Genomic DNA, 72,089 nt, shown 5'->3' with positions numbered 1-72,089 from the left:
CTACTCACCAAGTTGTTGATTGGAGACCCAACACTGATCCGTGCTCGTCGTCTGCCACCATCAAAAAGTACACCATTCACCGTTGAAATGCTGAAACTAATAATAACTAAACTGGCTTTGTCTCTGCTTTTAAAGCCGGTGCGTGGAATGTTGTGACCTCACAACATTCCGAGTACCACATCTTCAAAGAGATCAAAGCCAAAGCAGCAGATTAAAGGAAAAAAAAAAAAAAGATTTCATGGTACCTGAAAGCATAGACATATACACGTAGGGGGGTGGGGGATTTCCGTGATCGCGGAGCCGAGAGTCATCATCTTATCTTATCAACATTATCTGTAACTGTAAAATGATGTTCTCTGTACGCCTTATGTGTTACATCAAAATGAGTTGGAAGGAGCAGCAGTCAGTTCCTAGGGATGGGCCTGCTTAATTGATTATCGATCTTTTATAGATTTAGGCTTATTTTATTTAGGATATTTATTGTTGTTTTATGGTCAAATTGTTATGGAGAAATAAACCCCGGTTTTATTTCTCCATGTCAACCAACTAACTCCATATTATCTCGCTTAATATGCCAATTGCATAATTTAGCGAATTTGCAAGTCCAGTCACTTGTCTGCTACAACCCTCCTCTTGTTCATTTGTTTTCAACTTTTCAATCAGTGGATTGGTGGATTATTATATTACATCTTACGATGTGTGTATTTGTGTATAGTCATATCTGTCGGGGCGCGGTGCCACCGACACGAGAGGAGAGACGCCGGGTCCGAGCCTCTGTTCAGCAGGTTTGCTTTTTAGCCCGGAGCCTCCACTCTTCATGGAACAACTTACAAGTCAATTGTCATTACAATTAGTCCCAAGCAGTTTAATGATGGTAAAAATGAAACATAGGCTGAGGTAAATAATCTGCATTTCCTCTTTTCTGCGCTCCTCTGACCAGATGGCGTCCATAGCGGTGTCTTGGCAACGGTCTGTTCCCATACAAAATAAAACAAATATAGAACAGAAATATGTCAGCTAAGACGCGACATTAATGATCCGTTAATGTCAGGAAGCACCCAACAAGCCATAGCTTCGATGAGCCATAGACGAACGGAGTTCGATTCACCTGATCTAATAAGCAATTGATGAAGCACTGAAAAAACACTTTAAAAACCTTCTCATGGTCAATTCGAATTACTCAACAGAGCCTACTCCGCAGATTTTGGAGAAAAAGCGAGATGACTTTAAATTTGTGGATTTTTGACTGGGGTTCGGCGAGCCCCGCAGCGTCCCGTCGGAGTCCTCACTTCGGGACGAAAGCGACTGCCACACTGTCAAAAACAGTTATATTTCTCCGTAGATTTTACAAATAGATCATAAACTATCACTGAGTTTTAGGCGTGTTATTCAAATGTGTACTTTTTCCATAATTAGTCTTACCTGGACACAGTTTCATGCAAACGATGTCCTCGTGCGCCTGAGGTGAACGGCAGAGTCCCGTGATCTTGCTGGGCAGGTGGAGGTCTGCTATCCTGCACGTTCACATACAACCAGCTTGACTGTCTGTGTACATGTATGAAAGAAGATTCACCGACCGGTATCGAGGAACACTTTGAAGTCAAATTTCAGGTTTCTGCGTGAGCTCAGAGCTCTATGTCCAGCCTGACCCGGTTCTGGACGTCTACAGACAGCCAGAATGAGTCGCACAAAGACGTTTTAGTTGGACATGATCTGGACGTCTATATGACAACCAGAATTAGTTGATAAATGACATTGCAATTATAAATTTAGCCTGACTCGGTTCTGGACGTCTACAGACAGCCAGAATGAGTCGCAAAAAGACGTTCTGCTTGGCCATGATCTGGACGTATATGACGTCAAGAATAAGTTGATAAATGATATTGCAATTATAAATCCAGCCTGAGCCGGTTCTGGATGTCTACAGACAACCAGAATGAGTTGCAAAAAGACATACTGCTTGTCCATGATTTGGACGTGTATTGGACATCCAGAATTCGTTGATAAATGACATTGGGATTATACTTCCAGCCTGACCTGGTCTGGACGTCTGCCAAAATAAGTTGCAAATAGACGCTCTGCCTTGGACATCCAGGGTTAGGCCTATTTGATGAAATTGTCCTGTCAGCTGTTGCATCAGCATCTGACGATGATGATGATGATGATGATGATGATGATGATCATGATGATGATCATGATGATGATCAGGGGCGGCTGGCCCTCTGTCTCAAATCATGTAGAATCACACAGCCCTTCCTTTAATAAAACGTTTTTTAAAATGACTTCTACAAGTATATTCTGTTTTAAAAAGGCAAAATGAATAACATAGTCTGAAGTGAGTTACTAAAATGTAAAATCTGCACTAAATAGTCAGATTAGAAATGTCCTACGTTGTCTACAGTTACTAATAGCTGACATATATTGGCTCCTCAGACCACCTCTCTGTCATGCTAATTCCTGCATACCAGCCCTTGCTCACCAGAGAAAAGCCTGCTGTGAAGAAGGTGAGAGTGTGGCCTGAGGGAGCCATGTCTGCACTGCAAGACTGTTTTGAGCGCAGGGAATGGAGCATGTTCAGAGAGGCTGCAACAGACAATCAACACACCAATGTGGGAGAGTACGCTGCATCTGTGTCAGGCTACATACAGTGGTGCATGGAGGGGGTTACCGTCACCAAGACCATCATCACACGGGCCAACCAGAAACCTTGGATGACTAAGGAGGTGCGAACACGCACTCAGGCTCAAAACTACTGCAGTGCGGAGAGCCCTGAGGAAGGTCAACGCACGGAAAGCTGCAGGCCCTGAAAACATTCCAGGACGGCATCTTCAACACCTCACTGAACCAGGCTGTTGTCCCCCCGTGTTTCAAGTCAGCCACAATAATTCCAGTGCCCAAGAAACCAGCCATCACATGCCGAAACGACTTTCGCCCCGTTGCACTCATATCCACCATCATGAAGTGCTTCGAGAGGGCGGTTAAGGACCACATCATCTCCATACTCCCCCCATCATTCGACCTGTTCCAGTTCACATACCAGCCAAACCGCTCCACTGAGGATGCCATCTCCACTGCTCTCCACCTGAGCCTGGAGCACCTGGAGGAGAAGAACACCCACGTACGGATGCTGTTCCTGGTGTAGCAGAACCGGCCTTTAACTGACCCCTTCTTTCCCTCCTTTTCTGGTGATACTCAAGGGAAATGGAGGTGTAAACCCGCCAACTGATTGAATTGTAGACCATCTGGTTTACCTATAATGCAATCTGATTTCGAAGAGAGAAAAGATGTCTGGACAAGAGACATCTCCTCCATGTTTTCTTTTCAGGGAAGCCAGGGACACAGACACCTCAACATCAAAGGTGGCCTTCTCCTCACCTTCTCCTCACTATGTTTCTCACGGCAATGCTAATTCTCTCCTGATAGCCCCAAGAGTGATCAAGACAATAAAACCGTCTGGAGAGACAAACGCCAGGCTCCAGAGGAACATCCACAAACATCAGCAAATGCTGATGGGTCGTAAACTGGACATCCATTGAGGCAACTTGTGTATGCTTGTGTGATTTTCCTCAACACTCCAAGATAACCAGACTTTTATGTTAAACTTCACTTTTCATGTTTTCAACTTGCAGGACTCGGGGTACGCATAATATTGATGTTTTTCCCGTATCTCTGACCTGAAGTATGACCAAGTTTTGATTTTAAAGGTTCTATAAAAGTTTGTATGAATTGTCACCACAAAAAATCTTTATTCCTACCTTTATTTTTGTATTAGTTATTCATTGAGTTATTATACCTGTTGGGATAAAACTGTACCATGATTATCATTTAATGTTTTCACCCAACCATAGAAAGTGTCTAATGCATGCTGTGAACAATGTTGAAATGCCATTGAAAATTGGTCATTGAAATTATATGTGATTGACCATAGTGAGAAGCAGATGAGCCCCTTTGATTAGTTCAGCTCCATGAGGCGAGATTACACTGCGCGTCACAAAGAGTCTCACGTGATTCGATGGCCTGCCTGTCGACACGCCCCGGAGCGACCTTTAAAAACTGCGTGTAGTGCGCGATACAGTCAGTAGATTTTTAGTTTTCTTAGTAGATTTTTGTTTTTTGTTTTTTTTGTTTTGTTCCATCTAAGTAGATTTTCAGTAGATTTTTGTTTTTGTTAGTTGGTTTTAGTCCTGTTCCTTTGTTTTCTTTTCGCGTCTAGTTACTCTCAGCTGAGTTCTTTTCTTTGCTTTTGTCTTAAGTTTTGCACAGTCGTTTTGCTCCTTAAGTTTTCGTCTTCGAGCTACTCCAAGCCATTCCGGGTAGCGTAAATAATCTTCAGAAGACGTATTCTTATAATTTGCCGTAAGCCTCAAAGTTAACTTCCTCTTTAGCCCAACGTTTTGTTTTGTTTCCATTAGTAAATTTAGGCAAGTAATACTAATTTCGTAGCCTTCTTCGACCGGCCATCGAAGAGACTCTTAATTTGTACTATCAGTCTAAAATAATCCGTCACGGACTCAACCGAACCAAACCCTGCGGCCAGCTGTTGATCCTTGGTCCGGTTCACAACCATCCGGAGCAGTCCATCATCTGTAACCGACCGCCGAGCCAGTTCCAGAGACGCCCCGTTCCGCACCAGTTTGTCATCTTGGAGGCCTGGGCCTTCCACTAGACCACCAAGCAGATCGAGCCGCGGACGAACATCTGGAACGTCTTCGAGCCAGTTCGGAGCAGAGCACAACGGGACGCCAGCACCCAAGTAGGCACGCTAAGCGGGTTTGAATAAGAGTTGGTCCGTGAGGTTAAGATTAGGTCAATTCGTCCAAATTCTCTCCATTAATCGTCTTTCCCTTAACTCTGCGTTCGCGTCCCCATTATTCCTTTTAGACTGCCTCTCACTATCGCCAATTTATTTACCCTTGTGTTGCCATAAGTGTGTTCTGTCATATCACCTCCCATCTTCTGTCTTATTGTTCATGGTACATTACCCATTATCCACAATTCTGCTTAATAAATGATATTTTGATTTAAGTCCTGGTTAGACGGTGTCCTTTTGAACTGAATATTTACGATCCCTGCATCCAGAATTTACACTTCAGGTTATCAGACTGGTTTACTATTAGTTCATTCCTTAGTATTTATCAGCGTTATAGCAGTTAATCTCTGCAGTCCTTCTTAGCTGAGGAAGGTGGTGCCCCGACATTTTATCAACGAATGCAACATCGAATTAAGGTAGTACACACTACACTGGACTTCAGCTCAGCATTCAATACGATCATCCCCCAGGACCTGGTATGCAAATTGGAGCCCCTGGGTCTCAAAACCTCCCTGTGCAACTGGCTGCTGGACTTCCTCACCGACAGAACCCAGTCTGTCCGAGTGGGTAACAACACATCCAGTGTCATCTCCCTGAACACATACTCCCCCCAGGGATGTGTTCTGAGCCCCCTGCTGTTTACCCTGACGACCCACGACTGTCGCCCCAGGTACAGCAGCAACCACATCGTACGCAGACGACACAACAGTTGTGGGCCTCATTCAGGACAACAACGAACTGGCTTACAGGGAGGAAGTGCAACATCTTGTGGACTGGTGTAAGGTGAACAACCTGGACCTGCACGTCGACAAAACTAAGGAGCTCATTGTGGACTTCAGGAGATCCAGACCCAGCCATACACCCCTCCGCATCAACGACACAGCCGTGGAAGTCGTGAGCACAACCAAGTACCTGGGTTGCATATCACCGACAACCTCGGCTGGTCACTCCACACCTCCTCCCTGGTGAAGAAGGCACAGTAGCGCCTGCACTTCCTGCGGCGGATGAGAAGAGCCTCCCTCCCCCCTCCCATCCTAACCACCTTCTACAGAGGGACCATCGAGAGCCTGGTGACCAGCTGCATCTCCGTCTGGTCTGGGAGTTGCAGGGCCTCAGACTCAGCGGAGAAGATCATCGGGACCCCGCTCCCCACCATCCAGGACATAGCAGATAGCCGCTGCCTATCCAGATCTCTGACCCCACCCACCCCCAGCATGAACTGTTCTCCCGCCTGGCATCTGGCAGAAGGTTCCGCAGCATCCGCTTCAGAACAGCCAGACTCAGAAACAACATCCACCCACCCCACGGACAATATCGGAATATCTTTCTGATGGACGACTATTTCTCAGTGCACTTTTTCATATGGACAATATTTCTGTGCAATATAATTATGGAGGTGTAACCTGGTTAGAAAATTATCGTACATTGTGTTTAAGTTTATATTAAGATAAAATATGTGACTTGTTTAAAAAGACATCTGGAAGGATGGAAGGTGGCATTGTAACAGTGCATTAAGTTAAAAGGTTAAAAATAGTGCAAAGATCCTTTTAAATATGGTTAATAAAGCTATTTCATGTTTGGGTTAAAAAGATAAAATCTGATAAGTAAGTTTAAAAAATGCAGAGGCATTGGTATAAATATTGAGTTTATTTTGAAGAGTTCATGGTTGTAAAAGGAAGTGGTAATTGTGAATAAGAGCAATGCTAATCATTCATGGGTTGAGGTGGGTGACTGACAAGTGTGCAGACACAGGAAGTGAGAACCTGAGCTAAGTTTCTACCGCTTGACTGACGAAGTCGCGACGGAGGAAAAAGTCCATGTGGAGTGTGCAGACAAATGTGTAGCTGATGTCTTAGACTTACAACTCGTTAGTCTGTGTAGCTAGCTAACCCAGCTAACGCCGGAGGCTTTTGGTTAATCGTTTCTGACGTGGAAACCCTGAAGATTCATCAGAGACTTCTGTGAGTTAATCTTATTGTAATAGTTCATAGCTCAGAGAGCACTAGACCTCGCTGGAGAGACGACGCTGTCGTCTGATATCCTGCTAATTGTCTTGTTCTTCGCCAAAACTCAGACTGGTTAAAGCGCAGAGACTGTGACTGCTTGGACCCCTGCCTGCCGTCCTGTCCCGCTCCAGAGGGCTGGAGACTGGTAACCCTGCAGACTGGACTCTAACTCTTGAGGTACCACTGTTTATTTTCTGCTCATTTGAGTGAACCGGCCATAAGTTTTGGGCCACACCGCTCCCCAGCCTCGCATCAGGCCTGCAACGAGGACTTTTCTGCAGTTTATGCCATTTATGCTGGCTCAGGTGTGTGTGTGTGTGTGTGTGTGTGTGTGTGTGTGTGTGTGTGTGTGTGTGTGTGTGTGTGTGTGTGTGTGTGTGTGTGTGTGTGTTGAGCGTGGGCCAACTGAGTTAAAACTTGGGTTTGGTTTTAAAAATCAATTGAATATTGGTTATTGTGTGTTTTGATTTAGAGGTAACTGTGACTTCCGAATATTTAAGAGAGAACCATATTATTTCAATTTGAAGTAAACAATACGTTTTCTTACATTTAAAATGAGTTTCAGCCTGGTGTTTATTATCATTTGTTAAAGGAGACCCATGACATTAAAGGGGTGTATTAGCACAGGATAAAAACAATTAACACTACCTTATAATTTGCTATAACTACCCTTAAGTTCAGTCATATAAAGAACTCAGGGCCCTTCCCTGAATAAAATAGGGTTAACTGGGCTACAGAGGTATGGTTTGTAATTAATTCTCCTCATCCCAGGGGAGTCCCCCCGGTACTGGGCCACACACCCTGGGCCTGAGGAGAATTAATTAATTAATGAATTACCTCTTATTTGTGCAATAACCCCCCCAGCTGCTACAACGTTTCTGTTTGCACAGTTTATACACACCACCGGCCATGGGGTGGCAGCAGAGAGCGGATTGTTCACCCGCCAAGCTAGTGACGTTGAACGCAGAGTGTCGGAGTAATTAGCAAACAAGATCATTAGTTAGTCATGAGAGAGCCGAAAAAAGGAGAAAAAGAAGAGAGAAAATTCAGTGAAGTCGCTGAAAACAACGCCGTTCAAGAGGAGATACTGAGAGTGAATGAGCTTGGACCTGACTGGCAGGACGTCTTAATTAGACAGCAGTCTGAAGACAGAGGGAGGAGATATACTCGCTCTTTTTCACGGAGCTGGTTTGAGAAGACGTCTTGGCTAACGTGATGCAGTGAGGCAGCTGCTTTATTTTGCTTCCCTTGCCTGCTTTTCCGAACTGATCAAGCGTGATCAAGCACTTTTGGCTTAAAGCCGAATGGTTTCAGTTATTTTCTTTATACAAAGTGAAATTTTTTTGTGGCTTTGATAGTCTTAAATATGAGGATTTGCTGTGTTTTCATTGTCATTTAAGGTTGTTAATATAAATGTTAGCTAACAGAAGCACTTTGGGCTTTAAGCCTGATGGTTTGATTGTTTTTTTAAACAAAATGTCCAGTGTTTGTTGGTTTCTTATGTATGTATTTGCTGTTTTGTGTGTGTGTGTGTGTGTGTGTGTGTGTGTGTGTGTGTGTGTGTGTGTGTGTGTGTGTGTGTGTGTGTTTTTGTTTGTTTTTTTTGTGTTAGTGTGAGTTCAGTGTTTTATATTTTCATATACATTCATGTCGTTACAAAAGTTTTGCTTGTTTGTTGTGAGAGTGAGCTTGTGAGTGGGAAAGAGTGTTACTGTGCGTGTGTGAGTGAGTTTCTGTTCAGAAAGTTCAGTGTTTTTCTAGTTTTCTTCGTATAAAACTGTTTTTTTTGTATTACTGGTTTGTTACAGGTCATATTAAAAACAGTTATGTCAGAAATCATGTGTGCTGTGGAAAATCCATGTAGAATGTTGCATCAGATACGGTCTACCATGAAATGCAATGACCAGAGTGTAAAGAAGCTGTTATACAATGTAGAAAGCTTGAACAGGTGAAGTATACAACTTTGATAAGATGTTCTTACTAGTAAACCCTGCAAAAAAAAAAAAAAAAAAAAAAAAGAATTGAAGAGCCAGAGAAAATGTGGGCTATGTTGACATACATTCAGGATTTCTGGATGTCCAATAATTGTCTAAAACGTGTTGCAATGAGTAAATAACAATGTCCAAGACGCAATAATGTTCATTCTGACGCCTTCAATGAGGTCGTCATGATATTAAACAATTTTGTTTGAAAACTTAGTTTAGTGACGCCTGTAACCTTTATGACGTCCTGAAAACGTATTTTAATGATGTCTATATAACACTGAAAGTAAAACGTCTTTTCAACGTCTAGCTCACACAGAGAGCAGAGATAGGAGAGCATGATTCAGTCAATACGTAAACTACTTAAGCCTGTCTACGTCACAGTCGATTATTTGCGCACGAGGAGCTCTGAGCTCACGCAGAAACCTGAAATTTGACTTCAAAGTGTTCCTCGATACCGGTCGGTGAATCTTCTTTCATACATGTACACAGACAGTCAATCTGCTTGTATGTGAACGTGCAGGATAGCAGACCTCCACCTGCCCAGCAAGATCACGGGACTCTGCCGTTCACCTCAGGCGCACGAGGACATCGTTTGCATGAAACTGTGTCCAGGTAAGACTCATTATGGAAAAAGTACACATTTGAATAACACGCCTAAAACTCAGTGATAGTTTATGATCTATTTGTAAAATCTACGGAGAAATATAATCGGCCACTTTTTATTTATTTTAAATATTGGTCTGACCAGCCCATAATACCAGACAGTCGATCAGCGGCCCGATTGACATTGGGCGTGTGTGTGTGTGCGTGTGTGTGTGCGTGTGTGTGTGTGTGTGTGTGTGTGTGTGTGTGTGTGTGTGTGTGTGCGTGTGCGTGCGTGTGCGTGTGCGTGTGTGTGTGTGTGTGTGTGTGTGTGTGTGTGTCGGGACGGATCCCGGCCCGGATTGTTGTTATTATTATTATTAATATTATTATTAGTGTGTGCTTGTCCGGGTCGGACTGACCCGGAAATTTCCCGGGACATTGCCGGGACAGACCCGGGTAAGTTCTAGACCGATCTGGGAAAGTTCCGGGTCGGACCCGGTCGGACCCGGGTCAGATGCTAAAAAACTGACTCATACTGATTCAAGCTGACTCGACCAAGCTGTTATCATCATTATTATTATCATCAGTGTGTGTCCCGGGTCGGATCCCGGCCCGGGTTGTTGTTGTTAACATTAATACTATTATCATCATTAGTGTGTGTCTCTCTGTGCGGCCCGGTACCAAATGGCCCACGGACCGGTACCAGTGCTGTACAGCATGTTCTGTGTAGAATTTAAATAACTTTAGTTTTAAAAACATTTGTCAGGGGTGATAATGAAGATACGGGTATGATGTATTGATATAAGGTGTCCTTAAACAGAGTTGAAACGATTACGTCCACCTCTCTGCTGCGTAATAGTCCAAAGCCAGTCCATACGCAGCCGTGAGGGGCATGAGCTCCTCCTTGGGGAAATTTCTAACATAAAACAAAGGTCAAACAAAGTAACAGCCTCGTGCGCGAAATTCAACCATGATACGATAATATCCGACATATTAGTCTGCTTCCTCTGTCGTCTTCTCCTGCTGGTAACTTTACCGTGTCTGTGTGGTGGTCTGCTGAAGCGCTTAGGGGGCTGTGGGAGTTCCGGGATTGGGCCTTTCAGATGTTACCGGCTCGGGTTTCTCAGTGGAGGCCAGGGACGGACTGACCATCTGGCATAGCGGGCATTTTCCCGGTGGGCCGACGTGCTATTTGGGCCGATAGTCGGCCACTTTTTATTTATTTTTAATATTGGTCTGACCAGCCCATAATACCAGACAGTCGATCAGCGGCCCCATCACATCGTTAAACACCAACCCCTTTCGCTTTGGTCCAGCCGGCATAAAAAAAAAAAAGTCTTGGATGATGTCTTTTTTTTTCAAGTTCACAGGCCTTCTTTATTCAGCACTGTCTGGAAAACAGTGATAATCAGATCAATCAACCATGTCTATTATTTCTCTTTCCCTCTCCCTCATTCATGAGTCATCATCCCTGTAACACCCGCCAATGTAATAATGCCCACAAACGTAATAAACCACCAACGTTATAAAAATATGCAGCTTTTAATGTAATAATCCTGCAAACGTAAAACATTTTCCACAAACGTAACAGCCGCTGCCTGCTACAAACGTAACACGCGATTTCCCACAAATGTAATAACTGTTACGTTTGTAGAGATTTATTACGTTTGTGGGGAAGTGAAAATCTTCAACTTTCAATGTTGTAATAACTTCCCACAAATGTAATAATGCAATGAATAATGGTTGTTGCTGCTGTTTGATTGTTGTTGTTCTTACCTACTAATAGCCTACTGACCGTGGGTACGGAGTCCAGATGATGACTCTCGGCTCCGCGATCACGGAGTTTATAGTTTGTAGTTTATTGAATGTAGACCAGGCTGTATAGCCTACATATCATTAAAGATGGGATTGTATTCATTCTGAATCCAATAAGAACCCAGAAAAGCGGAACGTCTGTGTGCTTCGGCTTCACCTGTAAGGATGGTGCCCTTTATAAAAAATAAAAGAAGAAAATAAAGGACGCCTCCGCTCTCCACCTGGCTCACCTGAGCTGCCAGAGTAGCTCTGCTGTCCCCCTCTCTTTAACCAAAAACAATCACAAGCACTTTCATAATGTGATGCGTTTGTGTTTTATTGTTATTTCTGGAACAGACCGTTGCCAAGACACCGCTATGGACGCCATCTGGTCAGAGGAGCACAGAAAAGAGGAAATGCAGATTATTTACCTCAGCCTATGTTTCATTTTTACCATCATTAAACTGCTTGGGATTAATTGTAATGATTATTGACTTGTAAGTTGTTCCATGAAGAGTGGAGGCTCCGGGCTAAAAAGCAAACCTGCTGAACAGAGGCTCGGACCCGGCGTCTCTCCTCTCGTGTCGGTGGCACCGCGCCCTGACAGATATGACTATACACAAATACACACATCGTAAGATCCGCGATCACGGAAATCCCCCACCCCCCTACGTGTATATGTCTATGCTTTCAGGTACCATGAAATCTCTTTTTTTTTTTTTTTTCTTTAATCTGCTGCTTTGGCTTTGATCTCTTTGAAGATGTGGTACTTGGAATGTTGTGAGGTCACAACATTCCATGCACCGGCTTTAAAAGCAGAGACAAAGCCAGTTTAGTTATTATTAGTTTCAGCATTTCAACGGTGAATGGTGTACTTTTTGATGGTGGCAGACGACGAGCACGGATCAGTGTTGGGTCTCCAATCAACAACTTGGTGAGTAGTGAGGAGAAGTTTGGAAAGATTCAGGCTGGCTGTTTACCCATCTCCAGTTTTTATTCTAAGCTAAGCTAATCAGCTGCATACCCAAATGCCACATATGTCAAACTATTGTACTTGAGTTTCAGTCGTGGGTTTTGATTCATATTGGAAATTAGATTTTTTTTTTGTATATATACAAATTATTACAAGGGGTTTGATTTGGAAGCGTAAGTTCCCCCAACTCTCCATCTGTACCCACTCGTTTCCTGTCAATGCATGTTAGTACCTCTGAATGAGTGCATGTTCGTGCCTTAGCATCATAGGTTCCCGAGGATCATGGCTGTGACTGTAATGTGGATCGTGGACATGGTCCTCTCATGTTTATGTCCCAGTTTTACAGCAGGCTGACAGTAAGTTGTTTTAGTGATCTGTTAAGATTTAATGCTTCATACGTGTGTCACTGCTTAGAGTTGACAGGTCTATCAGAGTTTTCACAGGTTCACCATCAGTTAGCCTGCAGTGGTGTTCACTGGTTCATGACAGGTGTCAAAGCCATTTTGTGACCTATCAAAGGACTGGACCAGGGCTTTAAAGTACAGGTCTTAGTCTGTATGAGGTTTCACTCCAAGGTGTTGCTGGATTGACTTGAGAGGCAATACGGGATGTGCCTGCCGTCACACAAATCATCACTGAGATCACTCTTACTGAGTTATTATGTGGACTGATTTGTAAGAGAGCACTAAAACAACACACAGTGGGGTCCCCTACCTCTCCGTCTGTACCCACTCGTTTCCTGTCAATGTCCCAGTTTTACAGTAGGCTGATAGTAAGTTGTTTTAGTGATCTGTTTTTTAGCCTGGAGTAGTGTTTACTGGTTCATGACAGGTGTCAATTGGTTCTGAAGGGATTTCTCTGGAATAATTTGATTGTTGCTACGGAAACGAATGATCTCAACGGAATGGTGATGTCATCTCTGATGGATCAAAGCCATTTTGAGACCTATCAAAGGACTGGAGCAGGGCTTTGAAGCACAGGTCCTAGTTTATATGAGGTTTCACTCCAAGATGTTGCTGGATTGACTTGCGAGTCTTTTGGGAGGTGCCTGCCGTCCCCCCTTTGTAATTGTGTGTGTATTGTTGGAACCTATCACTATACCACTATACCTGTACCAGCGTTGCTGGGCTGAACCCATGACATGGTGGCAGCTCAGCGTCGTTGCTGTTTAGGATACTTGTAATATATATTGTGGACGACGCCATGTCTGGTGGTCAACTTAGTTTTTGTTTTATTCTCCGGTCTCCACAACAACACAGTAACAACACCACAAAGCTACAGAGCCACCTAGGGAACATACCGAGTATTGCAGCTCTTATATTGAATACACTACAATAGTGCATGGATATCTGCCCTTCAACCACAGCAGTGATATTTGAGATGAAAATCCTGAAGTCAGAAAGGAGCTTTCTTCAAGTAAGTCATAAACACACACCTACAGTAGAATCACACACACAGAGCAGCGTCCCTGTAGGGGAGCAGGGCCTCGCACTTCGAGGTTCGCACAGGGCCTCGCACCCCCCTGCGACGGCGCTGCATATATTGATTGTAGACAGATCATGAGACTTGTCCTCCAACCATGTTTTGATATGACTGAATCCAGTTACTGTTGTTTGTCTTCCAGGTACCCTGAAATCTTTTTTTTTTTCCTTTAATCTGCTGCTTTGGCTTTGATCTCTTTGAAGATGTGGTACTCGGAATGTTGGGAGGTCACAACATTCCACACACCGGCTTTAAAAGCAGAGACAAACCCAGTTCAGTTATTATTAGTTTCAGCATTTCAGCGGTGAATGGCGTACTTTTTGATGGTGGCAGACGACGAGCACGGATCAGTGTTGGGTCTCCAATCAACAACTTGGTGAGTAGTGAGGAGAAGTTTGGAAAGATTCAGGCTGGCTGTTTACCCATCTCCAGTTTTTATGCTAAGCTAAGCTAACGATTAGTCGATTAGTCACGACTACTTCGACTATCAAAATCGTTGACGGCTAATTTAGTAGTCGACACGTCGTTTATTTTTTGAAGCTTTGTTTTTCACGCAAAACTTCCGCTGTACCCTCCGCTGCCTTGTCTGCCTGTCTGTCCTTGATGCACATGCGCAGTAATGGTAATTGGCGTCAGCCTTCATGTTACCGGAAGTTATGCCAGACCAGTATCATGTCTACCCGGCAACGAAGCTCTAAAGTTTGGGAGCATTCACAAAACAAAAGACAAGCATGTGCAATGCAAAATCTGCAAGGCAAGAGGGACAGTCGTCTCGTTAAGCTAACTGGCTAGTTAGCCACTAACATTAACGTAAACACTGAGCTACTTACTTATACTGACAGATGTAAACGTTAACACTAACGACGACGATTTAATTAGCCTTACCACACATGTGTTTGCTATAACGGTGATGTCGTGCTTGAATAGGAAATGTGGTAACGCTAATTTTCTATCGCTACGTTACAGTGCTGAAAAAGTCGTCAATGGATGACTTTATTACCAAGCCAGTAACATGCGCACCTCGGCAAGCACATGTCCTGACTAGTGGACCGCTAGTAATGCATTACCTGGATTATTACCTGGATTATTCTACATCTGCTTGCCTTTTTTTATGTTGAGCAAATCTTAGATGTGGAATTTAAACGGAAAACAAAAAGCTGGAGTACGTACACAGAGTAAGAGTCAGGTGGATCTGTTTGGTCAGCTGACAGTGAATTTCATGGTTATAACTGTTATCCTGGAGATATCAGGTAAGAAAACATTTCCCTGTTATTTTCTGGAAATTAATAACCTAACGCAATGTTTGTGTTCATTCTCTAACTCAGAATGATGATGTTTTCAAACTGTTAGGCTAGCTAACTGTTAAGTAAATTAGCTAATGTTACAGGTAACAACGTTAACTAGCTTGTTGTCATGAATCATGGCGTTAATATCTTGAATGTGGTTTAGACGGAGGTAAAACTGCGGTCAAGCCAGCTGCCTCTCGCGTATCCGTGGTCAAACCAGCCGCCGCTGTATTTCAAGTGCGCATTTACTCTCAAGTTTACAGTGAAAGCAACCGCCACCAAATCTTTACTTCCGGATTTCAAAATAAAGCATCTGTCTTTCTCTTTGTGTGTTTGTGTTGTGCAGGCTTCAATGTGTTGAATGTCATCCATCCATCCATTATCTATACCGCCTATCCCTTTCGGGGTTGCGGGGGGCTGGAGCCTATCCCAGCTACAATGGGCGAGAGGCGGGGTACACCCTGAGCCGGTCGCCAGCCGATTGCAGGGCCACATGTAATGACAAACAAACATTCACACTCACACTCACACCTACGGACAATTTAGAGTCATCAATTAACCTAATGAGCATGTTTTTGGTCTGTGGGAGGAAGCCGGAGTACCCGGAGAGAACCCACGCATGCACGGGAAGAACATGCAAACTTCACACAGAAAGGCCCCGCCTGACCCGGGGATCGAACCGGCAACCTTCTTGCTGTGAGGCACGCGCACTACCTGCTGCGCCACCGTGCAGCCCTGTTGAATGTCATATTGAAATGATTTTTTAAAAGTTAAAAAAAACAAAAAACAAATTATACCATAAGTAGCTAAAGAAGTGTTACTGGATAATTCACTCTCAAAGTCACTTATGGATCGCAATAATTCGCATTTTCGTCTAATTTTGAAGTGGAATGAAATCACTTTCTTCCATAAGTAGTTCATCAAACCGGTACTGCTGCACTTACTGCTTCCTATACTACTTGCACAAATACTATCAACTACTTTTACTGTGTACTTTTTCCTGTAATTCACTCTCAAAATCCCTTACCGATCGCAATAAAAGCCTTTTTTGTCTAATTTTGACATGGGATAAAATCAGTTTCTTAAATAAGAAGTTTATCAAACTTCTCCTCCTGGACTTAGTACTTCAGTTCAGTTCAGTTCAGTTCAATTCAATTCAATTCAATTCAATTCAATTCAATTCAATTCAATTCAATTCAATTCAATTCAATATTCCTTTATTAGTCCCACGAGGGGAAATTCCAATATACACCAGCATCAATAAAGTGTAAAAAGTATGAGAACAAGTCCAATGCAAATTCAAAACAAGTATATACTTACTTGGAGCAGTTTCTGTTGTACAGCCTGACGGCTGCAGGAAGGAATGACCTGCGATACCGCTCCTTCACACACTTTGGATGTAGCATCCTGTCACTGATGGAGCTCCTCAGTGCAGTGAGTGTGTGTTGGAGGGGGTGGGAGTCATTATCTGTCATGGAGGACAGCTTGGCTGTCATCCTCCTCTCCCTAACCGTAACCCTTCCCTTACTACTTGTATAAGTACTATGAAGTACTTCTACTGTGTACTTTTCCAGTAATTCACTCTCAAATTCCTTTAAAGATAGCAGTAAGAGCCATTTTCATCCAACTTGTAAGTGAAATAAAATTAATTTATTCTATAAGTAGTCCACCAAGCCTGTAGTGTTGGACTTATTACTTCATCACCTACTTGCGCTAATAATATGTGTATTACTACTACTTACTACTATACTACTGTGTAGTTTTTCAGTAATTCACCATCAAAGTGCCTTACAGATAGCAATAAGAGCCCTTTTCCTCTACATTTAACAGGTAATAATGAAATGCTCGTCAATTTATTACCATGTCTTATTTATTCTTCCAGTTTGACTGTACTCCTTTTGTTTATTTTAGTGTGGCTGGCTTATTTTTTTGTATTTCATGCACCAAGGTTTGAGAGAAACGCAATTGCAATTCTCTGTTTGTCCAGTACATGTTGCAGAATTGATAATAAAGCAGACTTTAACTTTGATATTAACACAGGGTGCAGTAGACTCACCTTCCACATCAGTTGCAGTGGGTCCTCCAGAGCAGGTAGGGTAATTTCCGATCTTCCCATTGCAATAATGAACTGTGATTGCCACATACTGTAATCTTCTGCTCCTTTGTCAAGAAGTACTAAATCCAGCAGTACATATTTGGTGAACTACTTATGGGAGAAAGTGATTTTATTCCATTGTAAAGTTATACGAAAAGGCTTTTATTGCTATCTGTTAGGCACTTTGATGGTGAATTACTGGAAAACTATACAGTAAAAGTACTTGATAGTATTTGAGGAAGTAGTATAGGACGTAGCAAGTTGAGTAGTACTGGTTTGGTGAACTACTTATGGAAGAAAGTGATTTCATCCCACTTCAAAATTAGACGAAAATGGCTTTTATTGCTGTCTGTAATGGACTTTGAGAGTGAATTACTGGAAAAGTACACAGTAGAAGTACATGATAGTATTTGATGAAGTAGTATCGGAGGTACTAAGTAGAGCAGTCCAGGTTAGATGAACTGCTTATGGAAGAAACTGATTTTATCCCAGTTCAAAAGTAGACAAAAATGCAAATTATTGCGATGCCTTATGGGATTTTGTGAGTAAATTATTAGAAAAGTACAATGTAACAGTAGCTGATAATATTTGTGCAAGTAACATATGAAGTACATTGTTCAGTAACACTTCTTTAGCTACCTATGGTTTAATTTTTTTTTTTTTTTAACTTTTAAAAAATCATTTCAATATGACATTCAACACATTGAAGCCTGCACAAAATAGACACACAAAGAGAAAGACAGATGCTTTATTTTGAAATCCGGAAGTAAAGATTGGTGGTGGTTGCTTTCACCGTAAACTTGAGAGTAAATGCGCACTTGAAATGAAGCGGTGGCTGGTTTGACCACGGATACGCGAGAGGCTGCTGGCTTGACCGCCGTGGAGGAAAACGTGTTTACAGGCAGCCAGTCTTTGTTATATCATTAACGTTATGTTACTGACATTGGTTGTTGCTGAGTTAACCTCATTTACTGCACACGTATAATGTAACGTTGCTATTGATATTTATGCATTATTGATATGAGCAGCAAAGCACACGTAACATAATTTAGCATTACAGTTGACGTAACGTTACTTTGCAGTGCTGTAAACCGTTAGCTTGTGTCCACACCTAAGGGCAATCCAAGAGTAACCAGTTAACCTTATGAGCATGTTTTTGGCCTGTGGGAGGAAGCCAAAGTGCCCGGAGATCGATTAGTGGGAATGATTATTTTTACATCATAATGATATGACATTTGTTGGAAAGTTAGATCTCTACACGTTTTAGCATCCATGTCAAAGAGCAGGGCCTCGCATTTGGAGTTCGCACAGGGCCTCGCACCCCCCCTGCGACGGCGCTGCACATATTGATTGTAGACAAATCATAAGACTTGGCCTCCAACCATGTTTTGATATGACTGAATCCAGTTACTGTTGTTTGTCTTTCAGGTACCATGAAATCTTTTTTTTTTTTTTTTTTTCTTTAATCTGCTGCTTTGGCTTTGATCTCTTTGAAGATGTGGTACTCGGAATGTTGTGAGGTCACAACATTCCATGCACCGGCTTTAAAAGCAGAGACAAACCCAGTTTAGTTGTTATTGGTTTCAGCATTTCAACGGTGAATGGCGTACTTTTTGATGGTGGCAGACGACGAGCACGGATCAGTGTTGGGTCTCCAATCAACAACTTGGTGAGTAGTGAGGAGAAGTTTGGAAAGATTCAGGCTGGCTGTTTACCCATCTCTAGTTTTTATGCTAAGCTAAGCTAATCGGCTGCATACCCAAATGCCACATAGGTCAAACTATTGTAATTGCGTTTCAGTCGTGGGTTTTGATTCATATTGGAAATGAGATGCTATTTTGTATAGATACAAATTATTGCAAGGGGTTTAATTTGTCAGTGTAAACAATGAATGGGCCTCAAAGGACTACAGACCTGTGGCACTGACCTCCCATGTTATGAAGACTCTGGAGAGACTTGTCATGGGAAGAGCAGGTCCAGAGTTAATCACCTGCAGGCCATGCTGACGGCTGACGTGCTGAGGTAAGCGTATCGTCTCACTTCCTGTTTCTGGTTGCTGCCTTAGGAGTAGCGTGCATTCGTCGCTCTTGTTCCTCTGAGTGCAATTTGCTCTGTGTTTTGTTACAGCGGCCTTTTATCCGCGCTCTAAAGTAACATCAGTTCTGCTCAAGCACCCATAAGTCTGTTTATTTAGCGACCGTCAATTTTATTTGTCTACGCGCTTGTCTGCTCTGCTAGCTACACCAGCTTAGCCTAGCAACTAGCGATGGCTTCCCTCTGTCCCTCTCCAGCTCTCTCCTGCTTGGTGTGTCACATGTATAGCTACTCGTCTGCCTCCTTTAGTGATACTGGTACGTGTAATAAATGTAGTTTATTTGGTGAGTTGGAGGCGAGTCTTAGTGAATTGGAAGCTCGGCCCCACACCATGGAAACCAAACCATTAGCTGTAGTTAGCCAGGCCCCCGTAGCCGGTGTGGACCGACCAAGTGCAGCTCCGGCTAGCCGTCCCTTGACTGCTCCCGAGCAGCCGGGAAACCAGGGAGGCTGGGTGACTGTTCGAAGGAAGCATAGTCCCAAGCTGAAGCCCACGGGTCACCACCAACCGCTTCATGTTTCTAACAGGTTCTCCCCACTCTGCGACACACCCGCTGAGAAACCAACTCTGATTATTGGCAGCTCCATTTTGAGAAATGTGAAGTTAGCGACACCAGCGACCATAGTTAAATGCCTGCCGGGGGCCAGAGCGGGCGACTTCGAATCAAATTTAAAACTGCTGGCTAAGGATAAGCGTAAATGCAGTAAGATTGTTATTCCCGTCGGCGGTAATGACACCCGGTTTGTCAATCGGAGGTCACTAAAATTAATGTGGAATCGATGTGTACATATGCAAAAACGATGTCGGACTCCGTAGTTTTCTCTGGACCCCTGCCAAATCTGACCAGTCATGATATGTTTAGCCGCATGTCATCATTCAATCGCTGGCTGTCGAGGTGTTGTCCAGCAAACGGTGTTGGCTTCATTGATAATTGGCAGACTTTCTGGGGAAGACCTGGTCAGATTAGGAGAGACGGCATCCATCCCACTTTGGAGGGAGCAGCTCTCATCTCTAGAAATCTGACCGATTTTATTTATGAACCTAACCCCTGACAACTCAGAGTTGAGACCAGGAGGCCGAGCTGCAGTCCTACATGCTTCTCTGCGCCTCCATTAGAGCAGTTACCCACCCAACACTCCATAGAGACTGTGTCTGCCCCCCGACCACATAAACTAAGTAAACCAAAAATACAGAGAAGAGGAGTTAAACATAAGAATCTAATTAAAATTAAAACAACCACTGCAATAGTACAACAAGATAGGAGAATAAAATGTGGACTCCTTAACATCAGATCTCTGTCTTCTAAAGCTGATTTAGTATGAGTTAATATCAGACCATAATATTGATTTATTTTGTCTGACTGAAACCTGGCTGTGTCCTGAAGAGTATGTGAGCCTAAATGAAGCTACTCCTCCGAGCCATATTAATACTCACATTCCTCGAGGCAGCGGCAGAGGAGGTGGAGTTGCAGCCATTTCTGACTCAAGCCTTTTGATCAACCCTAAACCTAAACTCGACTATAATTCATTTGAAAGCCTTGTTCTCACTCTTTCTCATGAAAAATGGAAAACAGTGCAGCCAGTTTTATTTGTTATAGTATACCGCTCTCCTGGTCCTTACTCCGAATTTATAGCTGAGTTCTCTGAGTTTCTATCAGGCTTAGTCCTTAAAGCAGATAAAGTAATTATTGTAGGTGACTTTAATGTACGTGTTGACGTTGATAATGACAGCCTTAGCACTGCGCTTATCTCAGTATTAGACTCAGTTGGCTTCCATCAGAATGTACATGAACCGACTCACTGTTTTAACCACACCCTCGACCTTGTTCTGACATATGGCATTGAAATCGAAGACTTAATAGTCTCCTCACAGAATCCTCTTTTATCGGACCATCATTTAATAACTTTTGAATTCATATTACCAGACTACCAGCCAGTAGGCAAAAATTCTTATACCAGACTCCTGTCTGATAGTACTGTAGCTAAATTTAAGGATATGATCCCATCAGTATTTAATTCAATGCGTTGTAGCACCTGTAGCACTATCAACCAGGTTGACTACCTGGTTGATAGTGCTACAGGTTCATTGCATATGACACTTGACTCTGTTGCTCCCCTAAAAAAGAAGAAAATTAAACAGAGGAGGTTAGCTCCATGGTATACTCCTCAAACCCGCAAATTAAAGCAAACTTCACAGAAAATAGAAAGGAAATGGCGTTCTACAAATTTGGAAGAATTTCGGTTCGCCTGGCTAGACAGTCTTAAAATATACAGGAAAGCCCTCCGCAGTGCCAGGGCAGCCTATTACTCTGCACTAATAGAGGAAAATAAGAACAATCCCAGGTTTCTCTTCAGCACTGTAGCCAGGCTGACAGAGAGCCATAATTCTGTTGAACCATGTATTCCTTTAGCTCTGAACAGTAGTGACTTCATGAGCTTCTTTAATGATAAAATTCTAACTATTAGAGACAGAATTCATCGCCTCCTGCCGTCAACAGGTACTGTTTTGTCTTCAAACACAAAAACCGTAGAAACTGTTACTCAGTCTGTCGTAGTTTTAGACTGTTTTAGTCCTGTCGACCTTCACCAACTAATTTCAATAATTTCATCATCAAAATCATCAACCTGTATTTTAGATCCTATCCCGACTAAGCTGTTTAAAGAAGTATTACCTCTAATTGACTCTTCAGTATTAGACATGATCAATCTGTCTTTATCAACAGGCTATATACCACAGTCCTTTAAAGTAGCTGTGATAAAACCGCTCCTTAAAAAGCCTACTCTTGATCCAGGGGTTTTAGCCAACTATAGAGCGATATCCAACCTTCCCTTTCTCTCAAAAACTCTTGAGAAAGCAGTTGCCAATCAGCTGTGCGACTTTCTAAACAACAATAGTTTATTTGAGGATTTCCAGTCAGGATTTAGAGTACATCATAGCACAGAGACAGCACTGGTTAAAGTTACAAATGACCTAATTGCATCTGATAAGGGATTTGTCTCTGTACTAGTCTTATTGGATCTTAGTGCTGCATTTGACACCATTGACCATGGCATCCTATTGCAGACACTGGAACACTTCATTGGCATTAAGGGAACTGCGCTAATCTGGTTTAAATCCTACTTGTCAGATCGCTCTCAGTTTGTACGCGTTAATGACGACTCCTCTGTGCTCACTAAAGTCAGCTATGGAGTTCCGCAGGGTTCTGTGCTTGGACCAATTCTATTCACCTTATATATGCTTCCTTTAGGTAAGATTATCAGGAAGCACACAATTTTTTGATGCTAAACTCAGACAAGACTGAAGTTATAGTAGTAGGCCCTAAACATCTTAGAAAGTCACTTTCTGATGACATAGCAGCTATGGATGGCATCGCGCTGGCCTCCAGCACCACTGTAAAGAATCTGGGAGTTATCTTTGACCAAGACATGTGCTTTCACTCCCATGTAAAACAAATTTCAAGGACTGCCTTTTTTCACCTACGTAATATCGCAAAAATCAGCCATATTTTGTCTCAAAATGATGCAGAAAAACTAGTCCATGCATTCATAACTTCCAGGCTGGATTATTGCAATTCTTTACTATCAGGCTGCCCAAATTCGTTGCTGAATATTCTCCAGTTGCTCCAGAACGCTGCAGCACGTGTTCTGACAAAAACCAGGAAGAGAGATCATATTTCTCCAATACTAGCCACTTTGCACTGGCTCCCTGTAAAGTTTAGAATAGAGTTTAAAATTCTCCTCCTTACTTACAAAGCCATAAATGGCCAGGCACCTTCTTATCTTAAAGAGCTCATAGTACCTTATTGCCCCACTCGAACACTGCGTTCCCAGAATGCAGGTCTACTTATGGCTCCTAAAGTCTCAAAAAGCAGAACAGGAGTCAGAGCATTTAGCTATCAAGCTCCTCTCCTGTGGAACCATCTTCCAGTCTTTGTCCGGGAGGCAGACACTGTCTCTACATTTAAGAGTAGGCTTAAAACTTTCCTTTTTGATAAAGTTTATAGTTAGGGCTGGCTCAGGCTTGTCCTGGACCAGCCCCTAGTTATGCTGCTATAGGATTAGACTGCTGGGGGACCTCCAAAGACACACCGAGCTCCTCTGTCCTTCTGTCCCTCTCCATCTGCACGCTTTCATGTCCTACCACGGCGTGTTACTAACTTAGCTCCTTCCCCGGAGTCTCTGTGCTTTGTCGTCTTGCAGGTTCCACAGTGGCTGAATCTGGATTGTGGATTGCAGCTGCGTCTCCTGCCTTGGCCCTGCCTGACATCCACTGCAACTGCTACTGCTATTATTACATCCACTGTCACTGTTACTGTGATTGCATGTCTGTCTCTCTGTCTCTCTCTCTCTCTCTCTGACTGCATTTCTGTCTGTCTGTCTGTCTGTCTGTCTGTCTGTCTGTCTGTCTGTCTGTCTGTCTGTCTCTGTCTGTCTGTCTGTCTGTCTGTCTGTCTGTCTGTCTGTCTGTCTGTGTCTGTCTCACTCTCCCTCTCTTGCTCTCCCTCTGTCACCCAACCGGTCGAGGTAGATGGCCGCCCACCCAGAGTCTGGTTCTGCCCGAGGTTTCTGCCTGTTAAAAGGAAGTTTTTCCTCGCCACTGTCGCCAAGTGCTTGCTCATGGGGGAATTGTTGGTTTTCTGTAGATAAAAGAGCTCGGCCTGTACCAGCTCTGTATGGAAAGTGTCCTGAGACAACTTCTGTTGTGATTTGGCGCTATACAAATAAAATTGAATTGAATGAATAAAACAAAAAACATTTATTTTATCTAGTGCTGTTAAAAATATTGCATTATTACCACGTTAACGCAAGTCAATTTTAACTGCGTCATTTTTTTAAATTGCGAGATTAACGTTCTTTGTGACCCAGTGAACTTGTAGTTTTTTTATAAGCTGTGGCCACTGCTAGTAATGCTAGGAAAACTACAGGTTCCATTTGTAAACTGGAAACAAAACAATAGACACGCCCCACGCACGTATTTGGTCTCGCCTACTCGCTAGTTTAAAAAAAAAAAAAAAGCTACCGGTTTGTGTGGATGTTATCTTTGTGTATTGTTGGTGTGAACTGAATTATCACTGCAGCACATCCAGTCTGAAACACCACTTGATGGCCAAACACACAGCGAATGCGAATTCTCCGCCGCCTCCTTGTCTAAACCAGGCGACAATGGAAGGCTTTCAACAGAGGCGTATGGATACCGCAAGTAAGAACAAACTTGCTGCAGCCATAGACAAGTGATGTTCATTCTTTCTGGAGAGAAATAAGAGGCTGGGTTGATCAGCCTCTGGTGAATAAACAGAAGAGCAGTATAGTCTGACTGCTTGTATGTTCAAAGGAAACTTAAGAAAGGAAAGTTTCAGCCATGGTTTCACTGCACTATAGCCTGAGTCCCAGTTTACAATGATGAGCACTTTGTAACTTTATCTTGTATCACCCTGTTTTCATCCCTTAGAAAGGGTTGTTGAAGGGGCTTTTTATAACGAGGTATGTATTTTTTTGTCATCTGTTTATTGACAGTGTTAAATTGTGTGAGATTTTGCTTCAAATCAGAATGTTAGTGTGAAATAAATCACTACACGTTGTTGTTTTCAATAAAAAACATTTGCACAAAGCAAGCTGATCCACTTTGCGATTAATCGTGAGTTAACTATGACATTCATGAGATTAATCGCTATTAAATATTTTAACTGATTGACAGCATTAATTTTATCCATCCATCCATCCATCATCTATACCGCCTATCCCTTTCGGGGTTGCGGGGGGCTGGAGCCTATCCCAGCTACAATGGGCGAGAGGCGGGGTACACCCTGAACCAGTTGCCAGCCGATTGCAGGGCCACTAATTTTATCTCTTGCAGTAATTCTGTATTTACATCTATATACATGACGGCCATTTTGCATTAGCTGAGAGCCCTGCCTGAGATTAACAGCTAATTTACTCAATCTGAGAGGTGCACCACCGGTGCTGGTGAGTGAGGTTGTGACGGTGTGTAACCACTTGCAGAAAAGTCATTTCTAATGTAGTATCAATGAATTAAACACATTCCTGGACATGCTTTGAACTTTGAATTTGAACTTACAAACTCCTCTTCCTGTGACAGGGCAAACGTGGCCACTTGCTGTGCTGCAGTCTTGTGCTCCTTCACTCCAATAACTGTGTTGCCCAGTGTGTCTCTCTGTCTCACAACCCACTCCTGGACCTGCACAAAACAAGGATATCTTATCGATTAGTAAGGGTAACGGCAAAAATCCAGGCAAGACAAAAAGGGCACAATAATACTCACAGTCATGCGCTACACCACGCCTGGTCGCTGGAGGTGTCTCAAAATCACCACTGCCTGCAGATAGTACACCACAAATCTGCACTCAGTCAACTCCAGGGCCGCGTCCTTGTCCTCAAAGACCTTCCCCATAACTGCCCAGAAGTCCTTCTTGGCAGCCCTCAGCACAGCCAAGCAGTCATTCGGTGTCAGCTGCTGTTTCTCAGTCAACAGGCCGAGTCTGTGAGGAAAAAAGATAAAATGTATGAACAAATCATGACATTACTTGCCACATTGCTCACTTATCTGTACTGTAATCCAGTTAACTGCGTGCAAACAACTAAACTTACCTCTTTTGGGTGATCTCTTTGCTCACTTGCTTGGAGCAGGACTTCTGCAGTGAGCCAATGTAGTCGATGAAGTCCTTGCAGTCCACATGAAGTGTCTCATCCTCTCGCCTCAGGCTGGTGTTGACAGTGTGGTACACCAGGAATCTGTCAGAGGAAGTGCAAGTATTTTAAGTATTTACACAAATTTAAGCCCAATTACATTTATTGTCTACACAAGTGTTGATATTATGTGGAGAAAAAAAACCACAAGAAATGCTACCAACCTCTTCAAGCTCTTCAGGTAATTCATCTGTGTCTGTTTTGTGAGTTTTGCCTCAGAGAGCTCACAGAGGTACTGCTGGATCTTCTCCCTGTTCCTGACAAACTGCAGGGATGGCTTCTGTGGGTCCATAGACAGATACTTTATTCACTCCAGCATATTCCACAAATTTAAATTCTCCAAAAGAATAAGAAAACACGTTACAACATGTGAAATTGTCTTCTGATCCTGACTGTTTTTCAAAATCATCTTTTTCTTGCACAGCTTTTTTTTTTTTTTTTTTTTTTTTTTTTTAAATAAAACAGAATGTTTCATGGTAGCACTCACCTCCTGTTTAAAGTTTTCATTGCAAAGCTCCCTCTCCAGGTATACGCCACAGTCCTTCAGCGAGGCATGGTCCACAGAGTGCTTCTGATAAAGTCCCTCTGTGCCATGAGCTTCCTGTTTGGGATCGTCCACTGCACACCCTGGACACTGCAATGTGGGAAAAGTGTTTTGTTTTAAAAGTGTGTGCTAGGATGGAAAGCTAAGCTTTAAAAAGGGGAATTACTCCAGTTAATCAGATCTTGCAAGCCTGAAACACTGAAGGCTGGAAGGCTGAGAGCCCTGCCTGAGACTAACAGCTGATTTACTCAAGCTGAGAAGTGCATCACCGGTGCTGATGATTCCCAGACTGAGTGAGGTTGTGAATGTTTGTCATTTCATGCAAATAAAGTCATTTCCTAGTTACAATGAATTAAACACATTCCTGGAAATGCCTAAACATGTTTTTGTAAGTGAAAGAAGTTTGACCTATGTCCTGACAGACCAGGTTTGACCTCTGACCCAGCTCTGACAGCTGCCCGACATTGACCACACTAAATCTTTGATTAACAGTAGCCAGTTTGTGCTAGGATGGAAAGCTGATACTTGTTGGAAATAAGAGAATCTAAGCTTTAAAATGATGTACAACATGTTTGACTAAAGCGGGTTTAGCAGAAACACAGGAGGACAGGTGAAACCATGAATAGAGGTTGGCTGCAGGCTTTTCAAAAACAACTGAATGTAAAGAAAATTCAACAGTAGTTTGATAGAAATCAGAAGCTTTGAAATGAACAAATCAGATCATGCTACCCTGAAATACTGAAGGCTGGAAGGCTGAGAGCCCTGCATGAGATAAACAGATAATTAAGTCAAACTGAGACGTGCTGAAGCTGATACTCACAAGTGAAAGCACTCGCCACTGCTGACAGAAGCGTTGTCCGACGCCTCACTCTCGCCAGCCTCAGGAACTGCACTCTCGGACGTCTCTGTGGTTGATGGTCTTGCTGTAACATTGGCATTGGGGAGTGGTGGAGGGATGCTGGTCACCACCATGTGACGACGATGCAGCTCCTCAGTCAACCTTTAAATTAAAAAAAAAAAAACTAAAAACATAATTTAGACAATGTTATGCAAAGCAACTTAAAAATGTAATACATTTCAGAGAGTAAACAAGAAGTGATGGTTGAAAAGAAAGAGTGAAAAGTTCTCCCACCAACCTGCTGAGTGGATAATCTGGTGAAGCAGCACGTAGGGGAACACCCTGCCGGACACCAGAAGTTCATGGACATCCTTCTCGGCCTTCTCCACCGCTGCGTCAATGGCCTCTGGCGTGCTGTCTTTCATGCACACCTGGTGCAGATGTACCGACAAGGAGTCCTTGGTCTTCAGGCACAACGGGCAAAAGAAATAGTGCCTGTTGGGTTTCCTGGACATGTTTCTCTGAATCTGAAAAAAAAGAAGAAAGAGAGAAAAACAAAAAATAAAGAAACAACAAACAGCTGGGGCCCGTTTCACAAAGGAGGTTCAACAAACTCCGAGTCTAATCCTGAACCTCGAGTTGATCTAGCCTGAGATAGGAAACTCAGAGTTTCCGGTTTCAGAACAGGTGATTTAGGTTAGTTCAATCAACTCAGAGTAAGTCAACTCAGAGTTAAGCGCATGCACCACGACTACAAAAAGCCAACATCAATGGAGCCCCGATTTGACGAGTCACCATGGCAACGGGGAAGAGGAGGGCTGCGTTTTGGGTTTTTTTACCGCACTAGAGCTAGAAATCTTAATGCACTCATACGGCGAGTTTGAACACACCGCTGCAGCCGCAAAAGAGAGATGGCGTGGGAGAACATTGCTGCTCTGGTCAGTGCGTGAGTTTAAATGTAGTCCTTTGCAATCACAATAATATTACAGGGGAAAACTGCTTGAATGGTAGCTCATTAATTTATTTCATGTAGGTGCAATCCCACGGGGGAGAAGCGCACTTTGCAGCAGCTTAAGATGAAATATAAAAACATTGTTCAAACAGGTAAGACCCCGGCATAATTAAATAGGGGTACCTCATTTTGATCATGTTTTACATTGTAAAGTAAATATTAAGTGGCTGTTGTTTTATCCCCAACATAATGCTGTTTTCACACACATAAACGTCTTCTCATCTATATCATATTCTGTTAAATAATTAAGCCTATTTAAACTAACACAAACTTCTGCTCAGCCAACAGAAAGAAGGCAGATGCCCGCAAAACGGGTGGTGGCCCAGCACCGCCACCTCTAGCGGAGGCAGAGGAGCTGGCCCTAAGCCAGAATTTAGGAAGGCCAGTGGCTGAGGGAATCCCTGGAGGGAGCTCATCTTCAGAGCTCACCCCCCAAGACACGAGCGCCTTTATAAAATGTAATATGCCTAGGCCTATATATCTCTTTTAAGCCTATTCATAAAAATATTTATTTCCGTTTCATGTCTTTTTTTTTTTGTCCCAACAGATTCTGATGGTGCTATCTGCCTGGTGGAGCCCTCTCATGCCACAGCAGACCTTGTGACTGTAAGTAGGCAATACTCCAAAGATTTTGCCAAATGGTCGTTTAAGTATACTGAAACATATCACTCATCTGGGATGAAGAGCATGAAGAAACTGTGTCTGCTGCCTTTACAGAGGGGGATCCAGAAAGGCCTATAGAGGTAACACCTTGATATGTTACTGATAGTTCTCTTCCCATTTACATTTCTTAACATTCAACAACAATATAGAGTGTGACATTTATCCTACACTGAAGTATTAGCACATTCTCATCCTCTTTAACAGGGCATGGCTGGGCAGCAGCAGGAGAGTCCCTCAACTTCCACAGCACAGATTGACACAGTGAGATGGATGTTCAGTAAACACCAGAGGTTCATTCTGTGGAATTCATGTGCAACTGTATAATTTAATGTCCTCCTTATGTATTCCCAGTTACCAGTAAAAGAGATTTATAAAATTCACCTGCTGAAAAAAATCCAAAAAACCAACAAAGAAATGCAATACTTGGAGCGCCAGATTAGGAAGGCAGATTTAGAAATTGAAATACTGGAACACAAATTAGAGGTGGGTGCATGGTCACAGGTGAATTATGTTAATTATGTTAACTATTGGAACATTAACTAATCTAGCTCTTGTATTTGTAGGAAATAAAGAAGACCAAATGAAGTGTGTATTGTGTCTTTATTTGACTGCTGTGGTGGTGGTGGTGGTGGTGGTGGTGATGGTGACTCAATCTCTGAAATGACTATGGCATATGGTGTCTCTGACTGCTCTGCCATCCTGCATAGCTGGCAGGTGGATGGGGTCATCATCAGGGTCTTCAATTTGTAGGGCAGGGTGTCGCTCTCCTCTAATAGTGGCAATATTATGAAGAACAACACATGCCACAATAATATCACAGGCCCTCTCAGGGGTCACCCTGAGGTGACGTAGGCACTGGAAACGGGCTTTCAGCAGGCCTATGGTCATCTCCACCCGGGCTCTTGTCCTGCAGTGAGCCCGGTTGAAGTTCTGTTGGGGGCCTGGTTCAGGGTCAGGGTAAGGAGTCAGCAGCCTGGGTTGGCATGGGTAACCTCTGTCACCTAGCAGAAGGCCATCAAACTCTCCTGTAATGTGTAGGGGACACATCAGAGTATATTAAAGGAGGGAGACAGGTGAATTATATTGTGCAAATCTTTAGGCTGCTTACCACGTTGCAGTCTGTTGCTCAGGTTAGACTCGCGATAAATCCTTGATTCACGAACAGACCCAGGCCACTTGGCCTCCACATTGGAAATTAAGTATGCAGCATCACATATGATCTTGACAGTGCAGAGAATGACAGATGTTGAACTATGATGCAGTCTTTAACATTTTGAAACAGTAGTCAATCTACATGTACCTGCACATTTATGCTGTGAATGGACTTCCTATTCACATAATCTGCTTCATTATGCGAGGGAGCCATGATGGGGATGTGTGTGCCATCTATGCAGCCAATCACACTGGGGAATCCTAAAAGAAATTAAAATTACTACTCCCATTCTGAGGTTGCAGCACAATGTCATTAATGGAATATAATTTAAAATTCATTTGGATCTCTACATCATTCACCTGCAATCCTGTGGAACTTCTCCTTGATGACTCTGACAGGTTTATGTCCAGGGAAGACCACAAAGATGGGTAATAGCCATTTCAAGGCGAGGCACACTTTTCTGACCGCCCTGCATACAGTTGCCTTGCTTAAGTGCGCTGCATCTCCGATATTATACAAAAAACTCCCATTTGCAAAGAAACGCAGCGCAACACACAATATCTGCTGGGATGTGAGAGCATGACTACGGCTGGTAATGTTGCAAATGTAAGGACGGATTAGGTTGTGGATCCCTGCGCAGTAATGCTTCATCCACGGGATCGTTGTCAAAAGGACATGCCATAGTGGAAAAGTGGACTTCTCATACAGGCCGACTGGCTGATTTTTTTTTTTAAATAACAGCCGGCAGAACTATGTTATACCAAAACTCGCCTGCTGACTGAATGAATGAGGAAATCAAAAAACGTGTGTGGCTGACAGAGGGCGGAGACAGAGAGAGACTCGAGGTTCATTGAGAAAAACCTGGTCCCGACCAGGTTAGGTTCATAGAGTCTGTTACCATAGTAACTGACCGAGAGCTTAAGTTACCTCTCTCTGTGAAACAGGCTAGAGTTACCCCTTTTTCTCTGGTTTGAGTTACCTCCCTTTGTGAAACGGAAAACTCTGAGTTTCCTTCATTTCAGACTTAACAAACTCAGAGTTTTCACTAAACCTGCTTTGTGAAACGGGCCCCTAGTCTGTTTCATTTCTGTTGCAGAAATGTTTATCATCATATCAGCATCAACATTCTAGTGAAATCCACATGATGATGAATGACAAATCAATTCACCCAGCAATTTTTTTTAAAATATGTATACTATTGCACCCAGAGACAAAGATTGCTTCTGTTATGCTACCCCATCACTATTGTTTGTCAAAACTGGGCTCTTAACTTTCTGTTTTCGGAAGCATCATCAGTTAAGGTTGTGAATAGACGCAGACCCATGGCTGCAAAATGATTAGTCCATGTGAAGGAAAAGATGGTATGCTTCATGCTTTGATAATAATTTGAATGTTGAATCTTTATCAACAGAAGGAAATGTGGCGCAAAAGGGACAGTGAATTAGTTGTTGCTGTCATTGATTCACCTGACAAGACAAACCTCTGCATTCTTCGTCAGTCTGAAATGAATTCTCTTGCACCACACATGTGGCTGTTGGGGGAGGTAAGTACTACCTAATATAAATCACCTTTTTATTCAAAAATTTCCTGAAGTTAACAGAGAAATCAATTACAGAAAGACTTCTTTTTCAGACAATCGAATGCTACCTCAGAGCAATCTTAAACAAAAATGATTTGGGGAAAAGAATATTCCTCCTAAACCATTACTCTGTTACACCGGTCACTAAAGACTGGGCCCCGAACGCAGACACAGAGACAAAAAAGGGTTTTGCAAAAAGATAACAAAGTTTATTAAATCAACAGAAACAAAAAACAAAAGACTTTAGGGCAGGCCGGCTCTCTGACAGCACGATGAGGCAACCAAGGTACTGTGGAAAAAACGAGAAAGAAAAAACAAAGTTAACAAAGTACAAAGGAAATCTTACGTGCAGCGAAAGAGAAAGTCTCGAGGAATAATCTCACAAAGAGTACCAAACAGCTAGGAAGCTCTACCGAACGTGTCGGAATAATCTGACACTGGAATAGTGAAACTGCCGGGTATTTATGGAGGAGATGATGAATGAATTGGAGTCAGGTGTGCCTCATCAACTGCCAGAGAGCCAGGACCAGCCACGCCCCCTTGCCACACACATGCACTGCAAAGAGGGGAGAAACAGAAAGAGGGAGGGAGAACAACAAAAAACAACAAACCAGAACCCAAAACACAACAGAACCTAACATACTCAGCAGGAGTAATAGTGTTTGGAGAAAGGACTGCCATGAGGAAGCACTCATTGCGAAAGGTATATATTGTTTATTTGCTAAATAAAAACATATTATATGGCTTAGTATAACTTAAACATGAATCATTACCATTAAATTACTTGTGTTTGCTCTAACTCTAAAAGGTTGACTTTGACAACTACGATGCAGTGATTGGGGCTGTAAACGTTGGACTCAACCACTGGAAATTAAAAGTGTTAGGAAAAAAATGCCTAATCTCTGACTCAAATTTAATGATAATGGAACAGAAAATTTGTATTGGCACATAACCTTTCCTTTTTAGTATCTGCACAAGACAAACCAAAATGTCTACGTCATTGATCCTATGGCACAGAATGAGGACAAAGACTCAGATGAAGCAGCGTCACGTTTTCGGGAAGTTTAGGGTTATGTAATTCAAATGGGCATTAAATATATATGTAACACCTGTGAGATGGTGAACTCTTTCTCCCCTTCTCACCTCTCCTCTTCTGTCTCTTACGACGGGCATCATGATGTGATCTGTGTGGGAGCGAGAACAGACTTATAGAAACATTTTTACACCAACACGCATCACACATGGACACATACTGCAGGGTTTCTGGAATGTGCGTTGGGCGTTGAAGTACATGTGGCGCAAGTCGTGGTTGTGGTGGCTGCCATGCAGTTCGCCACGTTCTCACTCACCACAAATATAACTCACCTGGAAAAGTCAGGTGCAAAAGGCCCGTGTGTGCAAAGAAAAGTATATCCATTGATTGACTTGTCTCCGTTGGAAATCAAATTTGTTGGAGTGAAGAATAAAAGTGGCCTCGACATTTGGAAACACGTGAAAGGAGCGAGCCCTCACACCCCAGAGTGTACATAGCGAGGGCACATGTATAAAAAGCTTGTGCGCATCAGCCTTTGTGGCTTACGGCCATACCAGCCTGACAACGCCCGAGACCGCCTGGGAATACCAGGTGCTGTAAGCCTTTTCTGGTGCTGTAAGCCTTTTCTTCTCGACTTCGGTGCAATGGCCGTCCACACTGAGAAGAAAGTAGCACCACGGAACAGGGGGCTTGCAACACACAAGTGAAACCATGAGAGACTGCTCGCTCAGAATAGGAGCAGAAAAGAAGCACAGTATGTCATTGGTAAGAACAGTTCTCTGTATCCTCTTCAAGAAGGGCAGAGGTGAATCTACGCTTCCAAACAGACAATAAAACAGCATACAAAGGAAATCAGCAACATATGTGTCTACGTGATATCACACAAAAAGAGTATGACAAATAATATTGCCTTGACAAGGATGGCTCATGCTGGTGATAACAAATTTCTCCGAAAGAAGCACGTGTAAGCCATTGGTTAGGGGACACATTGAACTTTGCTCCATCAGGCCCGTGTGTGCAAAGAAAAGTATATCCATTGATTGACTTGTCTCCGTTGGAAATCAGATTTGTTGGAGTGAAGAATAAAAGCGGCCTCGACATTTGGAAACACGTGAAAGGAGCGAGCCCTCACACCCCAGAGTGTACATAGCAAGGGCACAGGTATAAAAAGCTTGTGCGCATCAGCCTTTGCGGCTTACGGCCATACCAGCCTGACAACGCATGCGTAGTGTCCTGTCAGTGGGTGTGTGTGTCAGATCGTGAGTGCGCTCCTATTTTTTTCTCGATCTGTGCATATAGTTTTTTTTTATAGATATTTTTTTTCCAGAGTCATTTTTTCGCCGAGTTTCGGTTGTTTAAGTTTTAAACCCCGGCCCCCAACAGTCTCTGGCTGTTTGGGGGACACGGCGACATTTTTTTTGTGAATGGAGTGTGTTTTATGCGCGAATCTGATGGCTGAAACAAAGGAACTGCCGAGTGGACCAGAAAAACGAAATGCCGACAACGGAGGGGAAAATAGGAGAAAATATGAAAGAAAACACACTGTGTTGGTCAAGATGGACGGAGACGAAAGAGTAAGCATGATGGAGCTGTTGAGAAAAGTTAAGGAGGAGTGTGGAGAAGTGATCGGGTGCCGATATAAAACACCGAGAATATATGAGCTGACAATGCGTGACGGAGATGGCCGTGATAAAGTGATGGACGGATTTAAAATTAGAAACACCACCGTAACAGCGAAAGGACTGAGCAATGATGAGCTGGTAGTCTCATTTATAAACCTACCAACCTACACAGAGGACGAGGAGATTTTGGAGAAACTGAGGGAGTGGGGAGTAAAGGCGCTCTCCCCCATTAAGAGACGCATGTGGCCAGGTACTGAAATTGCAGACGGAACAAGATTTCTAAAAGTGAAATTCACAGACAGCGTTAAGTCGCTGCCTTATTCTACTAAATTCGAGACGGCAGCCGGACCAGAATACTTTCGGGTTATTCATGACAGGCAAGTGAAAGTGTGCCGCCTGTGTATCCAGCCAGGTCACATCGTGCGAGACTGTCCTGCTTTCACATGTTTCGTGTGCGGGGAGCAAGGCCACTACGCCAGAGAGTGTACTGGGAGCCAGAATACATGCTTGACATGCATGGAGAAGAGCAACAGGTGCATCTGTGAGGCGGCGTCAGGAGGAGAGCCGACTGACGAGAGCTACGCTGAAATCGCTGAGGAAGGAGAGATGGAGAGAGAGGAGGGGACCCCGGTGCGCACGGGAGAGGACGAAGGCTTCCCACAAGGGCTGTCGGCAGGGCTGGAGGAGTCCGGAGCTGGCAGCGGAGGACCTGATGAGGTCGTCTCTGGGAAGGTGCGGTTCGAGGAGGGCAAGGAGCGGAGGAGATCGGCGGCAGCCCCGCTCATAGTGATGAGCCTGCTGGATGGCCAGACAGACGGCCCCGAGGATCACCTGTCAGTGGTCACGAGAGAGGGACCGAGCGGTGACAGTGATGCGGATGCGGAGAGAGACGGCGAAGGAGGAGAGGGAACTTCTGAAACCGGGAGGAGAAGGCAGCTGGAAGAGGGAGATGAAAAGCTAGAAGATCAGTTGGGGTGTGATGTGGACTCCGGAGAGGGGATGGATATCACGGAAGAAATGATTAGGAAGATCAAAAGAAGGAAGCCAAAAATGAGAAAGAAGAGCAAAAAAGACAAGGTATGAGGGCTGACCTTTTTTTTTTTTTTTTTCCATATTGCTGGCTAAAATGAGTGATATAATTAATATTGCATCCATGAACTGCAATGGACTGAGAGATAAGAACAAAGCAATATTAATTGAGAATGCGTTAAAGGCAGACATAGTGTGTCTGCAAGAGACGCACTGGACGGATGAGATGATGGAACAGATGAAGGTGAAGTGGACAGGAGATATTTACACAAATCATGGTACACACAAGTCATGTGGGGTTGCAATAATAATCAAAAATGGGATTGTAAATAACGGGAGGAAAATCTTTCAGGACAACGAGGGGAGAATATTAATAGTTGAGTTTGAACTACACAACACTGTATATAGAATAATTAATTTGTATGCGCCAAACACAGAAATAGAGAGAAGGGAAATTTTTAGGGAGGTGGAAACATGGTGTGTGGGGAACTGTTTGGTGTTGGGAGACTTCAATGTGTGGTGTACAAAACTGGATGCGTATATAAGTGCAAATTTTAAATCAGACGCATCCAGGAAAACCCTCCAAGAACTGTTAAAAAATCAGGACATGGTAGATGCTTGGAGAGAGGAAAACCCAGATAGAAGAGAATACTCCAGAAGACAAATGGTGATGGGCACATTAAAACAGAGTAGAATTGATTTATGTTTGATTAAAAGAAATATTTTGGTTTCAGTTCTAGAAATTAGGTATAAATTCATCGGTGTAAGCGATCATGCTGCACTGATGTTGAAATTCGGTGAAAGGTGGGAGGGCAGGGGTGGGGGTGTGTGGTGTCTGAACTCAAGCATGCTGACAGAGGAGGCGTACAGGAAAATGATCAGAAACTGTGTGGAAAAGGGGAAAAATCAGCTTGAGTATGAAAACAATGTGTGTGCATGGTGGGAGATGATAAAAAGGAAAATAAAACGTAAAAGCATTACATATGCAAAACAACGTAGCTTTGAGAAGAAGGAAAAGGAAACCTATTTGAGGGAAGAACTAGAGTGTGAGGCGCAGAAATTGGACCAACACCCAAATCATGGGAGCGTACGATTCCTGAAACTCCAAGCTGAGGTTGAATCACATGAGAAAGAAAAATGTAAAGGGGCCATCATAAGGAGCAGAGCAGAGTATACGGTGGAGGGGGAAAAATGCACGAAATTCTTTCTGGGTTTAGAAAAAAAGAGGCAAAGAAAAACTTTCATAACAGAAATTGAAAATGAGAAGGGCGAGAAAATAAGTGATTTGGTGGGAATATTAGATGTGGTGGAGACTTTCTATAGGAAACTATTTCAAAGGGATAATACTGAACAAAACTGTATCGAGAAAGTTTTGGGGACAGTGAGTGCAAGGATATCCGAGGAAGACAAACAGGCATGTGATGGAAATATCACTGTAGAAGAAATTAAATTAGCAATCAAACAAACAAAACCCAACAAGAGTCCCGGATCGGATGGATTAACACATGAGTTCTACAAAACCTTTTCGGACATTCTCGCACCAATTCTGTTGAAAGTGTATACCTGTATGGAGGAAAGGGGGGAGGTACCAGATACTATGGCTACGGGGGTAATCACCATCCTGTATAAAAACAAAGGCAGTCCAATGAAGCTGGAAAATTACAGACCACTCAGTTTACTAAATACAGATTACAAAATAATTGCAAAAATTCTAGCAAATAGAATGAGAGAGGTTATAGGGAACATCATTGCACCGACGCAAGCATATAGTATACCGGGGAGGGAGATCACAGACACCATATGCACCATTAGGGATGTAGTGGAGAGGATGGACAGGGGAGGCCAGACAGGGCTAGTTCTGAATATAGATCTGAACAAAGCGTTTGATAGAGTGGAGCACAATTTCCTGGAACAGACAGTAAGTACTTTTGGATTTGGGCATAGATTTACAAATTGGATCATGCTGTTGTATAGAAATGCAAAAAGTCAAGTAAAGATAAACGGAGTGCTCACTGATCCCTTCCCTTTGGAGAGGTCGGTCAGACAAGGATGCCCTCTGTCTGCAATGTTATACACGATAACTGCCGAACCTTTGGCAACACTGGTCAAAGGTGATTCTTCCTTGAAGAGTATCCAGACTCCGGGTGATGCGGGCAGCCTAATCCATCAATATGCGGATGACACAACGTTCACAGTAAGGGGATGGGAGGACATTAAGAGAATCATGGACCTCATGGACATTTATGGGAGAGCGTCGGGAGCAAGGGTGAACGTTGAAAAATCAGAAATCATGTGTGTGGGGCAGGTGGAAACTAACAAATGCAACTTGCCATTCAAAATAGTGACGGACTATATTCGAGTGCTGGGAATAAACATAGGAGTGAAAGTAAAGGAAGCCAGGGATGCCACATGGGTAGGGACATTGAACAGAATAAAACAGACGTTAAATTGGAAATCAAGAGGCCTGAAACTCAAGGGGAAAGTAGTAGTGGTTAATGCATTGATGTTATCGGGACTGAATTATGTGATGGGGGCGCTGGATATGCCAGAGTGGGTGTTACGCGATATACAAAAAATTGTAAATGACTTTCTTTGGGGAGGCAAGGGAATCAAAATATCAACAAAAACGCTCATAGGGGAATATGAACAAGGGGGACTAAAATTAGTAGATATGGACATAAAACGGAAAGCTATAAGGGTTAAAGCAATAAAGAAATATCTGTATGATAAGGTGAACTATGGGTGGAAAGGTTTCTTTAAAGAATACCAAGGAATGAGTGGTAATTGTGGGGAGCATGGTTTATTCATGAACTTCAAGAAGCACATGATAGACAAGGTACCATTGTATTATCAAGAGGTGTTGAGTGCATGGTCAGAATTCATTGGAAACGTAACATATGAATGTAAAACCATAAACCAGATCCTGAATCAGCCTATATTTCTCAATTCCAAGATCAACATAAATGGGAAGCAACTGTACAACAGGCTGTTCATGATGGCAGGCATAAGACAGGTCAAAGACATATCTTATGAGTATATAACAGGGTTTCTTCCACACAGAGCAATATATGACAGCGTAATAGAATGGGATGATGACATTGAAAAAACAAAGGTTGACAGAGAATATGAATGTATCAAACAAAGTCTACCAATGGTCTGGGTGAATCGTATTGAAAAAGAGACAGTTGAACTGAGTGATAGTGGATTACCAGATTTATACATGAATCACGGGGACGGGGAAAAACATTTGTCTGAAACAACCGCCAAAGAGATTTATAAGATCCTCTTGAGCAGAGAAGTGAAGGAACCTGCTTCAGAAGGTGTGTGGCTAAACCACTTTCCAAAGCTAAATATCAAAACAATCTGGAAAACACTGAACGTAAAATATAATAGTTTGGAATGTGAGAACTTTGATTTCAAAATAAGACACAATTGGATTTATACAAATGTGGTGATTCACCAAATCAACCGTAATGTGGACAGGAAATGTGATGTCTGTGAGGATGAGCCAGAAACTCTGATACATCTAATGTTTGAATGTGAAGAACTTCGAGCAGTACAGGAGAGAATAAAAACTATGGTAAAAGAAAAATGGGATATAGATTTAACAGGTAAAGACTGGAAAGAAATATTTTTGTTTGGATTTGACAAGAAAAGAAAAGGAGTGAATGTAAATTTACTAAACCTAATACTGAGTAACTTAAGATATGCCATATGGCTAAGAAGGAATCTGGCACATTTTGAGGGGAAAAAAGTGGATGTTTGGGTACTGTTTGAAGCAAGGGTGAGGAGGGAAGTGTCATCTATGTGTAAATATTTGTCAAAGGAAATGTTTGAAAGATGGTATGTGAAAGGATGTAAACTAATCTCGGTTGATGATAAGGGAGGGTTTAAGATAGACTTTTGAGTTAATGTTTTTTTTTCTTCTATGTAACTATGGATTCAGGTCGTGCTATACTGAGAGGTTCGTCTTGTATGTTTATTTATCTGTTGCATTGCTAGGGTGTTTGGGATTTCTGTGTATGTATGGGAAAAGAAGATGTAAATTTATGTAGTAAGAAACATTGTGAGACTGAATGTGATCATTTCTTGTTTGTAGATTTTTTTTGATAAATAAAATAAAAAAAAAAAAAAAACAACACCCGATCTCGTCCGATCTCGGAAGCTAAGCAGGGTCGGGCCTGGTTAGTACTTGGATGGGAGACCGCCTGGAAATACAAGGTGCTGTAAGCCTTTTCTGGTGCTGTAAGCCTTTTCTTCTCGACTTCGGTGCAATGGCCATCCACACTGAGAAGAAAGTAGCACCACGGAACAGGGGGCTTGCAACACACAAGTGAAACCATGAGAGGCTGCTCGCTCAGAATAGGAGCAGAAAAGAAGCGCAGTATGTGGTCGGTAAGAACAGCTCTCTGTATCCTCCTCAAGAAGGGCAGAGGTGAATCCACGCTTCCAAACAGACAATAAAACAGCATACAAAGGAAAAAAACAACATATGTGTCTACACGATATCATACAAAAAGAGTATGACAAATAATATTGCCTTGGCAAGGATGGCTCATGCTGGTGATAACAAATTTCTCCGAAAGAAGCACGTGTAAGCTGTTGGTTAGGGGACACATTGAACTTTGCTCCATCAGGCCCGTGTGTGCAAAGAAAAGTATATCCATTGATTGACTTGTCTCCGTTGGAAATCAGATTTGTTGGAGTGAAGGATAAAAGCGGCCTCGACATTTGGAAACACGTGAAAGGAGCGAGCCCTCACACCCCAGAGTGTACATAGCGAGGGCACATGTATAAAAAGCTTGTGCCCATCAGGCTTTGTGGCTTACGGCCATACCAGCCTGACAACGAGCCTTGATTGCAGTCAGGTGCGACAGAGCAGGTGGAGTGAAGCGTGACAGAGTGAAAGTTTCAGAGTGTTTGAGCAGTTTTCCTTATCAATTTCTTTGATAAGTTTAATTTTGGAAGATTTTTTACCCCCCAGCAGCCTTTGCTGTTCGGGGGGGAGTTTTCATTTTGTGCTGTTTTTTGCGGTAAATGTCCCTGAGAGACCGCATGGTTTTGAACAAAGAACTGAAGAACGGCACTGAAAGGAGAATGGATGGTGACACAAACAAAGGAGACGAAAGACTGGAGCGTGAGAGAGCGGAGGAACTGAAGGAAAAGAGAGCAGAGACGGAGGGGACGGAGAAGGAAAGTCTGGAAGACAACATGGACACACGAGACAAGGAACAACATAAAGCAACGGAGCCACGCTACAGTAAGGAGCTGACAGTTGTGGTGGAGCTGATCGGTGAGGACAAAATCACACTAATGGAATTATTAAGAGCTACACAGGACATTTGTGGACTGGTAGAGGGTTGCAGATACACAGGAATCAACAAATATGAAATAACTATGAATCAACAACACGGGAAAGATAGACTGCTGGATGGATTTAAAATTAAGAGCACAAGGGTGATGGCAAAGGAACTCACAAACAATGAAATGGTGGTTTCATTCATAGGGCTGCCAGTATATATCACAGACCAGGAAATACATCAAAAACTGTTGGACTGGGGGGTGAAGGCAGTTTCGCCCATCAGGAGGAGGATGTGGCCAGGGACAAGAGTGGTGGAGGGGACACGTTATGTTAAGGTGCAGTTCACAGACACAGTTAAATCACTGCCATATTCAACACGCTTTCACACGGAGACAGGTGCACAGTTTTTTAGGGTGATACATGACCGTCAACAGAAGGTGTGTAGGATGTGTCTACAACCTGGACACATTCTGCGGGAGTGTCCAGACTTTTTGTGCAGAAGATGTGGGAAACAAGGACACTATGCAAGTGAGTGCGACGTGGATGATCAGCAGCGAGGATGTGAGAGAGGGAGCGAAGAGACGCCCGATGAAGAGGAGGGGGGGTGGCAGGCTGAAGGAGGTGGACGTGAGGAAGCTGGAGCCGAGCCGAACAATGAGGGAGAAGACGGTGAGCAGACTGGAGCGGAGGAGAGCGATGTGGGAGGAGGTGGCAGCGGAGACCAGGAGAAGGAGGACGGAGTGCAGGATGGAGAAGAAGAGGACGAAAGGATAGTGGAGGAGACACCAATGGGAGCTGGAGGACAGATGGAAATGGAAGAGATCAGTAGCAGCATGGACGGTGTGGTGAAAGAGCTGGACGGAGGAGAGGAGAGAGGTGAAATGATGGAGAGAAGGAGACGAGGGGGGGAGAATGGAGGGAACAATGGTGGGACTAAGAGGGGAAATAAAGGGGGAAATAGGGGGTCACGGGAGAACACTGAGGAAGGGGGACGAGGGTGGGTGTGGGAAGTTTCTGACATAACAGGGAGTGAGGGGGATGATATGGATGAGGTGGCTGATAACAGGAAAAGACCGCTGGGGAGGAAAGATAAAAGACAAGGTAAAGTTAAAAAAAAGTGTGATGATGATGTTTGAAATTCTTTTCTGGAATTTTTTTTTCCCTTTATGATTACCATCTCTTCTCTCAATGCTAATGGGCTGAGAGACAGCAACAGGAGACAGCAGACCTTGCTGGTGTGTGAGGCAGACATCATATGTTTACAAAAAAACACACTGGGATGATGGATGTATGAGAGAGATTGAGAAGGAATGGATGGGAGAGATGTATGTGAATAATGGGAGTGTAAAATCCAGGGGGGTGGCAATTTTAGTGAAAAGGGGAGTGGTTGAGAACGTCAGAGAGTGTGTGGATGATGGGAATGGAAGAGTGATAGGGATTAATTTTGAGTATATGAGTAAAGAGTTCAGACTGTTGAATGTGTATGCACCAAATGAGGAGAAAGAAAGGAGGAGTTTTTTTGAGGCACTGGGAGGGTTGTGTGATGAGAACTGTTTGGTAGTGGGTGACTTTAATGTGTGGCGTGGAAGGCTGGATGCGTCTGCAAGCGTTTGTTTTAAAAATGATTCATCCAGGAGGGCTTTGGAAGAAGTTATGAGGGTGAATGGGCTGATTGATGTGTGGAGAGAGAGGAATCCAGAAGGGAGGTGTTTTTCAAGAAGACAGGTGGTGAAGGGGGTGTTAAAACAGAGCAGGATTGATTTAGTATTGTGCACAAAGGGAACAGCTGATATGATTGGGAGAATAGATTATAAGGTTACTGCACTGAGCGATCACATGGTGGTGGGGTTTAGTTTAGGTCAAGGTTTTAAGAGGAAAGGTGGGGGTGTGTGGTGTTTGAATGGTGGATTGTTGAAAGATGAAAAGTACAAAAATAAAGTGAGAGAATGTATAATGAGGAGGAAGAATGAGCGTATGTATGAGGAGGATACAGGGACGTGGTGGGAGAGTGTAAAGGAAGAGATAAAGAAATTGAGCATAGGATACAGCAGAGGGAGGAATAGGGTGGAGAGAGAGAGAGAGAGAAGGTTAAGAGAAGAGTTAGCTAAGGAGGCAGAGAGGGCAGATAAGGAGGAAGGTCGCGATTTGGGAGAATACATTAGAATTAAAGATGAGCTGAAGGAGATAGAACAGAAGAGGTGCCAGGGAGCCATAGTTAGAAGCAGAGCTAGAAATGTGATCGAGGGAGAGAAATGTACAGGGTTCTTCTTGGGGTTAGAAAGGGCAAAGCAGAAGAAGTGCTATTTAGAACAGGTGGATGGGAAGGATGGAGAGAAGATCACAGATTTTGTGGGGATAGTTGAAAGGATAGAGAGTTTTTACAGGGAGTTATTTAGGAAAGAGGAGGTAGAGGAACAGAGCAAGAGACAGGTATTGGATAAGATGAAAGCTAGGATCAGTGAGGAGGACAGGGAGATGTGTGAGGGAGAAATAGGGACGGGAGAAATTGAGGCAGCGATAGGTGGATTAGGAAGGAGTCCAGGGTTAGATGGCTTAATAGGCGAATTTTACATAGAATTTAAAGTAGAATTATTACCAGTGTTGGATAGATTGTTTAGATGGATTGAAGAGAAAAATGAAATGCCGGTTAGTATGGTGACAGCAGTAGTTAGTATTATACATAAAAAAGGGAGTAGGGATAGATTAGAAAACTATAGACCAATTAGTATGTTGAATAGTGATTATAAAATACTAGCAAGAGTGTTAGCTAACAGGATAAAGAGGGTCATAGGGAAGGTGGTGGGATGCACACAGGCTTATAGTATACCAGGTAGGGATATAGCGGACACAATATGTAGCATAAGGGACACAATAGATTATATGAAGAGGGATGGAGGAGGGATAGTTGTAAGCTTAGACTTAAATAAGGCATTTGATAGGGTAGATCATGGATATTTATACGGGGTGTTAGGAAAAGCGGGTTTTGGGCATAGGTTGGTCGGGTGGATTAGAAGGATGTATGATAGGGCAGTTAGTTGTGTTAAAACAAATGGGTTAGTCACAGACACATTCAGGTTAGAGAGGTCGGTGAGGCAGGGGTGTCCGTTGTCAGCTCTGCTGTACTCTTTATCGGCAGAGCCGCTAGCGGCGCTGCTGGCGGGTAATGACAACATCAAGGGCATAGAGTTACCAGGAGGACAGGTGAGTTTGTTATATCAATACGCAGATGACACGACGATTACAGTCAGAGATAAGGAAAGTGTGGTGGAGCTATTAAAGAGTGTTGAGATGTATGGGAGAGCATCAGGGGCAAAACTAAATGTAGAAAAGTCAGAAATCATGTATATAGGTGGAAGGAGAGAAGGGAGGGTGGAGATAGGACTAAAAGAGAAGAAGGACTATTTCAGGGTGTTGGGAGTGAATTTGGGGATAGAGGACAGAGAAGGGAGAGATATGCAGTTTGAGGGGATAGTGAATGGCATTAGGAAGACGTTAGGGTTTTGGAAGCTTAGAGGGCTGAAGCTGAAAGGCAAGGTGGTGGTTGTGAATGCACTGATAATGAGTAAGCTTGTGTATGTGATGAATGTGCTAGATGTGCCTGAGAGGGTGGTGAAGGAGGTGGAGAAAATGGTGAGTGAGTTCTTGTGGGGTGGGAGGGGAGTCAGGATAGCTAGAGAGGTATTGGAAAATGAGTATAAGGATGGAGGGTTGAAACTGATTAATGTAGAAAAGAAAAAGAAAGCACTTAGGGTGAAAATGATGGTGAGGTTATTAAAGAATAGAAGAGATCACATATGGAAGATTTTTTTAGAGGAGGCAATTAACAAATGTGGTGGATGTGGTGAGAGTGGAGTGTTTATGGAGCTGAAGAAAGGAATGTTGAGTGGAGTGTCTGAGTTTTACAAAGAAGTACTGGGAGCCTGGGGAGAGTTTGTGAAATGTGTGCAGTATGACTGTAAGAATGTGAAACAGGTGTGGAAGCAACCAGTGTTCCTAAATCCCAAAATCACATCTGAAGGGAACACAATATATAACAGGGTGTTATGGAGAGCAGGGTTTAGGCTGGTGAGGGATTTAGTTTATGAGTACGTACCAGGGTTTATGAGGGCTCAGGTGCTGGTAGATGAGGTGAGGGAAAAGGGTGATGATATGTGGTTGGGCACGGCTGAAGGGGTGATGGAAAAGATTAAGGATGGGATGCCGCGAGAATGGCTCAGTATGATTGGGAGAGAGGCTGTGGTGGAGGAAGGAGGTGAAATGGAACTGTATGTGGGGGAAGGGGAGAGGAGAGTGAGTCTGATGAGTGTGAAAACAAGAGTGATGTATAGATGCCTAAGGGGGAGAGAAGTGAGGAGACCGGCTGCAGAGAAAGTATGGGAGAGGGTAATGGTTGATATGGATGTAAAGAAAATTTGGGAGAATCTGAGAGTGAAGTGGAACAGTAGTGAATGTGAAAATTTTGACTTTCTTTTGCGTCACAATAGAGTGTTTAATAATTTAATAATCAGTAAGTTTGATGCGAATGTGAAGAGGGAATGTGATGTGTGCAGTGTGGCAGTAGAAACATGTATGCACGAGTTTGTTGAATGTGGTGAGCTGGGGGAATATTTTGGGAAAATGAAAGAGTTAATCAGCAGATGTTGGGTGGGAGGGCTGGTGGAGAGAATGGAGTGGAGAGAGCTGTGGTTGTTTGGGGTGACTGGAAAGGTGAAAGGATGCAATGTGAACTTGCTAAACTATGTATTGAGCCATGCAAGGTTTGCTGTCAAGCTGAGGAGGAATATAGCCCATTATGAAGAGAAGAGAGTGGATGTGTGGAGAGTGTTCAAGAGTATAACAAAAAGGGACATAAAGGTGATTTTTAGTTATGTTGGGGAGGAGGAATTTGTCACTGGATTTGTGGAAGGGAGTACATTTATTGAGATTGGGGCTGATAGGACACTGATATTTGATTTTGATTAAAGATTTGTTATCACAGAATATTGTATGAGTTATTTTCATTGTATTAGGGCAGACTGCAGTCTGTCTCGTATCTTTTTTTTTTTTTTTTTTTTAATTTATTTATTTTTTATTTTTATTTATTTATTTATTTTTTATTTTTTATTTTTTTATGTGATCTTGTTTTAGGTTTGGCGGCTTATGGACTCTTTGCCAATGTGGTGGATTTAATGTACCACTGTCCTGAGTTGGGGGGATTTTGTACAATGACCTGCCTCACTGTTATTGACCTTGCATTTAAATTTGTCAGACATTAAGTCAAGTTACATAAGACATTTTGCCAGCTGTTTTTTTTTTTGTGTTTGGAGATGGGAAATGATGTATTGATATGTACACTATGTGCAAAGTATGTAAGATATGATGTGTGTAAATAATTTGTATATTTTTTACATAATAAAGAAAAAAAAAAAAAAAAAACAACGCCCGATCTCGTCCGATCTCGGAAGCTAAGCAGGATCGGGCCTGGTTAGTACTTGGATGGTAGACCGCCTGGGAATACCAGGTGCTGTAAGCCTTTTCTGGTGCTGTAAGCCTTTTCTTCTCGATTTCGGTGCAATGGCCGTCCACACTGAGAAGAAAGTAGCACCACGGAACAGCGGGCTTGCAACACACAAGTGAAACCATGAGAGGCTGCTCCCGCAGAACACGAGCAGAAAAGAAGATATGACCTTCTGACCCAGTTCTGAACGCGGCCTGAAATTGACCAAACTAAATATTTAATTACTAAGTGACAGTTTGTGCTAGAATGGAGAGCTTATACTTATTTGAAAGAAGAGAATCTAAGCTTTGAAATGGGGTATTACTCAAGTTAATCAGACCTTGCTAACCCATGGCAGAGGTGAAATAATACGGACTACATTTGACCTGTCACCCGGCTCTGAACGCTGCCTGAAATTGCCCAAACTAAATATTCCACTACTAAATGGCAGTTTGTGCTAGAATGGAAAGTGTATACTTGTTTGAAAGAAGATAATCTAAGCTTTAAAATGAGCCATTACTCAAGTTAATCAGACCTTGCTAACCCATAGCAGAGGTGAATTAATACGGACTACATCTGACCTTCTGACCCAGCTCTGAACGCAGCCTGAAATTGACCAAACTAAATATTTAATTACTAAGTGACAGTTTGTGCTAGAATGGAAAGCTTATACTTGTTTGCAAGAAAAGAATCTAATCTTTAAAATGAGTTATTACTCAAGTTAATCAGACCTTGCTAACCCATGGCACAGGTTAAATAATACAGACCTCATTTTAAAGCTTAGATTTGACCTTCTGACCCAGTTCTGAACGCGGCCTGAAATTGACCAAACTAAATATTTAATTACTAAGTGACAGTTTGTGCTAGAATGGAAAGGAATAGCTATACATGTGACACACCAAGCAGGAGAGAGCTGGAGAGGGACAGAGAGAAGCCATCGCTAGCTGCTAGGCTAAGCTGGTGTAGCTAGCAGAGCAGACAAGCGCGTAGACAAATAAAATTGACGGTCGCTAAATAAACAGACTTATGGGTGCTTGAGCAGAACTAATGTTACTTTAGAGTGCGGATAAAAGGCCGCTGTAACAAAACACAGAGCAAATTGCACTTAGAGGAACAAGAGCGACGAACGCACGCTACTCCTAAGGCAGCAACCAGAAACAGGAAGTGAGATGATACGCTTACCTCAGCATGTCAGCACGTCAGCTGTCAGCATTGCGTGCAGGTGATTAACCCTGGACCTGCTCTTCTCATGACAAGTCTCTCCAGAGTCTTCATAATGTGGGAGGTCAGTGCCACAGGTCTGTAGTCCTTTGAGGCCCATTCATTGTTTACACTTACAAATCAAACCCCTTGCAATAATTTGTATCTATACAAAATAGCATCTCATTTCCAATGTGAATCAAAACCCACGACTGAAACGCAATTACAATAGTTTGACCTATGGGGCATTTGGGTATGCAGCCGATTAGCTTAGCTTAGCATAAAAACTGGAGATGGGTAAACAGCCAGCCTGAATCTTTCCAAACTTCTCCTCACTACTCACCAAGTTGTTGATTGGAGACCCAACACTGATCCATGCTCGTTGTCTGCCACCATCAAAAAGTACACCATTCACCGTTGAAATGCTGAAACTAATAATAACTAAACTGGGTTTGTCTCTGCTTTTAAAGCCGGTGTGTGGAATGTTGTGACCTTACAACATTCCGAGTACCACATCTTCAAAGAGACCAAAGCCAAAGCAGCAGATTAAAGAAAGAAAAAAAAGATTTCATGGTACCTGAAAGACAAACAGCAGTAACTGGATTCAGTCATATCAAAACATGGTTGGAGGCCAAGTCTCATGATCTGTCTACAATCAATATATGCAGCACCGTCGCAGGGGGGGTGCGAGGCCCTGCTCTTTGACATGGATGCTAAAACATGTGTAGAGATCTAACTTTCCAGCAAGAAAAAGGCTCACACCCTCTTAACCCTCCTAACTCTCAGCACCCAACCCTCATTTTACCTCTCCTCTTACAGGGACGCTGCTCTGTGTGTGTGATTCTACTGTAGGTGTGTGTTTATGACTTACTTGAAGAAAGCTCCTTTCTGACTTCAGGATTTTCATCTCAAATATCACTGCTGTGGCTGAAGGGCAGATATCCATGCAGTATCCTAAACAGCAACTACACTGAGCTGCCACCATGTCATGGGTTCAGCCCAGCAACGCTGGTACAGGAACCACTGGGGGGGTATAGTGATAGGTTCCAACAATACACACACAATGACAAAGGTTAATGGTGAGCAACAGAGGAAGAGAACCGATTCACCACTGAAATGCTGAAACTAATAATAACTAAACTGGGTTTGTCTCTGCTTTTAAAGCCAGTGCGTGGAATGTTGTGACCTCACAACATTCCGAGTACCACATCTTCAAAGAGATCAAAGCCAAAGCAGCAGATTAAAGAAAAAAAAAGAAAAAAAAAAGATTTCATGGTACCTGAAAGCATAGACATATACACGTAGGGGGGTGGGGGATTTCCGTGATCGCGGAGCCGAGAGTCATCATCTTATCTTATCAACATTATCTGTAACTGCAAAATGATGTTCTCTGTACGCCTTATGTGTTACATCAAAATAAGTTGGAAGGAGCAGCAGTCAGTTCCTAGGGATGGGCCTGCTTCACTGATGATCGATCTTTTATAGATTTAGGCCTATTTTATTTAGGATATTTATTGTTGTTTTATCGTCAAATTGTTATGGAGAAATAAACCCCGGTTTTATTTCTCCATATCAACCAACTAACTCCATATTATCTCGCTTAATATGCCAATTGCATAATTTAGCGAATTTGCAAGTCCAGTCACTTGTCTGCTACAACCCTCCTCTTGTTCATTTGTTTTCAACTTTTCAATCAGTGGATTGGTGGATTATTATATTACATCTTACGATGTGTGTATTTGTGTGTAGTCACATCTGTCGGGGCGCGGTGCCACCGACACGAGAGGAGAGACGCCGGGTCCGAGCCTCTGTTCAGCAGGTTTGCTTTTTAGCCCGGAGCCTCCACTCTTCATGTAACAACTTACAAGTCAATTGTCATTACAATTAGTCCCAAGCAGTTTAATGATGGTAAAAATGAAACATAGGCTAAGGTAAATAATCTGCATTTTCTCTTTTCTGCGCTCCTCTGACCAGATGGCGTCCATAGCGGTGTCTTGGCAACGGTCTGTTCCAGAAATAGCAATAAAACACAAACGCATCACATTATGCAAGTGCTTGTGATTGTTTTTGGTTAAAGAGAGGGGGACAGCAGAGCTACTCTGGCAGCTCAGGTGAGCCAGGTGGAGAGCGGAGGCGTCCTTTATTTTCTTCTTTTATTTTATAAAGGGCACCATCCTTACAGGTGAAGCCGAAGCACACAGACGTTCCGCTTTTCTGGGTTCTTATTGGATTCAGAATGAATACAATCCCATCTTTAATGATATGTAGGCTATACAGCCTGGTCTACATTCAATAAACTACAGCAGATTAACGTTAGGTCGGAGGGTTTCCCCCCTACCTGTTTATTGACAGGGCTGATACTGACAGAGGACGTAGACTATATGTGATTGACAGAGGGAGAGAGCTTGATTCAAAACAATCCTGAGAAATTATGAAGAAATCTGGATTTATTACTCATTTGTAAACACAACACTTATCAGTCAATAGGCAAGAATCCAAAAGTTTATTAATTGAATTAATAACCGCACACAGCGCTGAGAGAGAGAGAGAGAGAGAGAGAGAGAGAGAGAGAGAGAGAGAGAGAGAGAGAGAGAGAGAGAGAGAGAGAGCGAGAGCGGAGCCGAGAGTCATCATCTGGACTCCGTACCCACGGTCAGTAGGCTATTAGTAGGTAAGAACAACAACAATCAAACAGCAGCAACAACCATTATTCATTGCATTATTACATTTGTGGGAAGTTATTACAACATTGAAAGTTGAAGATTTTCACTTCCCCACAAACGTAATAAATCTCTACAAACGTAACAGTTATTACATTTGTGGGAAATCGCGTGTTACGTTTGTAGCAAGCAGCGGCTGTTACGTTTGTGGAAAATGTATTACGTTTGCAGGATTATTACATTAAAAGCTGCATATTTTTATAACGTTCGTGGTTTATTACGTTTGTGGGCATTATTACATTGGCGGGTGTTACAGGGATGATGACACATGAATGAGGGAGAGGGAAAGAGAAATAATAGACATGGTTGATTGATCTGATTATCACTGTTTTCCAGACAGTGCTGAATAAAGAAGGCCTGTGAACTTGAAAAAAAAAGACATCATCCAAGACTTTTTTTTTTTTTTTTATGCCGGCTGGACCAAAGCGAAAGGGGTTGGTGTTTAATGTGATGGGGCCGCTGATCGACTGTCTGGTATTATGGGCTGGTCAGACCAATATTTCAAATAAATAAAAGTGGCCGACTATCGGCCCAAATAGCACGTCGGCCCACCGGGAAAATGCCCGCTATGCCAGATGGTCAGTCCGTCCCTGGCTAAGACGCTACATTAATGATCCATTAATGTCAGGAAGCACGGAACAAATCGCGTCTAAGACGCAACATTTAATTGTCAATTAAAGGACGATTCCGTATTTTACGGGACGGGTGGCAACCCTACCTATAATTGAGCTTGAACAGCCAATTGTGTGGAGAGATTGCTGCCCCATACAAAATAAAACAAATATAGAACAGAAATATGTCAGCTAAGACGCGACATTAATGATCCGTTAATGTCAGGAAGCACCCAACAAGCCATAGCTTCGATGAGCCATAGACGAACGGAGTTCGATTCACCTGATCTAATAAGCAATTGATGAAGCACTGAAAAAACACTTTAAAAACCTTCTCATGGTCATTTTCTAATTACTCAACAGAGCCTACTGATTACTTTCCCAGATCGAAAACACGCGGACCGACGCAGATTTTGGAGAAAAAGCGAGATAACTTTAAATTTGTGGATTTTTGACTGGGGTTCGGCGAGCCCCGCAGCGTCCCGTCGGAGTCCTCACTTCGGGACGAAAGCGACTGCCACACTGTCAAAAACAGTTATATTTCTCCGTAGATTTTACAAATAGATCATAAACTATTACTGAGTTTTAGGCGTGTTATTCAAATGTGTACTTTTTCCATAATGAGTCTTACCTGGACACAGTTTCATGCAAACGATGTCCTCGTGCGCCTGAGGTGAACGGCAGTCCCGTGATCTTGCTGGGCAGGTGGAGGTCTGCTATCCTGCACGTTCACATACAAGCAGATTGACTGTCTGTGTACATGTATGAAAGAAGATTCACCGACCGGTATCGAGGAACACTTTGAAGTCAAATTTCAGGTTTCTGCGTGAGCTCAGAGCTCCTCGTGCGCAAATAATCGACTGTGACGTAGACAGGCTTAAGTAGTTTACGTATTGACTGAATCATGCTCTCCTATCTCTGCTCTCTGTGTGAGCTAGACATTTAAAAGACGTTTTACTTTCAATGTTATATAGACATCATTAAAATACGTTTTCAGGACGTCATAAAGGTTACAGGCGTCACTAAACTAAGTTTTCAAACAAAATTGTTTAATATCATGAAGACCTCATTGAAGGCGTCACAATGAACATTATTGCGTCTTGGACATTGTTATTTACTCATTGCAATACGTTTTAGACAATTATTGGACATCCAGAAATCCTGAATGTATGTCAACATAGCCCACATTTTCTCTGGCTCTTCAATTATTTATTTATTTATTTATTTATTTATTTTTAGCAGGGTTTACTTGTAAGAACATCTTATCAAAGTTGTATACTTCACCTGTTCAAGCTTTCTACATTGTATAACAGCTTCTTTACACTCTGGTCATTGCATTTCATGGTAGACTGTATCTGATGCAACATTCTACATGGATTTTCCACAGCACACATGATTTCTGACATAACTGTTTTTAATATGACCTGTAACAAACCAGTAATACAAAAAAATGACAAAAAAACAGTTTTATACGAAGAAAACTAGAAAAACACTGAACTTTCTGAACAGAAACTCATTCACACAATCTCACTCTCACAACAAACAAGCAAAACTTTTGTAACAACATGAATGTATATGAAAATATAAAACACTGAACTCACACTAACACCAAAAAACAACAACAACAACAACAACAACACACACACAAAACAGCAAATACATACATATGACACCAACAAACACTGGACATTTTGTTGTCCAGTGTTTGAAAAAAAAAAAAAAAAAAACAATCAAACCATCAGGCTTAAAGCCCAAAGTGCTTCTGTTAGCTAACATTAACAACCTTAAATGACAATGAAACACAGCAAATCCTCATATTCAAGACTATCAAAGCCACAAAAAATGTTCAATGTTCACTTTGTATAAAGAAAATAACTGAAACCATTCGGCTTTAAGCCAAAAGTGCTTGATCACGCTTGATCAGTTCGGAAAAGCAGGCAAGGAAGCAAAATAAAGCAGCTGCCTCACTGCATCACGTTAGCCAACACGTCTTCTCAAACCAGCTCCGTGAAAAAGAGCGAGTATATCTCCTCCCTCTGTCTTCAGACTGCTGTCTAATTAAGACGTCCTGCCAGTCAGGTCCAAGCTCCTTCACTCTCAGTTTCTCCTCTCGAACAGCGTTGTTTTCAGCGACTTCACTGAATTTTCTCTCTTCATTTTCTGCTTTTTCGGCTCTCTCGTGACTAGCTAATGATCTTGTTTGCTAATTACTCCGACACTCTGCGTTCAACGTCACTCGCTTGGCGGTTTTAATTACAGGCTCGCGGGTGAACAATCCGCTCTCTGCTGCCACCCCATGGCCGGTGGTGTGTATAGACTGTGTAAACAGAAACGTTGTAGCAGCTGGGGGGGTTATTGCACAAATAAGAGGTTATTCATTCATTAATTAATTCTCCCCCGGGGGGGGGGGGGGGGGGGGGGGGGGGGGTTACTTGGCATTTAGCAGTCTGATGGCCAGGGGGAAGTAACTGTTTCTGAGTCTGGCTGTTCTGCTGTGGATGCTGCGGAACCTTCTGCCAGATGCCAGGTGGGAGAACAGTTCATGCTGGGGGTGGGTGGGGTCAGAGATCTGGATAGGCAGCGGCTATCTGCTATGTCCTGGATGGTGGGGAGCGGGGTCCCGATGATCTTCTCCGCTGTCCTCACCACTCTCTGCAGAGACTTCCAGTCTGAGTCCCTGCAGCTCCCAGACCAGACGGAGATGCAGCTGGTCAGCAGGCTCTCGATGGTCCCTCTGTAGAAGGTGGTTAGGATGGGAGGGGGGAGGGAGGCTCTTCTCATCCGCCGCAGGAAGTGCAGACGCTGCTGTGCCTTCTTCGCCAGGGAGGAGGTGTGGAGTGACCAGCCGAGGTTGTCGGTGATATGCAACCCAGGTACTTGGTTGTGCTCACGACTTCCACGGCTGTGTCGTTGATGCGGAGGGGTGTATGACAGTGTGTAAGCCAGTTCGTTGTTGTCCTGAATGAGGCCCACAACTGTTGTGTCGTCTGCGTACTTCAGGATGTGGTTGCTGCTGTACCTGGGGCGACAGTCGTGGGTCATCAGGGTAAACAGCAGGGGGCTCAGAACACATCCCTGGGGGGAGCCGGTGTTCAGGGAGATGACACTGGATGTGTTGTTACCCACTCGGACAGACTGGGTTCTGTCGGTGAGGAAGTCCAGCAGCCAGTTGCACAGGGAGGTTTTGAGACCCAGGGGCTCCAATTTGCATACCAGGTCCTGGGGGATGATCGTATTGAATGCTGAGCTGAAGTCCAGGAACAGCATCCGTACGTGGGTGTTCTTCTCCTCCAGGTGCTCCAGGCTCAGGTGGAGAGCAGTGGAGATGGCATCCTCAGTGGAGCGGTTTGGCTGGTATGTGAACTGGAACAGGTCGAATGATGGGGGGAGTATGGAGATGATGTGGTCCTTAACCGCCCTCTCGAAGCACTTCATGATGGTGGATATTAATGCAACGGGGCGAAAGTCGTTTCGGCATGTGATGGCTGGTTTCTTGGGCACTGGAATTATTGTAGCTGACTTGAAACACGGGGGGACAACAGCCTGGTTCAGTGAGGTGTTGAAGATGCCGTCCTGGAATGTTGTCAGGGCCTGCAGCTTTCCATGCGTTGACCTTCCTCAGGGCTCAGAGCCAGACATGGCTCCCTCAGGCCACACTCTCACCTTCTTCACAGCAGGCTTTTCTCTGGTGAGCAAGGGCTGGTATGCAGGAATTAGCATGACAGAGAGGTGGTCTGAGGAGCCAATATATGTCAGCTATTAGTAACTGTAGACAACGTAGGACATTTCTAATCTGACTATTTAGTGCAGATTTTACATTTTAGTAACTCACTTCAGACTATGTTATTTATTTTGCCTTTTTAAAAGAGAATATACTTGTAAAAGTCATTTTAAAAAACGTTTTATTAAAGGAAGGGCTGTGTGATTCTACATGATGTGAGACAGAGGGGGCGGCGCCCTAGCGCCCTCTATCAGCCAGCCGCCCCTGATCATCATCATCATCATCATCATCATCGTCAGATGCTGATGCAACAGCTGACAGGACAATTTCATCAAATAGGCCTAATCCTGGATGTCCATGGCAGAGCGTCTATTTGCAACTTATTTTGGCAGACGTCCAGACAAGGTCAGGCTGGACGTATAATCGCAATGTCATTTATCAACGAATTCTGGATGTCCAATACACGTCCAAATCATGGACAAGCAGTATGTCTTTTTGCGACTCATTCTGGTTGTCTGTAGACGTCCAGAACCAGCTCAGGCTGGACATAGAGCTCTGAGCTCACGCAGAAACCTGAAATTTGACTTCAAAGTGTTCCTCGATACCGGTCGGTGAATCTTCTTTCATACATGTACACAGACAGTCAATCTGCTTGTATGTGAACGTGCAGGATAGCAGACCTCCACCTGCCCAGCAAGATCACGGGACTCTGCCGTTCACCTCAGGCGCACGAGGACATCGTTTGCATGAAACTGTGTCCAGGTAAGACCCATGATGGAAAAAGTACACATTTGAATAACACGCCTAAAACTCAGTGATAGTTTATGATCTATTTGTAAAATCTACGGAGAAATATAACTGTTTTTGACAGTGTGGCAGTCGCTTTCGTCCCGAAGTGAGGACTCCGACGGGACGCTGCGGGGCTCGCCGAACCCCAGTCAAAAATCCACAAATTTAAAGTTATCTCGCTTTTTCTCCAAAATCTGCGTCGGTCCGCGTGTTTTCGATCTGGGAAAGTAATCAGTAGGCTCTGTTGAGTAATTCAGCTTAAGAAAATGACCACGAGAAGGTTTTTAAAGTGTTTTTTCAGTGCTTCATCAATTGCTTATTAGATCAGGTGAATCGAACTCCGTTCGTCTATGGCTCATCGAAGCTATGGCTTGTTTGGTGCTTCCTGACATTAACGGATCATTAATGTCGCGTCTTAGCTGACATATCGGCTCTGGGAGAACTAAAGGATGAGGGATTCTTCTCTGGGGATTTCGTTGACAAAGCTCTGTCACAGTTTTGCTTCATGCCAACCATTCAGGTAACGTAAATGCGATGGGTATTGTAATATTTCATTGGACTGCCTTCAGCTCTAACTAAAACATGCATTTGCTCTCGATACGCATCTGCAATGTTACACGACTTATTTCCATCCAGTGTTATTGTATTTTTTCACCAAGATCGATTGAGATGATTCTGACCACAGTCTTCTCTAGCACATCCCTAAAGGTTATAGCCAATAGAGTTAGGGGGCTCTCATTTCGCCGCTAGCGCAGCATTTGGAATTTGGTGAACTAGTGTGCGCCCGCCTGGGCGTGTTGAAGCAGTGGGAGGTGTCGACAGTTTCCGCCTGGCGTAGCGATAATTTCGTGACAAAAAAACCTCGCCGGCGGCGGACTGAGAGCTCGCCAACTCCAACCTGGTCTAAACCTGGCGCAGACGAGCGCAGCGCGCGCATCTGGAATTTCCCTGACCAGCGAGCAGTGCGCACACGTCACCAAGACCTCCAGGCAGGTCTCCAGAACATTTCAATGCAATTATTAATCAAAACAACAACTATTCAGTGTAACTATCTGAAACAGCACGTACATTGATATCGATATTGATCGATGACAGATCAAAGGCGGCTGACACGCGTATTGGAAACTTAACCTGAGTGAATTAACACATGTTAAACTAACGAACTCCCGTCTTTCTCTGACACAAACAGCCTCTGCATCAGATAGTGAGGATATATTCAAGACGGAGAGAAGAGAAAAGAGGAAAAAAGAGAAAAAGAGAGACGCTCGTCACGGAGCTTGGTGATCCTCCTTTACGCACAGGTGCCTCTGATTTCATCCCGTTACGCACGGTATTTGTTTATGTTTGTGTGTGTCTGCGAACACCGGACACGTTTTCTCACGGGGTTTAAATATAGGTTTGTAAATGTGAGCGGTTTTATTAGTGGAGAAGAGGTGTGTGTTTGAGTTTAGTTGGCATATGATTCTCGGTGTGTCAGGGCAAACACTGTGCGTCTTCAGTCCGAGGAGGTCTGATCGATGCCATACTGTATATTTTGCCTGTGTGAGCTTGGACCTCCCGGACCACAGCGTCAGTTTCCTCCTGGTAGAAGTCTGGCCGTGTGGCGTCGCTGTCTCCTTCGTCCATGTCCAAATATGAAATGAGGAAGTGTTCAGAGCGCCTCGCCCACAGCGGATTTAAAGGTCTGTGAAATTACCAAAGTGCGCCAAGCCACGCCCAGTTGGCGAAGGGCAAGTCCGCCGAGCTCCGCCTGCGCTCTCCACCTGGCTCACCTGAGCTGCCAGAGTAGCTCTGCTGTCCCCCTCTCTTTAACCAAAAACAATCACAAGCACTTTCATAATGTGATGCGTTTGTGTTTTATTGTTATTTCTGGAACAGACTGTTGCCAAGACACCGCTATGGACGCCATCTGGTCAGAGGAGCGCAGAAAAGAGGAAATGCAGATTATTTACCTCAGCCTATGTTTCATTTTTACCATCATTAAACTGCTTGGGAGTAATTGTAATGACAATTGACTTGTAAGTTGTTACATGAAGAGTGGAGGCTCCGGGCTAAAAAGCAAACCTGCTGAACAGAGGCTCGGACCCGGCGTCTCTCCTCTCGTGTCGGTGGCACTGCGCCCCGACAGATGTGACTATACACAAATAAATACATCGGAAGATGTAATATAATAATCCACCAATCCACTGATTGAAAAGTTGAAAACAAATGAACAAGAGGAGGGTTGTAGCAGACAAGTGACTGGACTTGCAAATTCGCTAAATTATGCAATTGGCATATTAAGCGAGATAATATGGAGTTAGTTGGTTGATATGGAGAAATAAAACCGGGGTTTATTTCTCCATAACAATTTGAGGATAAAACAACAATAAATATCCTAAATAAAATAGGCCTAAATCTATAAAAGATCGATCATCAGTGAAGCAGGCCCATCCCTAGGAACTGACTGCTGCTCCTTCCAACTCATTTTGATGGAACACATAAGGCGTACAGAGAACATCATTTTGCAATTACAGATAATGTTGATAAGATGATGACTCTCGGCTCCGCGATCACGGAAATCCCCCACCCCCCTACGTGTATATGTCTATGCTTTCAGGTACCATGAAATCTTTTTTTTTTTTCTTTTTTTTTCTTTAATCTGCTGCTTTGGCTTTGATCTCTTTGAAGATGTGGTACTCGGAATGTTGTGAGGTCACAACATTCCACACACTGGCTTTAAAAGCAGAGACAAACCCAGTTTAGTTATTATTAGTTTCAGCATTTCAACGGTGAATGGCGTACTTTTTGATGGTGGCAGACGACGAGCACGGATCAGTGTTGGGTCTCCAATCAACAACTTGGTGAGTAGTGAGGAGAAGTTTGGAAAGATTCAGGCTGGCTGTTTACCCATCTCCAGTTTTTATGCTAAGCTAAGCTAATCGGCTGCATACCCAAATGCCACATATGTCAAACTATTGTAATTGCGTTTCAGTCGTGGGTTTTGATTCATATTGGAAATGAGATTTTTTTTTTGTATATATACAAATTATTACAAGGGGTTTGATTTGTAAGCGTAAGTTCCCCCAACTCTCCATCTGTACCCACTCGTTTCCTGTCAATGCATGTTAGTACCTCTGAATGAGTGCATGCTCGTGCCTTAGCATCATAGGTTCCCGAGGATCATGGCTGTGACTGTAATGTGGATCATGGACGTGGTCCTCTTATGTTTATGTCCCAGTTTTACAGTAGGCTGACAGTAAGTTGTTTTAGTGATCTGTTAAGATTTAATGCTTCATACGTGTGTCACTGCTTAGAGTTGACAGGTCTATCAGAGTTTTCACAGGTTCACCATCAGTTAGCCTGGAGTAGTGTTCACTGGTTCATGACAGGTGTCAGTTGGTTCTGAAGGGATTTCTCTGGTGTACTTTGATTGCAATGACTGCTTTATTATTGTCTTTATTGTTGCTATGGAAACAAATGACCTCAGCGGAATGGTAATGTCATCTTTGACAGATCAAAGCCATTTTGTGACCTATCAAAGGACTGGACCAGGGCTTTAAAGCACAGGTCTTAGTCTGTATGAGGTTTCACTCCAAGGTGTTGCTGGATTGACTTGAGAGGCAATACGGGATGTGCCTGCCGTCACACAAATCATCAGTGAGATCACTCTTACTGAGTTTTTATGTGGACTGATTTGTAAGAGAGCACTACAGCTACACACAGTGGGGTCCCCTACCTCTGTACCCACTCGTTTCCTGTCAATGTCCCAGTTTTACAGTAGGCTGATAGTAAGTTGTTTTAGTGATTTGTAAGGATTAATGGTTCATACGTGTGTCACTGCTTAGTGTTGACAGGTCTATCAGAGTTTTCACAGGTTCGCCATCAGTTAGCCTGGAGTAGTGTTTACTGGTTCATGACAGGTGTCAATTGCTTCTGAAGGGATTTCTCTGGAATAATTTGATTGTTGCTACGGAAACGAATGATCTCAACGGAATGGTGATGTCATCTCTGATGGATCAAAGCCATTTTGAGACCTATCAAAGGACTGGAGCAGGGCTTTGAAGCACAGGTCCTAGTTTATATGAGGTTTCACTCCAAGATGTTGCTGGATTGACTTACGAGTCTTTTGAGAGGTGCCTGCCGTCCCCCCTGCGACGGCGCTGCATATATTGATTGTAGACAGATCCTGAGACTTGGCCTCCAACCATGTTTTGATATGACTGAATCCAGTTACTGTTGTTTGTCTTTCAGGTACCATGAAATCTTTTTTTTTTTTTTTTCTTTAATCTGCTGCTTTGGCTTTGATCTCGTTGAAGATGTGGTACTCGGAATGTTGTGAGGTCACAACATTCCACGCTCCGGCTTTAAAAGCAGAGACAAACCCAGTTTAGTTATTATTAGTTTCAGCATTTCAACGGTGAATGGCGTACTTTTTGATGGTGGCAGACGACGAGCACGGATCAGTGTTGGGTCTCCAATCAACAACTTGGTGAGTAGTGAGGAGAAGTTTGGAAAGATTCAGGCTGGCTGTTTACCCATCTCCAGTTTTTATGCTAAGCTAAGCTAACGATTAGTCGATTAGTCCCGACTACGTCGACTATCAAAATCATTGACGACTAATTTAGTAGTCAACGCGTTGTTTATTTTCTTGAAGCTTTGTTTGTCTCGCAAAACTGCCGCTGTACCCTCCGCTGCCTTGTCTGCCTGTCTGTCCTTGATGCACATGCGCAGTAATGGTAATTGGCGTCAGCCTTTATGTTGCCGGAAGTTATGCCAGACCAGTATCATGTCTACCTGGCAACGAAGCTCTAAAGTTTGGGAGCATTCACAAAACAAAAGACAAGCATGTGCAATGAAAAATCTGCAAGGCAGAAATGGCCCCCCATGGCAGTACGACGGTGATGCACGAGCATCTAAAAAGGAAGCACGTCGTTGTGGCTGGTTCAACTTCTGACGACGAGGAGGGACAGTCGTCTTGTTAAGATAACTGGCTAGTTAGCCGCTAACATTAACGTAAACACTGAGCTACTTACTTACACTGATAGATGTAAACGTTAACACTAACGACGCCGATTTAATTAGCCTTACCACAAATATGTGCTTGCTATAACGGTGATGTCATGCTTGAATAGGAAATGTGGTAACGCTAATGTTTTCTATCGCTACGTTACAGTGCTGAAAAAGTCGTCAATGGATGACTTTGTTACTAAGCCAGTAACATGCGCGCCTTGGCAAGCGCATGTCCTGACGAGTGGACCACTAGTAATGCATTACCTGGATTATTACCTGGATTATTTTACATCTGCTTGCCTTTTTTTTATTTTGAGCGAATCTTAGTTGTGGAATTTAAACGGAGAACAAAAAGCTGGAGTACGTACACAGAGTAAGAGTCAGGCGGATCTGTTTGGTCAGCTGACAGTGAATTTCATGGTTATAACTGTTATCCTGGAGATATCAGGTAAGAAAACATTTCCCTGTTATTTTAACGCAATGTTTGTGTTCATTCTCTAACTCAGAATGATGATGTTTTCAAACTGTTAGGCTAGCTAACTGTTAAGTAAATTAGCTAATGTTACAGGTAACAACGTTAACTAGCTTGTTGTCATGAATCATGACGTTAATATCTTGAATGTGGTTTAGACGGAGGTAAAACTGCGATCAAGCCAGCCGCCTCTCGCGTATCAGTGATCAAACCAGCCGCCGCTGTATTTCAAGTGCGCATTTACTCTCAAGTTTACGGTGAAAGCAACCGCCACCAATCTTTACTTCTGGATTTCAAAATAAAGCATCTGTCTTTCTCTCTGTGTGTCTGTGTTGTGCAGGCTTCAATGTGTTGAATGACATATTGAAATGATTTTTTAAAAGTTAAAAAAAAAACAAAAACAAATTATACCATAAGTAGCTTAAGAGGTGTTACTGGATAATGTACTTCATATGTTACTTGCACAAATATTATCAGCTACTGTTACATTATACTTTTCTAATAATTTACTCTCAAAATCCCATAAGGATCGTGAAATATTTGCATTTTCGTCTACTTTTGAAGTGGAATGAAATCACTTTCTTCCATAAGTAGTTCACCAAACATGTACTGTTGGACTAAGTACTCCCTAGACTACCTGCACAAATAGTATCAAACACTTTTACCGTGTACTTTTCCAGTAATTCACTCTCAAAATCACTTATGGATCGCAATAATTCGCATTTTGCTCTAATTTTGACGTGGGATAAAATCAGTTTCTTCCATAAATAGTTCTCCAGACCTATACTGCTAGACTTAGTACTTCCTATACTACTTGCACAAATAGTATCAAAGACTTTTACTGTGTAGTTTTCCAGTAATTCACTCTCGAAGTCCATTACGGACAGCAATAAAAGCCATTTTCGTCTAATTTTGAAGTGGAATGAAATCACTTTCTTCCATAAGTAGTTCACCAAATATGTACTGTTGGACTAAGTACTCCCTAGACTACTTGCACAAATAATATCAAACACTTTTACTGTGTAGTTTTCCAGTAATTCACTCTCAAAGTCACTTATGGATCGCAATAATTTGCATTTTTGTCTAATTTTGAAGTGGAATGAAATCACTTCTTCCATAAGTAGTTCATCAAACCGGTACTGCTGCACTTACTGCTTCCTATACTACTTGCACAAATACTATCAACTACTTTTACTGTGTACTTTTCCAGTAATTCACTCTCAAAATCCCTTACCGATCGCAATAAAAGCCATTTTTGTCTAATTTTGACGTGGGATAAAATCAGTTTCTTCCATAAGTAGTTCATCAAACCTGGACTGCTCGTCTTACTACGTCCTATACTACTTCCGCAAATACTATCAAGTAATTTAATGTGTACTTTTCCAGTAATTCACTCTCAAAATCCATTACGGACAGTAATAAAACCCATTTTCATCTAAATTCTTAACAGGATAAAATCAATTTTTTAAATAAGAAGTTTATCTCTAATAATTTGTTTTTTTTTAACTTTTAAAAAATCATTTCAATATGACATTCAACACATTGAAGCCTGCACAACACAGACACACAGAGAGAAAGACAGATGCTTTATTTTGAAATCTGACCGATTTTATTTATGAACCTAACCCCTGACAACTCAGAGTTGAGACCAGGAGGCAGAGCTGCAGTCCTACATGCTTCTCTGCGCCTCCATTAGAGCAGTTACCCACCCAACACTCCATAGAGACTGTGTCTGACCCCCGACCACGTAAACTAAGTATCATTGATTGCAACATTATTATAACAGCTAATTATATGTACAGTACAGTTCAGTATACCCTCTACAATAACCCTGGTGACACAGTGGAACGGTGGAAACACTGTCGCCTCACAGCTAGAAAGTCCTTGTTCGATTCCCGCTGCGGGCGCTGGTGGCATGTCCTCCACCATGCCTTCGGTGCCTGCTGCTTGAGGAAAAAGGGCCTTTCTGTTTTTTGAGTTTGCATGTTCTCCCCGTGTTCACCTGGGGTATCCTCCATAAAAATACCCCCACTAAAAACGTGCAAGAAGATCACCACCTGACCAATGGTGATGACAAAGGAACTTGTCCCCGGGCGCCAGTCGGCTGGCAGCCCACCGCTCCTGGTCTGCCGTGGAGGAAGGACTTACCAAGGATGGGTTAAAAGCAGAGAAAGAATTTCACATATGCATGGCGTGTGCAGTTCCCCCCCCCCAACTCTGCATGTTGTGTTGATTGTGACAAATAAAGGATGTCTTCTTCTTCGAAACTAGACTACATCTCTGGGTCTAACTCCACATTTCAGTACTATATAGTTCAGTCTTTTCACGTTTTCAGCAGCTACTTTGTGAACAACAAATCTGTGTTGAAATCGGCAGGAGGAGAGCTAGTTTGCTGTTAGCTGTCAGCAGCTCATGGACAGTAGAGTCCTGCCATGTGTTTGGCTAAAGGAGTTAACAGCTAATAGAGGTAACAGAGCTAACAGAGCTAATAGAGCTAATAAAGCTAACAGCTAATGGGACTAACAGCAAAAAGAGCTAATAGAGCTGACAGCTAACAGAGCTAATAGACCTAATAAATCCAACAGCTAATGGAGCTAAATACACAGCAGGGCTGAGAGTTTCTGTTCAGAGGAACATGAAGCGTTAAAGAGTGAACAGCAGTTTAATGTGACAACGCAACAAGTTCACAGTAAATAAATGTACTGAAGTACTTCAGTTGAGTACAGTTTGAAGGTAAAAGTACTTTTGGAGTTTACACCAGTTTACCAAACTTCAGTCAGAGATTAAAGTAAGCAGATACATTTACTCCAGTCCTGCACTGAACATTGCTGAGGTACTTTGACAACAAAAAGTGAATGTAGCTGTTATTGATTTTAATAGAACATTTTGCACACCTTGTGGCTAACAAAGATAATACTTTGGTGGTTTGTATTATTAGTTAATCATTGATTGCAACATTATTATAACAGCTAATTATATGTACAGTACAGTACAGTACAGTATACCCTCTACAATAAACTAGACTACATCTCTGGGTCTAACTCCACATTTCAGTACTACACAGTTCAGTCTTTTCTCATTTTTAGCAGCTACTTTGTGAACAACAAATCTGTGTTGAAGTCGGCAGGAGGAGAGCTAGTTTGCTGTTAGCTGTCAGCAGCTGATGGACAGTAGAGTCCTGCCATGCGTTTGGCTAAAGGAGGTAACAGCTAATAGAGGTAACAGAGAAAATAAAGTATACACAGAGATAAAAGCCTTCTCAAAAAAGAGAGGAAGGGATTTAAAAGCAGTGACCTAACAAACCTAATCTCAACAGGTTATTTCAGAGTGTGGGGGCCCAGACTGCAAAAGTTCAATAACCCTTAACAGCAGCCGGGCTCTGAGAACGACCGGAGGGCCACCATCAACAGATCTAAGAGGGCACCCAGGCTAATAGGGGGTTAGCAGAAAGGACAGAGGGGAGAATGGGTCTGGAAATAGTGGCCCACTGAACTGAAATGGTGAGATCTGGTTTTGAGCATTTGATCATGAAGAGGGCATGGCACTGTGAGCTGTCAGAGAGTGATAAAGGTTCCTTCAGCAGGGCCCAGTGAGGCAAACAGAGCCGATGGAGGGCGCTCATTATGTGATAAGGAGATGCTGTTAACTATTGATCCAGCATCAACACGTACTGTTAGGGAAATAGCAGGGCAATGATCAGTTGCTAAAACCACAGCTAACGCCCTGATGATTGTGTTGACACAAGCATGTGCTAACATTAGCTCTTCAGTTAAAAGCATCACACCAGGAAGAGCAAGAGGCCATAACAGAGAACTGGTCATCACTGGTCAGCACTGGTAGTCCTGTTAGCAGAGTAGCTAGAAGAGCCAGCGTATGAAGGAAATGCTAATGCTTTTTAACTTGGATATATTTATTTTATATTACATTTATATTTTATGTTTATTGCTGTTTGCACCAGGGATTTGAGGGAAACGATATTTCAATTCTGTTAATGTCCTGTACATATAGCAGCATTGACAATAAATTTGACTTGACTTGACTAACAGCATGTGGTTGAGGTGGACCTGGGCCTCCTGAATGAAATGGGTCTAAACCAGAATATAATGCCATTATGGACCAGTCCACAGCAGCTGCCTGAGGTCTGATGGACTTTAACTCTCAAGCTAGTAGCAGGTTGACTTCAGTGATGCTAAATGTTAATGACAACAGGCCGGATCATTGCAGTTACTCTGACGCGATGGACACAAACCCTGAGAATGAGGAGCAACATACACAAATCACTAAAGTCATACAGCACGTATGTATCTATACGCACATATGCAGGCTAGACAAACACAGCTCGTAGTTATCAAACGGGGGATAACATCATTTCATTATTCATTGATCATCATTTATTTATTCATCATAACTCTAATTAATTCAATCATTTTATAATATTTTGTTACCTGAATTAACCATTCATTGATGTACTTTGAACTGATAAAGCCGTTTTGTGCCAGAATGGTTTTTTTAAGCAATCCCCCCTTTTTTCTGTTGTTGGTCCTCGCTGGTGCACATCTGCGATGTTACCCAGATCCTGAATTATAAAGTCCCCACCTTGACCATGCCTCCCCACCCACACTGTCTCTGAGCAAGAGGAAACTCTCAGGCCTGGGGTTGTCTGTCACCTTGTTAGTTCATGCTAGTTAGATTGATCAGTGAAATTAAAAACATCTCCTACATTCATGCTTTCTCTCCTTTAAAAATCTAATAAAAAGTGTAGAAATAAAAAAAATTAAAATATATAAATGATTAATACTAATAATAGGATTCACAGTTTATTTTTTTCATTTCATTTTCATTTTAAATTTCAAGTGAGTAATGTCGTTTTTACAGAACATGCAGTCCTTCCAGCCAGTCTCAGTGATGACTGATGTGTTACACACAACCTGACATTTACTGTCCCCACCTGGACCATGCCCATCCCCCACCCTCCTGTCTGTCTCAGCCCCGCGCCAAATTGTGCACTCTGCTCTGTGAACGTGGTTTGTTTTAATGCACGCATGGCCCGTCAGTCTCTCGGTGTGTTCTTTAAAACTATGTGCGGAGTTACTCCGGGCAGTACTGCTGATTAAATCCAGCGCTCCTTTTATGCTGCACACGACACACCCGCTCCCGACGACAGACCGTCTGCACATGCAGCAAAGCGGAGATATCGTTCATAGCGGAACCTGAAGAAAATGGTAAGTTTTACTTATTGTAACTTACTAGGCTCACAATATAATATTATGCCGTTCAGTTTAGTTGCATAATGTTTGCACGTGTTTCGAAACATGAAAAGAGCCGTGTTGCAATGCGCTGGAGCTAATGCTAATGTTAGCTAACACTTTGCTAGCAAAGATGGTAACCGAGTTTCAACTAATTAGCGACCTGCACATTCAGATATCAGGTAAACCAGATTTGAAGCCAGGCGACCGGAATATTACAACAACAATTTATCTACAAAATATCATTTATTTCGACATAAAGTTCGTGACACGGCGGGGACGTCTTGGTGACGTCATGCTTCGGACATGCCAGTGTAATGTGTTGATATCAAGTTATCAATACGAGCGCTCCCTGTGCAGGGGGAGATGTTCGCAGTTCAGACGGTCAATGCTCACGGTGGGAAGTACCAGTCCTAACTTGTAGCATACCAGAATGACGGGGAGAAACTCAGCTAAAAGCCTCTACCAGACATTGCCACCCAAACGAAACCTAATTCATCCATCCATCCATTATCTATACCGCCTATCCCTTTCGGGGTTGCGGGGGGCTGGAGCGAGAGGCGGGGTACACCCTGAACCGGTCGCCAGCCGATTGCAGGGCCACATTCAAAGACAGACAAACATTCACACTCACACTCACACCTACGGACAATTTAGAGTCATCAATTAACCTAATGAGCATGTTTTTGGTCTGTGGGAGGAAGCCGGAGTGCCCGGAGAGAACCCACGCATACACGGGAAGAACATGCAAACTTCACACAGAAAGGCCCCGCCTGACCCGGGGATCGAACCGGCAACCTTCTTGCTGTGAGGCACCCGCATTACCTGCTGCTCCACCGTGCAGCCCGAAACCTAATTCATACCCCGAGAAATTATATGGACATGTCATGAAAACACGAAAATAGTGTACGTCCGCTTTAGAGCGTCTGCCGAGTTTACCACTTCACACAAGCCACAAAAGCCTGGTATCTTATGAAAGTAGAGAGTCTGATGATTACGAAGATGTCTGCCTCCTCACTGTGTGACGAAAACCTGCACTACTGACTGCCCTACCTGCGCAGTTAGTTTCACGTCTCCGTCTCATTTACACGTGACTCTGCTGAGCAGTGTTATTTTACTGTTTTATCTGCCTTTTGTCCTTTTAAGAGGGCTAAAAACAACAGCAAGCAGAAAAACGGCTGCTACAGAGAAGATTCGTAGTGAGCCCTGGAGATATAACGGTACTTTGCTCAGATGAGCGCCTGTGTGAAAACATCCGTAAAACTGCTCAGGTTCATTATTTTGGCATGAACTTTTGCACAGTTACTCATCAGATATTACTTTACTAATTCATAGATGAATTTGGCTGCTAGCACAGGGTGGACAAAGCAATGGAAGTTTGTAGCTCCTTCATGTCACATAAAATATACAGATAATTAAATGAACAATATGTACAGTGATTATTCATATACATATACAGTAGAGCATTTTTTGAAATTGCATCTGGATGGATGTAAACAGCGACAACAAGATGGTGGTGGTGATAATATAATCTTCATCTTCACGTTAAAAGTTCCACCTCTGGGAAACACTATGAAACATATGAAGGCAGTACAGTGTCATGTGATATATTGATATGAAGTCCATACAGTGTCATGTGATATATTGATATGAAGGCAGTACAGTGTCATGTGATATATTGATATGAAGTCAGTACAGTGTCATGTGATATATTGATATGAAGGCAGTACAGTGTCATGTGATATATTGATATGAAGTCAGTACGGTGTCATGTGATATATTGATATGAAGGCAGTACAGTGTCATGTGATATATTGATATGAAGTCAGTACAGTGTCATGTGATATATTGATATGAAGTCAGTACAGTGTCATGTGATATATTGATATGAAGGCAGTACAGTGTCATGTGATATGAAGTTTGACTGTGTCACTTGTGTTGACAGGAGGATGGCCCAGGATTTACCTTCACTGGTGACATTTTTGGGTGTACAGGTGAGAAAGGGGGGATGTAATGAGATGATAGTATAATGAGGTTTGTAGTAAGGTTTTTTTTTAAGTGCACAACCAAAATAAATATCCAAATGCTTCCTGTTTCTCTCTTGTAACGCCCTTCCTCCAGGAGAAGTTCATGCATGTGCATGGGAGGTCAGCCCATCAGTGGCTCACTGATAGTCCCATGTCTCCCTCAATATTGAAATTAAGTTTCATTCCCCTCAATAATGTGCAGTGATTTTAGGAGGAAATCAGACATCTTCTGTAATTAATTTGCAGTGCCTGATGTGACAGATGGCTTTGACACTGAACAGAAGAGAGAGGTAGGATATGCCATCATCTTTCTGTGCAATAGAAACACTGTGTGACAGTATACCACTGAGGCATGCTTCACGTTAGTTAGATTTTATTTTATTTTGCAAATGACCACATCAAACTGTTTGAAGATGAGGGTATGTCATCCCCAGCAGCTCACCTGGTGGAGGGCGTAACAGGTAAAGTGAGACTGGATCCGTGTCACAGCGTCTTAAATCTGGGCTGTTTGCTGACAAAGTCCAGTTGCGAACGATTGAATGCCCTGAAGCTTACAATAACCTGGATGAATGAGAATATTCACAGGCATTCTGTTCATCAGTACTAAGTATTGCTTCAGCTGCAGCTTTATAAAACGTTCAGCAGACTTTCATTAACTCACCTTTGTGGCATCTTTCAACATTGCAAAATCAAACAAGTCATTTCTAGCAGAAACAAATCATTCCCTTGTTTACAGTTGAAGTTGATATGTTTTACTAACTCAGCATATTTGAATTGGAGGGAAACAGTGATATTGTTAGTGTGACTGTAGCGAGCCAACTCAGCAACTAACAAAAAAAGCTGTTTCCATTTAGAATGGATATTTTCATTGCTAAAAACGGATTTTCTTGTGTTTATTTTTCAGGAAGTTCACCGGTCCTCAAGTGACTGTGAGACTAGCGGCCTTGACCCTGTGCCACCTGATGTAGACAAGGTCAGACACTGCAGTAATACCGTATTTCCACTAATGGTACTACTAACTTCTACTCTACTCGCCTTGGGTACAGAGTACTTTCTTTTCCATTGCAGATTGTAGCCCCTCAATGTAGGCCAAGTCTTCTCTAGTCGTCATAGCAACAGCATGTTAAACTCCCCAGACAGTAAACACACATGAACAATGGAGGTGTTAACCTTCCAGATTTTATTTGCTGACAAACTGTAACCTACACTGTACATTTAATGCTAAATTGACAAATGACACTGCTCATCTTCCCATCTGCTCCTATCATGCTCTGCTCCGCTGATACAGCCGACTACAAGCGGCGTTGCAGTGCGAGAAGTTAACCTAATGGCAGCGTTGTGTTTCTCTCTCTGCAAATGAGTAAAAGTTTTAAAAGCACAGAGCTCATCAGGTTGGTCTGTCAGCATCTGTCAGTGGGGAAACAGCATGAAGCTAATGCAATTTCCAGAGGGAATTATCTATTCTATAAATACAGTATACACACTTATACTGTAGTGACACAATGACACATAATGACACAAAGAAGTCATGACCTTAAACTAATGTTGTAACTTGGCACCGCTTAGTAAAAGTAATGGATCAGTTTGGTACTCAGTAGAGAGAGACTGATTATTAATAGTTTTTTTTTGGAATTGGTTGCGGCAGTAAAATAAAAGATGTGCTGTGCTTTTACAGTCATGGAAAAAATTATTAGACCACTCTTGTTTTCTTCAATTTCTTGTTCATTTTAATGCCTGGTACAACTAAAGGTACATTTGTTTGGACAAACGGACAAATAAAAGTTCAATTTAAGAGCTGATATCTAGCCATTTTCTCCATCTGGGCTTTAAGTGACCTTGCCGTGTGGCAAGGGGCATTGTTTTGTTGGAAAATCCAGTCATTCGAGGCAGGAAAGAGTTTATCAGCTGATGAAAGAAGACTGTTTTCAAGAGTAGCCCTGCTCGTGACCTGGTTCATTCGCCCTTCACACAATTGCATTTGCCCTGTTCCACCCATACTGAAACAACCCCAGATCATCACCGATCCACCCCCATGTTTTAATGTAGGGGGAAGACAGTCTGGTTTGTAGGCTTCTCCAGGCTTCCTCCTAACCAGTAAGATGGCTGGAGTGGATCCATCACTGAAGAGAGCTTTAGCCCAATCATCAACAGTCTAATCCTTGTGATCCCTAGCAAAGAGTAACTGGACTTTCCTCTGCCTGTCGCTGATGAAGGGCTTCTTCCTGTCCTGTGTGACTTCAGACCCGCTTCAAGAAGTCAGTTTTGAACTGTCTTTGCTGAACAAGTCACATTTCTCGACAGTGCCCACTCATTCTGAAGGTCCCTGGAGGTCTGACGATGACGATGAGTGCACGGTCCTCTCGTGGGGTAGAAAGGCGTGTCCTGCCTCGACCAGCTAGCAATTTGGTAGGACCACGTTCGGCTTGCTTTTTCTTGGTGTAATGAAGGGCTGTCTTGGAGATCTTCAGTTTTTTGGCTACCTGTCTCTCACCCATGCCAATTTCCAGCAGTGCCAAGGTGGCTGCCTTTGTGGTTTCACATAATTCTTTTGTTTTAGGCTTTATGTGAGAGCTGACAACTGCTGAGTTGTGCTACGGCTTGAATGTAAGCAGGAAACCACTCGAGGCCTTTGCATGCGCAGTGCTGCTTATGACATGAAATGGCCTCTTATATACCCTGGGAATACAATTAAGCTTAAGCATGTCAAATAGGACATAAAGTCTTATGGAATCAGCTGCAGCTGTAGATTTGCCAATCATTGCATTTCAGAATGTTCACAAACATTCCGTTGTAGAATTGCCAAACATTGTGTTTTAGAATGTTGGTGAATATTCCATTCTAGAATCTTCAAACATTGACCTTTATGTTGTTGACGAACATTCTCTTTTCGAATTTTCAAACATTGCCTTATTTTTGTAGTGCCACGAACATTCTGTTGTAGACTGTCAATCAATGTGTTATGAATGTTGACGAACATTCCGTCCTAGAATTTTCAACCACTGCCCTTTAAAATGTTCACTAACATTCCGTTCTAGTATTTATCAATCATTACTTTTTTTGAAGTAGCACGAACTTGCATTTTAGAAAGTTCAACTTACATTCCGTTGTAGATTTGTCAATCATTGCATTTTTCAAAGTGAAACGAACATTCCAAAGTAGACATGTCAATTATTGTCTTTCGGAATGTTCAATAACATTCCATTCTAGAATTTTCCAGCATTGCCTTTGATGTTGTTGACAAACATTCCGTTGCAGGCTTGTCAATCATTGCATTTTAGAATAGTGGTGAACATTCCATTCTAGAATTGGTTAACATTGCCTTGTACGTTGTTGACCAACATTCCGCTGTAGAATTTTCTGTTGTTGGCGAACATTCCGTTCTAGAAATGGCAAATGTTGCATTTTAGAATGTTGACGAACATTGCGTTATAGAATTTTCATATATTGGCTTTGATGTTGTTGACGAACATTCCGTTGCAGGCTTGTCAATCATTGCATTTTAGAATAGTGGTGAACATTCCATTCTAGAATTGGTTAACATTGCCTTGTACGTTGTTGACCTACATTCCGCTGTAGAATTTTCTGTTGTTGGCGAACATTCCGTTCTAGAAATGGCAAACGTTGCATTTAAGAATGTTGACGAACATTGCGTTATAGAATTTTCATATATTGGCTTTGATGTTGTTGACGAACATTCCGTTGCAGGCTTGTCAATCATTGCATTTTAGAATAGTGGTGAACATTCCATTCTAGAATTGGTTAACATTTCCTTGTACGTTGTTGACCGACATTCCCTTGTAGAATTTTCAAATATTGGCTTCGATGTTGTTGACGAACATTCTGTTCTAGAATTTTCAACCGTTGCCTTTTAAAATGTTCACTGACATTCCATTCTAGTGTTCATCAAACATTGCATTTTTTGGAAGTTCCACAAACATTCCGTTGTAGAATTGCCAAACATTGTGTTTTAGAATGTTGGTGAATATTCCATTCTAGAATCTTCAAACATTGACCTTTATGTTGTTGACCAACATTCTCTTTTCGAATTTTCAAACATTGCCTTATTTTTGTAGTGCCACAAACATTCTGTTGTAGATTGTCAATCAATGTGTTATGAATGTTGACGAACATTCCGTCCTAGAATTTTCAACCACTGTCCTTTAAAATGTTCACTAACATTCTGTTCTAGTATTTATCAATCATTACTTTTTTTGAAGTAGCACGAACTTGCATTTTAGAAAGTTC

The 72,089-nt window shown here is 42.8% G+C and overlaps 2 protein-coding genes across 2 annotated transcripts in view; both read left to right on the top strand.

Annotated features, from left to right (window-relative positions):
- LOC139328038 (uncharacterized) overlaps positions 1 to 3,142 on the top strand; it is a 21,003-nt gene extending 17,861 nt beyond the window's left edge. The window contains exons 5-6 of the mRNA XM_070958154.1: positions 2,469 to 2,723; positions 2,873 to 3,142. Coding sequence (XP_070814255.1) covers positions 2,469 to 2,723; positions 2,873 to 3,142 — 525 coding nt within the window. The remainder of the gene's footprint in view (positions 1 to 2,468; positions 2,724 to 2,872) is intronic.
- A 37,183-nt stretch (positions 3,143 to 40,325) lies between these two features.
- Positions 40,326 to 44,203, top strand: LOC139328037 (sodium/potassium/calcium exchanger 1-like). The gene is made up of 4 exons (XM_070958153.1): positions 40,326 to 40,581; positions 41,077 to 41,691; positions 43,727 to 43,791; positions 44,183 to 44,203. Exons 1-4 carry the CDS (start codon positions 40,326 to 40,328, stop codon positions 44,201 to 44,203), a joined length of 957 nt encoding a protein of 318 aa, XP_070814254.1.
- Positions 44,204 to 72,089: the final 27,886 nt, after the last annotated feature.

Source organism: Chaetodon trifascialis, chromosome 24, assembly GCF_039877785.1.
Source record: "Chaetodon trifascialis isolate fChaTrf1 chromosome 24, fChaTrf1.hap1, whole genome shotgun sequence".
NCBI classification, from domain to species: domain Eukaryota; kingdom Metazoa; phylum Chordata; class Actinopteri; order Chaetodontiformes; family Chaetodontidae; genus Chaetodon; species Chaetodon trifascialis.
This window is presented reverse-complemented; position numbering and strand designations above follow the sequence as displayed.

What these genes read in the sequence shown, in the direction of transcription:
- LOC139328037 (XM_070958153.1), top strand. Translation starts at nt 40,326, where the DNA reads ATGTCCCTGAGAGACCGCATGGTTTTGAACAAAGAACTGAAGAACGGC. An exon ending in AGTTGTGGTGGAGCTGATCG is followed by an intron (nt 40,582 to 41,076) that starts GTGAGGACAAAA and finishes GGGAGTGTCCAG; the next exon opens with ACTTTTTGTGCAGAAGATGT. An exon ending in TAGAGTTACCAGGAGGACAG is followed by an intron (nt 43,792 to 44,182) that starts GTGAGTTTGTTA and finishes TGAATGTGCTAG; the next exon opens with ATGTGCCTGAGAGGGTGGTG.